Here is a 72089-nt window from a genome sequence, read left to right on the forward strand (position 1 = left end):
TCTATGATGGAAGTACAACATCTCAGACTATGCCGATCTCCTTTTTCCCATCCACTTCATCATCAGTGACTATATGGCACCTCACAATGCCATGTGTATGGACCTTTATGTCTCATGTTAAAGATACATATTATGGTTTGTATTTGAAGTTTGCACCAAACTGTATGAATCCCAAGTATTAAAAATTGTGTGCATGCTTCGCTGGGAGGAAGGATCATGTTTCAAATGCTGGGTAGCAGAACAGTCTAGGAAGTCTAAATTATGTGTGGAGACAGCACTATCTAATACCTTGTAAAAAAAATAGCATGCAAGCAGCTTTAAATACAAGCAATGACTGTGCAAAGGGAGAAGAATCGGTAATGATAGACTTTTATATGGAATTCGTGCCCAGAGCAAACCCTGGCGGCATCAAAACAAAGGTGCAGCACAGCGCTATCCATAAAAAATAATGAAAAGAAAGAAATACTTATGATCTATGGTGGCAATAATACACATATGAGTGCTTTTCTATATTTTCTACCAACTTGTAAATCCTCTTTAAATTAGCCCTAACCCAAGACAATTTTTAAGAAATTCAAGACTACCTGTGTAGATGCTGCAGTAACCGATACTCATAAAATAGGTGATGTTGGTGCTTTGATATATGATGGGGAATAAAATGGGAATAACAGAATTTACAAAGTTACGGAACAGGAAATATGGAGAATATTTTGTGTGTATTTATAAAAAAAAATAATAAAAAAACAACCATTCTACTAATATCTGATTTACTACACTGAAGACCCGAATGAGGTCAGGAAAGTGTATAAATGTAGAAAGGAGTCTGTCTATACCGAGAAATGCTTCGCACAGCTGAGTTATCCAGATACGTTCCCCACTGGTTTGCAGGATTACGACCGGTGACATAAATCTCTAGAAAATAAACGGTAAAATTGCAACACATGAGATAAACCAAAGACTAAGAGTCCAGTTAATATTCAGCATGAATAGCTTTATGTCCCTAGGTATGACGTCTCTGCTACAGAGGTAATGTGTCGGGTTACAAGCATGATCACTATTTCAGAAATGGAATCCAAGACTTGTTAATGTTACGATAGAGAGGCGTGGATTGCAGGTCGTAACCACTAAATCATCCACACGGATTATCTACGTCTATGGGGCCAAGGTTCAATAATACAAATATCTTAGCATATCAGGTCACGTCGAAAGGTCAGGACTAGTAATAATAATGTCACTTGCATGGAAAGATCTATGGACAGAGAATCAGTCTCTCAAGTCGTAGCAGCAGTTTTTGGAAAAACATTGCAGGTTTTGGTAAAAATTTTTGAGACGAAGCAAGAACTGGTTTCAAAGGAATGGGATATCTAAAAGAACGGCTTAGTCCTTATTCACATGATTGTTCCATTTTTCACGGACAGACGTTACATCCGTTAAAAACAGATCTGTTGAATTCTATTGGGTCAATGTATCCGTCATGTCTGTTTTTTAAAATGAGGCTTCGTGCACATGACTAAGCCCCTTGCAAACGACCGTGGCTGGGTTTATCCCAGATAGCACACTGACCCATTCATTTCTGTTGGCCCACGCACACGACTGTGAATTACACAGTCTCGTGTACGGCCTGACAGTCTGGAACGCAAAACTCAGGACAGGTCCTATTCCTGTCCGGTTTTGCGGCCGGTTTTCTGCAGCTTCTATTCATTGAATGAATGGGGCCACAGAAGCATAGACAGTACATGGTCGGCACATGGTGACATCCGTGTGCAGGCCATGTGCTGGCCATGCCATTCAGTCATAGTTAGCAGATGGTTGTGTCTAAGGGGCCTTAAGCCGGGTTCACACAGGGTTTTTTGGTCAGGACTTTGACGCGGAACCTATGTCAAAATCCAACTCAAAAAATCACCTCCCATTGAATTCCTTTTTCCGCATATGGTTTGTTCCCGCTTGTGGAAAAAAGAAGTGACCTGCCCTTTCTTGAGGCGGAATCCAGCGCAGAGTCTGTGGTGCAACACCTCCCTCCCGACTAGGCCCATTCATTTGGGCTTAATCCGAAGCAGAATGCTGCGACTGGATGCACCGGCACTGTATGCACTGCACCGGCATCCAGTCACGGCTAGCCGTTTTTTGGACCGGATTCTGAGGTGGCCTCTGCGTCAAAACCCGGTCCAAAAAAACCCCCTTGTGAACCTGGCTTTAGATTGCAGACCGAGTGCAGCCAGAGCTTCATTCTGATGCTCCATTGCTCTCCGATATTTGTAGAGCAGAATGGAACGGAGCATCGGCTATGCACTTGGTCTTTGCATGAGGCCCGGTTGTTTTACTCTCTTTGACTTTCATTGTTTTTAAAGCCACAATGAGAAGGGCGTTACAAAAACAGCCATTTTATGTGTAAACAAGGTCTTATTCTTCCTGCTGGATCTAAAAGCTCAAAAAATAGAGAAGTAGAGATGAGTGAACAGTAAAATGTTCGAGGTTCGAGGTTCGATATTCGTTTCGAGTAGCCCCTCAATATTCGACTACTCGAATCGAATATCAAACCCTATTATAGTCTATGGGGGGAAAATGCTCGTTTCAGGGGTAGGCAACATTCGAACAAATTATACTTACCAAGTCCACGAGTGAAGATCAGGCTGGATCCTCCGAGAAGTCTTCTCCCTGCAGCGTCCCCGCGGCGTCTTCCGGCTCTGAATTCACTCTGTCAGGCATTGGGCCTGGGCAGAGCCGACTGCGCATGTCCGCACTACAATGCATGCCTGGCAGAGTGAATGAAGAGCCGGAAGACGCCGCGGGGAAGCTGCACGGAGAAGACTTCTAAAGGTAGGAGAAGAACCAGCGTTGATTGGCCGACTGTATAGCATTCGGCCAAACAATGATCGTTCTGCATCAAACTTTTACATTCGAATAGCAAGTGGTACTCGATCGAGTATGAGTATTTCGAATACCGTAGTATTTGATCGAATACCTACTCGTTCACATGATGTATTTTACAGGTGGAAAAACACAGATCTATTTTGAAATCAACCAATTTTTTGGTGTATTAATTTCTTTTCAGTAATATTTTTAGCAAAAATAAACACATTCAGAATCCACACTGAATAGCAAACAAGTGTATTTGGATAGGGATTTCTGTCTTCTAATGGCTTCAATAGAAAAAATTCAGATTCTAAAATTCTTCAAGAATTGACATGTCACTTTTTCCTTCAGTTACAAGATGACTTGGTATAAGAGCTATGCCACATATGTCATGAGGAAGCTGTTCTGTAAGTATGTTTCTAGCATAATTTGGCACACGGTATGAGTGTTTTATGTGCTTGAATATGCTCTAAAAATTATAGTGTGAACACACCCTTAGGCTAATTTCACACATAGCTTTTTTTTTTTTTTTTAAGAAAAAAAAATTGCAGTTTTTAATGACAGTTTTTCAAGCCGAACCTCTGCGTCAGAGGTTATGTTAGGAGCCTCTATCATAAATTCCATCAAAAATCAATACAATTTTTTTTTTGGCCCAGCGAAATGATAGTCATTATGGCCAAGGCATAACTAAGAAAGATTGGGCCCCATATCAAACTGTTGAATTTACCCCCCCTCCCCCCCCTCACACACATGTAGGGCCTCTACTTACCCCTACACAGTATAATGCCCCCCTATAATTGGCCCCTCACAGTATAACACACCCTGTACTGGGTCGCACATGGTATATTGCCCATTCTCCTGGCCCTCATGCAGTAACTGCCCCTTCTGTTGGCCCCATACATTGTACTGCCCCCTTTACTGGCCCACACAAAATAACTGCCTCCTCTATTGACCCCGACACAGTCATGTTCCCCTTTACTGCCCCCCATACATCTATTGCCCAATTTCCTGCCACCTCCGCACATACTGTATAATGCCTCCTCAGCTGCTCTACTGCCCCCACGCAGTATAATGCTCCCCTTTAATTGGCCCCTCACAGTATTACACCCCCTTTACGGGTCACCACACAGTATATTACCCATTCTCCTGGCCCCCACACAGTAACTGCCCCTTCTCTTGGCCCCATACAATGTACTGCCCCCTTTACTGGCCCACACAAAATAACTGCCTCCTCTATTGACCCCACACAGTCATGTTCCCCTTTACTGCCCCCTATACATCTATTGCCCACTTTCCTGCCCCCTCCACACATATTGTGTAATTCCCCCTCAGCTGTTTTACTGACCCCCAAACAGTATAATGCTCCCTTTCACTAGCCCCCCCAAATTATAACACCCCCTTTTCTGGCCCCCAGACAGTATATTGCCCATTCTCCTGGCCCCCCACACAGTAACTGCCCCTCTCTTGGCCCCATACAATCTACTGCCCCCTTTACTGGCCCACACAAAATAACTACTCTCCTCTACTGACCCCCACACAGTCATTTCCCCCTTTACTCGCCCCATCCATCTCTTGCCCTTTTTACTGCACCCCCACATAGCCTAAGCTTCAAAACTGACTACAAAAATGAGTCATAAATATGAAATGTATGCGGGTGGATACTATCAATTTCAGAAGGATCTGTCACCAATAGTGTATCACCAGCCACATAAAAAGAGATTGAACGAACTTGGGCAGAATTATTAATTAAACTGAGCAGGGGCTTAGTGCGAAATGGTGCCCCAAAAAGTGGGTAAACCAAGAAGTGGAATAAAATCAGACTAAAATGTCTAAAGATGCGCCAAATGTATCCAGTAATAAGAAATCTGCCCCATTGACTTCTTACCCAATTTATTATTCCACCCAAGATAAGCCGCGCCGGAGCTTTATGTGTTCACGTCCTCTTATTCAGTCAACAAACCCAATGTACCCAATTTAATGCCAGGTGTAGTGGAGAAAGGTGCCGATGTCTAATCTTTATAAGAAATTTGGCTGCCACATATAGAGAAATATACAGTATAACAACTGATCCTTTTATAAGTGGACGAAAATCCTTGCAATGACTTTCACACATTGGGGAAGATTTATCAAGACTGGCGTTTCCTACGGAGTAAGATGGACCTGATTTATTAAGAGACTCGGGCATCTCCTGCCCTGTGTGAGTCAGAAGCTCAAATCTATGCCAACTAGGAGGCGGCGCAGACTTGTAATGTCATTTGTTAGTTTGTGGAATAAATTATATTAAATTTGTCACGTTGCGATAGGACACATCCACTTTTCTACAGAATGCGCCAAAAGTCTCAAAGTTTGGCACAAAAACAGCCAAGTAATAACACTTGTCACCTTTCGCATTCATTTTATGCCAGAAACTGTCATGTAATGTGTGATAAATATTCTGCAGCGTTTATGTGATTATGGTTTTTTAGGCAGGGTCCCCACGTGGCGGTTTGGCCGCACCGTTTTACAGTCCCTGCAAAGTGGATGGGTTTCTCAAGAATCTCATTCATATATTGCGGAGAAATACATGCAGCAGACATGTTGTGATTTCCAAAGCTGTTGTGATTTTGGAAAGCACAGCATATTGATTATACCGACGGAAACGCCAGTGGTTTCCCTATTGGTATAATGGAAGCAGAAAGTCCACGGAGGAAAACTCTACTACGTGGGGACTAATGCATAAAGGGGTTCTCAGTAGAGATGAGCGAGTAGTATTCGATCGAGTAGGTATTCAATCGAATATTACGGTATTCGAAATACTCATACTCGATCCAGTACCACTCGCTATTCGAATGGAAAAATTCGATGCAGAACCAGCATTGATTGGCCGAATGCTATACAGTCGGCCAACCAACGCTGGTTCTTCTCCTACCTTTAGAAGTCTTCTCCGTGCAGTGTCCCCGCGGCATCTTCCGGCTCTGAATTTAATCTGCCAGGCATCGGGCCTGGGCAGAGCCGACTACGCATGCCCGCGCTACAAGTAAATGGCCGCTTTGACTGTAAGCGGCCATTTTCTCATAGTGTGGGCATGCGCAGTCGGCTCTGCCCAGGCCCGATGCCTGGCAGAGTAGATTCAGAGCCAGAAGACGCAGCGAGGACGCTGCGTGGAGAAGACTTCTTGGAGAATCCAGCCCGACTCTCACTCGTGGACTTGGTAAGTTCAATTTGATCGAACGTTGCCTACCCCTGAAACGAGCATTTTCCCCCCATAGAGTATAATAGCATTCGATATTCGATTTGAGTAGTCGAATATTGAGGGGCTACTCGAAACGAATATCGAATATCGAGTTTTTAACTACTCGCTCATCTCTAGTTCTCAGGTTCCGTGAAATTTTTGACCTAAAATGGTATAAAATAACAAATTGTGTAGTACAGTCCTCATCTTACTGAGCCTCCTGATGCTTTTGTGCCACTACATTCCAGGTCCCTCGCCAGTTTTTATATCCTGATCCCCAGTGCTGACAACTTGACAAGGACATGCTCACAGCAGTCAGGTGCATGTCTAAGGCTATTGCCCCATGGGCAGGAAATGCTGCGCTAAAGTGCTGCGGGAAAAATCGCGGAGTGAAGGCATCGTAGTTCTTCCCGCAGCGCTTTGAACAGAAAGTTCAGAGTTTTCCTCCGCGGACTTTCTGTTAAAATTATATCTATGGGAAAGCCACCAGCATTTCAGTAGATATAATTAACAAAACCGGTGCGTGTTTGGAAATCGCAGTGTGTTCGCGCTTCGATTTTTTTTCCACAAAGTGGGCATGGGATTCGCATGAATCCCATCCACTTTGCAAGTACTGTAAAATGGCATGATTTTTACTATGGTGTTTCTGCCGCGGCCAAATTGCGACGTTTCCAGCCCATGGCCCGTAAACGCTTTGTGAAAAATTGCAGTGTTTTACCCTATCTGCAAAGTGGGTGGGATTCATGCGAATCCCATGCCCACTTTGCGTTATAAGCCACAGCTCAGACACGCTTAGATTTCCCAAACTGGCACGGTTTTGGAAATAGCAGCCTTTTAAATATATCTACAGAAATGCCGGCGGCTTTCTCGTAGATATAATGGTAGCAGAAAGTCCGCGGAAGAAAACTCAGTGAATTTTCTCTTCAAAGCGCTGTGGGTAGAACCGCGATGCGTTCCCACAGCGTCCCAGGGGGCCTTATCCTAAAATGGTTATCCTGAATTAAAAAACAAGGCAATGGTAAAAAAAAAAAAAATTTACAAAAGAATTGAACCTCCTCCCACTCCGGAGGTACCACCAATATTCTCACGGAAGGAAATCTAATAGGAAAGTTCTACGTTTATTGTTTTTTGCGATTTCCCACCATAGCCCTGTTACCTTTGTTGACCCTCTAACAACCCTCCAAGCTTTTGCTAAAAAGTTTCAAGGTACTGGAGAAACCCCTTTAATACTAACCATTGGGGTGCTCATGAATCTACCCACCATGCTTTAGCGTTCACGTGCACATTAGGAAATCCATCACATGATGGACACCAATGGCATCCATTGGAACCCTGTTGACTTATAGTGAGGTCCATCATGGTGTTCATCAGTTCATCATTCTACTGTATATAAATAGTGCTGCAGTATTTTATTCCAGAAAGCATGACATAATCTGCCATGGAGGCGCCGGATGGAGCCACCAACACAAGTTGGAACACAGTCTTACTCGTGGTCTGAGGAAATGCAGAAGGAACTGCCTTAAAGTTATACAACACATTCTATAGCACATTCAACACCCGAAGATGCAGCTGATGATAAGACACACCCAGAAGAGACCGCGCAGAACATCTCTTGTAAAATGTCCCACTTTTACTCATAACCTCTCCTTGCCTGTTCGCTCACTGTCGCTTTTCAACACATTGGCTACTAGATGTGTCATCAGTCACATTCAGTCATCCGGCATTCTCATTCACTTAGTCTTTAATGTACTTTCACTGCTCATCCTCAATGTACCAATTACCGCCGGGATCCACGATTAATCTACATTAAAAAGGAAAACACACTTAAAGGGTTGGCCCATGATTTAATATTGTCTCCAATCCATAGTGCCATGGAGAATGAATGGAGTGGTTGTGTGCATGCTTGCCCTAGCATTGCAGTTAGACAGGTGCGGGGGCACTTAGACCCCCACTATTAGGCTAGATTACTCCAGCAGGTAACTGCCAATCTTCACTTACCCATCCCTGGTCCTATAGACAGTTCCCTCTGCTTTGGACTCCTCGGGGTGCCTCACTTTATGTCCTTCTTCTAAACAAAGTCAAGATGTTGGGACATTGTGTCCTGACACTATCCTGAAGGCATTAGCCACTACAAGCCAGCTTGCTGGTCCTTCACTCTTAATAGCCTCATAGAAATACACCATTATCAGAGGATTACAGCACTCGTGTAAGCCTCATTAGCCATTAAAAACTTTCAGGTCCCACATTTTAATAGCCTCATTGACATACACCATTATTACAGGATTTCAGCACTGAATCACTATTGTTTTTTGTTATAAGCAATTATTAGAGGACAGCAATAACGTGATTTGTATTAGTCAATAGAAGCTTGCAGGCCTTCATTCTGATGCTAGGTTCACATTAGCACTCGGCTTGGGGGCGCAAAAAAGGGAAACCCAATTTGCTTAAAAAGCGGTTACCCATGGACCCCATAGTCTATAATTTTCCACCCAGTTTTGCTTGTAGGACTTTACTCTTCATATTTTTCAAGTGGAATGGGGGACAGAATCTTGGAATGGAGACAAAGCGCTAGTGTGAAGCTAGACTTAATAGCCTCACTGACATACACCATTATCAGAGGAATGCAGTACTTGCTCACTATTGTTCTCTGTTATCAGCCATTATCAGAGGACCTCATAAAATCTTATGCTTATTATTAAAGTCATAATTCTTGAAAAAGAGAGACAGCTGTCAGATGATTGTCTTCACGTTGGTGGGATAGTTTGCACCCATACTGTATAACTAGGAAACACTGGGTACTTTCTTTATAGATATTACTCATTGAAAATAAAATAGAACGGGATCTCTTAAAAACAAATTCTATCCTGTGATCAATAGAGGCTATGGGTAAGTGTGCAAGGGACACATAGATACAAATCTGGAGATAGGTAAAATGTTGTTCCTCTAGCCATGGGAATTTCTCACAAGCTGAATCAGACTATATGCAATAATAGATGTCTAAAATGTCAACTAATAGCTCACAACCTCGCCTGCACAAAAGTTTGCAAAGGGGTGGGGGCTTACCCTCTAAGAACAATGGGTTGCATTCAAGGAAATCCACAAGAATAATAGAGTGACAACTCGTACAGTTTTCTCACATGTGACCATGCTTGGATAGAAGTCCACAGTAAAGGGTTCTCCCTAACTTGTGTAGGACATAAGGGCTTGCAAGGGAAAAGAGGGGAACAGTTCCTGTCCTGCACTCCATTAGTGAAGTGTGAGGTTCTCACATAACGTAGATGTGCTGTCAAGGAAAAGAGTTTAGGTTTGGAAGATTGACCCTGCCATCGGCCTTACTTCGTTGTAGTTTATGGATACTTCTATTGGACCAACTGATCTTCCAGACGAACCATCTAAAATGGTGAAATAATATGGGAGCGGTTTGCAATATCTACAAAGGCTTGGGGGACAGTATCATCTTATTTAGATGTCCATGCATCTCAAACAGCAACAGAAGCTACACATGTGATTTCAGCCTAAAGTGGTCTCCAACTTACTGCCCTCCAGCTGGTGCAAACCTACAATTCCCATCAAGCTTGCAGACCACTGCCATAAAGCAAATACACATTAGGATTGGTAATTTTCGTAAAGGAAAGAGACTTTGCATTCCTTTCAGATATTATCTAAGTGTACTTTGCTTTACAAGCAGGTAGTAAATAACACATCATATCTAGGAATAAAAAGTTTCCTCATCATGTCGTCTTGACTATGTCTTATTGTTTTGTAAACTTTGATGGTCTCCAACACCTTGCTTTGTATGTAAAATGTGCTGTGATCTTCGTAGGTCATCTTAAATGTGTTTCTGATCTTCTCACAATACTCAGATCTACGTTTGTTATTCCAATATTGATCACAAAAGGGAATTAACTTCGAGTTGCTTTATTGTGGTTTGCCTCTAGAGGATTGACTAAGTCGTAGTTGTATGTAGGACACTAAGAAGTCATAAACTACCAAATCAGCAGGTTGGAGAGCCAGAAAATAATTGTCCGTACTCACAGCTAGGACAGGTTGCAGCCAGCTAGAAAAATAATTAAAAAAGAAGTCTCATTCTGTAAAAGAGGGCAGGGCAGGAATGTTCTCAGAGCTTCCTGGGTGTGGATCAGATTGTGTAACCTTAGCTGTCTCATCTCTTCATCATATCTCCTCTGCTGTTGTTCATCACCATCGACAGGAGACCGGAATCAGGTTTCTTCTTCAGGTGTGAGTCACAGCCAGATATTTATCAGAGTACTTTCCTCGCTCTACCTGTGATCCTTAAGTATCTCGACAGGTTTAGCAGCAGAAGGAATCCGCAGTATTATCAAAGGTCCTTGAAAACCAAATACTAAGACAATGGAAGATCAAGAGGTGAAGACAGCCAATGGCTCCCATTCCGAAGACGGCAACGATACTTTCCAGCAAGATTCTTCCATCACAAGTATTGATGAAACGCCAGAGCTCCTAAACAGCCCAGGATCAGATCAAGGAGGTGTGAAGGCCACCGTGCTGAAAGGTAGTCCTGGGATTGGAAGTATCAAGTTTAATCGTCTGAATCTTTTTAGTGGATCTGATGCGAAAGCTCCTGGAAGCCCTGGACATGATAGTTCAGAAAATCGCAGGTCTGTTCGTGTAAGTGCAGGGTCTAGTATAGAAAATGATGACGTTCTCTGCGATTCCTGCATCGACGACAAGAAGAAAGCTGTAAAGTCCTGTCTGGTGTGCCAGACTTCCTTCTGTGAAATCCACTTGAAACCCCATCTTGAAGGCGCTGCCTTTCGGGACCATAAGCTGCTGGAGCCCATTAGAGACTTTGAAGCCCGAAAATGTCAACTTCACAGCAAGACCATGGAGCTGTTTTGTCAAACAGACCAAACCTGCATCTGCTACTTGTGTATGTTCCAAGAACACAAGAATCACAATACCGTGACGGTGGAGGCTGAGAAATATGTCAAAGAGGTAAACGTTCACTTTTCCTTCCATTATTTACATTTAGGATGAGTTAACAATAATAATTTTTATAACTTTATAATTATTATAAAATAAAGATGGCGGAATGACTGTAAGAAAGTCTTAAGGAGCCCATACGCATAAGCTTAATTATGGATGATCTTCATAGGACTGGTTGACCATTGTGTATAAGGATATTGGGGTGAAAAAGGATCGGGCTATTGGATTTCAACATGTCTGATTCTTTTGTTCTTAAGGGAGATACGCCTCCCATAATGGTGTGCGGCAGTAGCTTTCTTCCCTTTGTATTGTAAACCCATGCACACTCAACCAATCCCACTGTATATAGGGTGTATAGCTGTCGAAAATGTATGATTGGCAGAGAAATGCGATGATTTCCATAAAAATTTTTCCAAAAAGATTTGAAATATTTTTTGACTATTCGATCAATTTAGTTGTCCCGGCTGATATTTGCACCCGATGAGTTTGATGTAGGATCAATGGAGTAAAAACTAACTAAATTTCCCACGAAAAATTATGTCAATTTTTGAGTTTTTAGTTATATGTACCTCTAGGTACCCCCAAATCTGCCCCATCGAGGGTTCCTTAAACATCCGCATAACAAATTTGTCAAAGTTACTGAATTCTCCCTCGTACAATTGGTTAGTTGGCGTCAACTAGAGTTAATAATATATTATAATAAACCGATATCTAAAATTATTTTATTGCACTACTCATTTGCCGCCTCCATCCGGATTCTTAGGGGTTATCCCATTAATATTTGATGAATGTAAATGGATTACAATATTAAAAGAAACCTGAATATTAAAAATCTGGAAAATTGAAATAATATTAAGCAATAATTGGCAAAGACTAACGCGTTTCACATCCCCATTAATACATGACACTCGTGAACTACACAGTTCATTTGCATATGCATAATGATTAAATTTAGACTAATGAAGAATATTCATGATGGCTTTGACTTTGTAGATATAAAGAAAGTAAAAAATTTTGAACAATTTTTTTTTTGTTAAATGAGAACATTCGTTTTATAGATCTTGGTGGGATGTCCCATGGAGGAATGTAGAGTTTGCAAGTGGTTAAATCCATAAGGGCTTAAATTCTGCTGTGGTCCTGTCTGAACAAAACCTAGGCTGAGGGCGTCTCCTTTATTACGACATTTCATGAATGCCTCTGTATAATAACTAAAATCTACGGCTGTTGTGCTGCCACACCCTGGGTGTGCCTGCGCAATGTGGAGACCAGCCACTTGCCTGTAGCCTAACACAGCAGGTTAGCAGTTAGTTACGCACGCTGACATCACTAAGACCCCACCTGCTGAGTTGATAAATGACAACTTGCCGTTGTGACCTGCATGCTCAAGTATTTTATCAGTTTAGGGCTTCAGGCTTAAAAACTGGATGGATCCAGATCTAGTGTTGCAAATTTAAGATGGCGAAACGCGGTAAACTGTATATTTTTAACATGCTCAAAATGGAAATATAGTCGCCTAAAGCTGCAGAACAATGAAAACGATATCAATGCAAAATCTATCATCACTGGTGTCCGTCAGACCCCGTTGACTATAATGAACTGTTCCTGTCTTTTGGATCTCATCAGGACAGTACAAGGCTAAAGTGTAGGGCTATGTTACAGGGGTTTCCCACTTTGGAATGGCCAGGGGGGGAAGGGGGGTAATACAAAAAATACAGGATACTCGTCTACCCCTGAGCCTCTGTTGGGGTGTTGGGTCCCCTGTTCTATTATGTATACACACTGGTTAGGCTAGAAGTGTAATGGTTTACTACATCCAATTACAGGTCTCAGCCATCACATGTTGGGTGAGGGTGACATCTTAGCAGTGATGTCAATGGCACTCGAAATGTTACTCCCGAGGCTGATGATTGGGCACATTGGGCACCGGAATGGCTTCACTTCTGGAATAACCCGCATGAAATAGAATAGAACGTGAGACCCAACATGGCAATGGAGCAATGAGAGTAGAGGATATCCTTTCTTTTTTTAATTTTACCCCACCCCAGTCCTCCTTGGGTTTTCTGCTTTGACTGTTAAGGGTGCATTCACAGGAAAATAGGATTGAATTTGGTATGGAATCTGCATCGGATTCAATGCTGAAAAAAAAAGCCTCCCATTGACTTCAATGGGTTCCTTTTTCTGGAACCCATTGAAGTCAATGGGAGGCTTTTTTTTCAGTGCTGAAATTCCACACAAAATTCCTCACCATTTTCCTCTGTGTGAATGGACCCTAAGATTGGAAAATCGGAAAATTGAGCTAGAACTATATAGTGGATAGAGTTGGAAGCAGATGGCTCTGTCCACTGTCACTGTCCACTGTGCCAATGCCACAGTACTACAGGTCACGTCCTATTCACATGAATCAGCACTGAGCTGCTGTATTCTGGGGTGCAGTGTACAGTTCATCAGCTCAGAATGGGTCAGCAATATCAAATGCCTTGAACGTCCCTTTAAGTAATATCGACATGATATTAAAATGTAATTAAAACTGAAGGTGAACTTTGTCACTTCTCTACCCAAATAACCCAGGTTTATTGCTTCTTGTGTTGTGCGTGTCAAAGATTTGATGTATTGCCTATTATTATGGACTAGCCTACATACCAGCACTGTTGGTAATGTTCACATGGTGCTAAAGGTCGCAGTTGTCGTAGCAAAACAGGTTCAGGGACAGTCACGTTAACACATATTATACAGCAAAGTGAAAATGCTAGTAATGACTCAATTCAGATTCCTTACTCCATGTTTGAAGACTATGGGTTATAGATATCATGATATATACAGATATATACAGATATCATGGTAGTCTGTCTGTGCATGTCCTATATACTGCCATAGGGAGCACTGACAGTATTTCTTTGTTATTTTCCCATGTATTGTCCTTGACTGGCTACAATAAGGAAATAATGGCCATAGAAAGCTCCTGCATTCATGATCATAACCAGTCTAGATGACTGAGGGTCACCACTAGGGCTAAGTTCACATCTGTGCCAAAGTCTCCACCACAGGGCCACCGTACAGAGGACTTTTATCTTCACCAGTTTCAGTATAAAAAATGGCGGACCTGTCCACATGCTATTTTGGTCTTTGGGCTCTTTCGGCATTTGAGAGCGCAGAGCAGATGTGAACCTAGCCTAAGATGGTTACAGAAAACCTTTAAAACTCTGGAATTTTTAAAATTATTTATATTTGTGAAATTTTAACATTCAGGATATGGTTACATGGTGGAAAATGAAAAGGAAGTCCTGTTCATTTTCTGCTGCCATATTCGACTGTGGGCTACACGTGACAGTATACCAATGCAGGGCATCTGCATATGGTTGCAGCCATTCTGCTGCTAGGTCCCAGATGAATGGGCCTCACCAACAGGGAGTCTCGAACATGCTGAGCATGCTATATACATGTACAACCAAGCCTGCAGGTATATAGGGTTCAGGAGAATTAGCTGTCGTATGAATGGGCTTTCAACCAACTATGGAAGATGTATGGGCACCTTTATGGGGAGAAAGTAATGTCTTAAGTAGCCCCCGCAACCCAAAATTTAACCTGAGATAAGCAGTGTCTAGTTGGCATCAGCTGTTACCTTGGACCTAGTAGTAGTTGGCACCACAGTGTGAAAAGGAGGTTCAAGTATCATTGCTTCTGGGCCACCCAATAATGTTATACATCTGGACGAGGTACTCTTACCCTGCAAGGACATACCCATGCATCCTTGCAGTGTTATGCAGCAGCACATGCGGGGGATGGCTCTTACTACAGCTCTTATAGGGTGCGCTGTCTGCCCAGTCAGTGTGTACCCAGCTATGGGAACCATCATGATGCAGTTCCCCACTGACCCAGCAGTCATATGACTGCTGGGGCCGGGAACTCTATAAGCGGCTGTGTCTAGAGGACCCAGATCAGCTCTGAAGTAAGACCAGGAGACTGGGACTAATGTATCCGCCGCCGTTACAGAAGTCAGCAAAAAAACAAAAAAAAAGTTCCCCCCAGGTCTATTATGATAATGTGTAAAAACATAAAAATAAAAAAATAAAGTGAAACAACAAAAATCGCCAATACCATGCCCAGGTCACAGGTTCTAGCCCTGCCCTGGAAACACAATGAGTGTCATCTATGTATATATTACCATAATGGAGAGGGAAACAAAAATAATATGAAAAATGTGAAAAACAGACACATTTTCACTTTTCTTTTTACATTTTCTTGGCTACAAATATAAAGAAAAAAAAAAACAGAAAAAAAATAAAAACAAAATTAAAATCCTAAAAAAATTGCAAAAATGATTTAAATAAACCAAAAGAAAAAAAATGTTATAGCCCTCCAAACTGCATGTATGAAAAACCTATTCACGTGGCATAAACGTGAATCTCATCCATCACATTGGAGAAAAATATGTGCAGGGGAAATGCTGCGATTACTAAAACCGTTGCGTTTTTGGAAATCGTAGCATGTCAATTATACCTACGGAAACGTTGGTGGTTTCCCTATAGGTGTAATGGAAGCAGAAAGACCGCAGAGTATTTTCTACTCAACCATTGGGCTGTTTCCATACTCCCGACCGCTCTACTAGGCTGGAGACATGGGTATTGTCATCTCCACCACAAAGGGTGGGGAGTAGTGTTGATCCAAATAGTATTTGAAACATAGTATCGAATACCACGCTCCCAGTGGCGTAACTACCGCCATAGCAGCAGAGGCAGCTGCCACAGAGCCCGGGACATTAGGGGCCCGGTGACAGCCGCTACCGCTGATATCATTATACTTGGAGGTCTTTTCGGACCCCCGAGTATAATGATTGGCGGACCGGGAGAGGTAAGAAACATAAAAAAAACCACTGTTACTGACCTCTCCACAATCCTGGCCAGGCCTCCTTCCTAGTTGTCTGACATCTCTGACGTCACATGAACCCGGCCTGCGTCCCGGGTCATGTGACGTCTGACGCCTTTGAAGAAGGATGGCAGCAGAGGCCGACAGCGTAGGAGTCGGGGGACAGGTAAGGAACAGTAGTTTTTTATGTTTTTATTCCCCCAGGTCTCCGATTATTATACTCTGGGGTCTGAAAAGACCCCAGAGTATAATAATTGTTTATGGGTGTCCACAGTGGGGCATAATAGTGTGTGCAGGGGCCACTAAGGGGTACAATACTGTGTGCAGGGGCAACTATGGGGGATAATACTGTGTTCAGGGGCCACTATGGGGGATAATACTGTGTTCAGGGGCCACTATGGGGGATAATACTGTGTTCAGGGGCCACTATGGGGGATAATACTGTGTGCAGGGGCCAATATGGGGGATAATAGAGCACGCAGGAATGCGTAGGAGGGGGTCGGTTGAGGTCTTCGGAATCGGTGTTGGTCGGGGGGGGGGGGGGGGAGGCCATGTCAAAAGTTCGCCATGGGGCCCCGCCATTCCTAGTTACGCCACTGCTCGCTCCCATAGGAATGAATGGGAGCGGGCGAACTGCAAGGGGTTAAGCGCCAGCCGCTCCCATTCATTCCTATGGAGCAAGGTATTCGAAAGTAGAGTTTCGAATACTATTCGCTCATCTCTAGTGGAGAGGAGAATGACCCTCTAAGTCCCACCCTCGTCCCTTTAGGTCGCACCGCCGTGGCAAGATTTCTTTTTGTAAACAATTCACCGCGTTCCTCTATGAAAGTAAGTTTTGGGTGGAGAATCTGGGCAGATCAAATACACAACTAGTTCCTACTCCCTGTCCTCAACTATATACATGTAAAGCATTTAACAAGCAATAAAGCGGCGGCTCTGACTGTGCCGTGAATGCGCTTTCGGTAGATTTATAATTTGTCATCGGTTTTACAAGCTGAAAGGAGAAGTCACTGCTGTCACCGCCGAGCGCTCTGACACTTCATCTTGTCGTATCTGGGATATAATTGCAGATAAAACGCTCCGGAGCAGTTCTGTGAGCGCAGATTTCCCTAACTACAGTACAAAAGGTCATTAGTAACAGAAGCAAATGAGTATACAAGCCATAAACTAGACACGTAGAGGCGCAGCTTGTGTGTGAGCTTTAGAGGAGAAAATGTAATTTACGGAGGAGAAAAATAAAATGGTATCATCAATGTTAATAGTTTATTCATGGAGCAAGAAAATCGAACCAGAGCTTGTTTACGGGCAGTAAAATCATCCTAAAATATATTAAAAACAAATAAAATAAAAAGAGAAAAATATAATTATTTAAAGTAAAAGGAATTTACATAAAGTCATAATATTTGGAGATTCTTTCGCTTAACTTTTACTCATTGTGAGCTGCACCCAGTTTTCGTTGCGTATCGGGACTTTGGGGCTCTGATGGTGCCCTCTTATTGTGTTGGAGGGGTCGTAGAGTTAAAGGGATTGGTCATGTTATAAAAATATTTCCCAAGACTGGATTCACAGCAGCGTTCACACTCCGTTCGGGGATTCTGTTCCTGAATCCACTTGAAAAAGGTGGAGAGAGAAAAGTTCTGCAAGACTTTCCTCTCTGCATTTTTTGGGTGGAAACATGGAGGACCCCATTACAGTCTACAGGGTTCATGGGTTTCCGCAGGTAACCCGCTTTTTAAGTGGATTGGCTTTCCGCTTTTCAGGTTCTCAAGCGAACCCAAAGAACAGATACCCTAATGTTAGTGTGAACTTAGCCTAAGGGTGCATTCACACGGAGGAAAATAGGGCAGATTTTGGCACGAATCCATGTGGAATTAGCACGGAATCCGCGTTAGCTTCCACGTGGAAAAAAAAGCCTTTATGCCAAAATTCATGCCAAAATCCGCCCAGAATCTATGCCATTTTCGTCCGTGTGAATGCACCCTAAGACCCCCTGTACTGTTTGCCATCTCAATATAAGGCTAGTTTGACATCTGCACCAGAGTCTACGTTGAAAATTCTACCACAGAAACCGATAAAAATTGGTGGTGGACTTGGGTCTTCTGGTTTCAGTATAAAAACTGCAGACACCAAATCGACACCTTTCAGACCCCATTATAATATATGGGGTCCACTGGTGTTGCGGTGGCCATTTTAGTTCATCCAAGAGGAATTGTCATTTGTTTGGTTTTGGAATATTTGGCTTGAACCCGGCTCGGAACAAATTGATTTGCCCACCTCTAGATATTTCTATATTTGGCTAACAGTAGATAAAATGTAAACAAGGGAAAGGAGAAGACTAATGGAAGACAGCAGGGAGACTATTTTCTGGGTTTAGTGTTCCTATAAGCTGAAGTATATAATGGGGTGTACGAGTCCTGGGTTCGAATCCGGTCAAGGACAATTCTGCAAGGAGTTTGTATGTTGCGTGTTTCCTCCGGATACTCCAGTTTCCTCCCACACTCCAAAGACATAGTGATAGGGAGTTTAGATTGTGAGCTGTGCTTGAGACAGCTATAACCAATGGTTTGGGACTACCAAAAATTGAATATATACAGAATTGGATTTGGAACTGTACTTGGGACAGTGTTGACAATATGGAATTTGGTGATGTACCCTAAACCCCAATGAGGAGGAAGAATTCAAGATTAACTCCATTCACTTGCTCCAATATATTTAACTTAATTTGATAGTAAATTAGACTTTATATCCTCTGGAAACAATGGATCTCACCTTTGTAAGGAGAACTTTACAAGGTCGATGAAATCAATGACATTGTGAGAGAGTCTCTCCAGTCGCTTCCCGTAGTGGCATTAAGCCAGTTAATGAGTAAGACAATTTAGCTGGGTTTGCTTCCAGCAGTAGAAGCTTCTCCTTGGCACAGGCCTTCAGGTCCTTCAGAACAATTCAAGATGCAAATGAAGATGCTAAAAGCTAATTAAGATAACAATTAAGGGGGGTGGAAGACTTTTGGATGAAGTCGCGAACAGGAAATTCACACCATTTGCATAATGATATGAACGATTTCATAACTATATGGCGTCCATTAACTGGGTTAAACAACTTAACAGGATAAGAGGGAAATTTATCATCTGAGGAAGAATCCATGCCAGGTTTTATGAAGAAGCTATTTCTTTTTCCTTTTTTTTGTTCTGTACTGTTCAATGAGCAAAATTTATCAAAAAGTTGCATGCTTGTCTCTAGACGGCTGTTTCATATTAAGTACATTTATTTTATACCCTACTGAATGAGCGGAGTAAGTTTGCACAAAAATTTTGCAAAATTTTTCTACATTTGCATTGCATTTGCTTGTGACAATGGCGTCTGTCATAGGGCGGATTTATCAGGTTGGCAGTGAACAGTCAGCTCTTGAGGTTTATGTTTTGGAAGAAGGAAATATGGGCAAGTGTAGAGCTGAGAGACTCTGACAAGAGACAAATTGTGAGGGGTGGGTCAGAGCATCTCCAAAATGGCGTATCTTCTGGGGTGTTCCCAGTATATAAAGGTTTATATCTACCAAAAGTAGTGCAAGGACGGATGAGTGAGCTAAGACTTATTGGTGTTGGTGGGGAATGATATCTAGGCTGCTTGGTCTGATCCACTGAAGAGCAAAATCAAAAACTGAGGAAAAAACCCCAAGAGTTGTCACTTACTAGATCTTCACAAAGCCTAGTTTTGAGTCAATGTTAGTTTTAGCTAAGTTAAAAGTATCTCTAACTTTGGAGGACTTGGCATTTTTTGCATACTATTAATCTTATGTGTATGGTCATCTTTACTGTTAGATTTATGGTAAGTTCACACTAGCGCCGGACTCTCCGTCATTCAGGTCCAACGGGGGACCCAAAACATGTAGACTTGGACCAATACAATAGCAGTTACACATGGAGCCTTTGTTAACTGCATTGGTGGTTGTCCATTGTTTAGTAACTGATAGTGGCGGAGACTCAGATGCATATACGAACCAAAGCCTGACCCAGTGGTTAAAATGGATTGCCAGAAATCCCAGAAGTGGGACACTAAGTGATATAAATACAGCTCTTGTTCAGACTAAAAAATGTCCTTTATTTCTTCACATTAAAAATATGGTACAGAAACCATGACGAACAAGTGAGAAAGTGAGAAAAACATAAACGTGGTTAAAAAAAACGCTAGTTGTTTACATATCTGGCTGACGCGTTTCAAGACACTAAGTCTCTTAATCATAGCCTCTCAGTCGTTTCTATAAAAGTAACATCGACTTGGTTTTTATACCCATGTCTACAGATCGTCCGCAGCTGCTTCTAATTACACTTCCTTTCCAGGGTATCGTACCCTCCCATATTCTAGTGCTTCCGTACTCTTTTAAACATCTAGAGTTCATACCATATACAAGTATGCAAGTTCTCCAAATACAAATGAATAAATATATAAATAAATAAATAAATGTATAAATGGAACTATGAACATATATTATAAATTATAAATAAAAAAGGATACGAAGATATATATATAAAAGCATGTACTCAGTTCGTAGTACGTAGTCTGGATAAACAGTACTCATTATAACGGGGCTAAACCTATGTGGCGGAGCTCCATTCACCACTCCAAATAGGTCACGTGACCTCGATCCACCAATAAGGGACTGTATAGCGAAGCTCCATTCACAACCTCGATTGGGTCACGTGGTCTCTATCCACCAATAGGGAACTACAACTACCTAGGGATAATATGTCAATGGCCGGAATGTTTTGTTGGTTCGAATATAACAAAATTTGGAATAAGGACCCATCATGCAAACCAACTTGTTTCAACTAAGTGATATAGCTTCTTGGACTAGTCTTCTAAGCAGTAGTTGACCAAAGTGACCAAAGTAAGGGAACTTCATTTGGTCTAAGTCCACCATTCAACATTGCTGCTCATAGACCATGAATGGAGATAAGTGAATCAATTCGACATGAATTCAATTAATTCTGATTTTACCAAAATTTTTGTCAATCTGTATCGGATTTGACCACATGAATAGATCAAAATGGCGGCTGACATTTTATAGATTGGAAGAAGAGACAAAGACATTTTATATGATCTCATAGGGAAATCTTGCTATCATAGGTCATAGGAGAAGTTCAGGGCACTTTTGATTTGAACCAAATTTTGATGGCCGAATCGATCAAATCAAACCTGAAAAAAATTTGGTAGCGAGTAAAAAGAAATACTGAGCCGATCCTCGTGTATGACCACTGTGTGGGTGAGTGGAAGTAACGGAAAGACAAGTGCCTGCTCACCTGGATGGGTTGTGATGAAGTCACATCAACCCAACAGAGCCTTAAACACGAGTGGATCCTGGAACGTGATGTATGACAGTAGATCATGGACCAACCTGATGAGAAATCAGGCTGAAGGACAGAGCTCACCCAGGCAATTCCCAAAAAATCTTCTTTATTAGTTTTGTTAGAACATGGCACCTTTTTTTTGCCATGTTCTAACAAAACTAAAAAAGAAGATTTTTATGGGAATCGCCCGGGTGAGTGCCGTCCTTCGGCCTGATTTCTCATCAGGTTGGTCCATGATCTACTGACAAATTTGGTAGCTTCCCCCAAGCCTAACCATGAACCTAATAAATAATACTGAGCAACGATAGACATGAACATAAACCAAAAATTCTCCTACTTCTGGACAGGATATCTGGTGGCGCTAGTTCCCTGGGTCTACAGACATTGCATTATATCACATTTATTAGTATAAACTCACATTCCGATACCGTCCATGAATCCACCAGTACATACGACATGATATTGTAAATTCTGCATTGCATAAAGTTACATCTGCAAAATAATGACCTGAAGATTATACGACGTGTCTAACGCTTCTCCCTTCCATTAAAGGCAGAGCTGTCTGAAATCCAGGAGCAGCTTCACCTCCAGTTACTTGATGTCGATGATGAGGTGGAGAGATGGCACAAGGAGAAGGATCGTATTAGGGTAAGAAAGCTGTCATCATTATTTTATAGCTTTGATTTTGCATTTTATTTCGGCATGGTCTTGAAAGCTTTGTCATCTGGACCAGCCGCACTACAAAGCGTTCAGCAGATAGATTCTATTTTATCATCCATATACATACCTGACACGTCTTGCGAGGACATTTTAATATACCTAAAGAATGTATTTAGATCTTTTAAGACTTTACTTTCTGCCGCTGAACCCGACTGTTCGTAATATGATAAAGATTTATGCAGCATCTTCAGTTATGGGGGTTGAGTCATTGTATTATGGTAAAAGTAATGGAACCGAGATTTATTGTCGCTGTCGGAATACCTTGCATTGTTAAGAACAGAGAATTGGAAGGTGTCTATATACCCTCAATGGCACTTGTTCATCTGACATCTGTTCCCCTTGAGCCCACCTGTTTGACCTGACGTGCATGTGTTCTCAATGGGGAGACATGGCGTAAGCCCTGCCAGACATCTCGGGTAGTGGTGGCTTATCTTCTTTGAGAAAACATTAGAAATTCAAGATACCCAACCCTTTATCTGGACATACACCGTCAGGAAGGATTGGGATGCCTTCATATGCAAAAGATAGTTGGCAAGATTTGTTGAAATGAGCAAATTTAGACCACTTTGTTTTAATCTGCATGGGGGCTTCACCATCTGTAATAGGGTGGAATATGCCCCCAGTGGCGCCCTGGGATCTGTTCTGATCTCTTATAGGAAGGAACTGATGAAAGTGCAAAATGTTTAAAAAGACATCAAAGATATCAATACAGTCAGAAAGATCCCATTAACTATAAGACTAGTTTCACACGGTATAATCTGAATCCACCTCCATTCCATATGGACTAAGCCTCCCATTGTTGTTAATGGGAAGCAACAACTGATACTTCTTCTTTTTTCGGGCTGCTTGATCTTGCCATGGATTCCATGGCTGATTCAGCCACCGGATCCATGGCACAAGGCTGACTGTGTCTAAGGCTAGCCAGAGAGTTCTGCTTGGCTTTCCGCTATGGGATCCACCACACCGGAATTTGGAAAGGAATCTGAGTTGGCAGACTGCCTTAAATTCCTCTGCAAGTTATATGGGGTGAACCTAACCCAGTGAGGGTGTAAGTTTGATGGACTTTTCTATGTGTACGATTAAGCAGATTCTTTGATGGAGGAGCCACGGACACAGATGTGAACTTAGCCTTAGCATACCGTTGTATTTAAGAAGGGTTCCAATATCGTATCACTTCCTACAGAGGCTTAAAATAACCAACACTTGGTACTCATTTCCATGTTCAACCTGGGAAAGCCTCCATATTCGGGTTCCTAGCTTTAGCTGAGATTCTTCCCACACGACAATCACAGTCTGAGTGTTAATGCTTGATAGGGAGATTACTCCTTAGCCACATTACTCCTTAGTCACTCCTTGGCTATCCCTTACATCATACAGTGATGGCGAATCATTAGGATGTGTCACCTCTGGGACTTCCACTAAACCTATCCTGAGAAAGAAAGGTTAGCAGTGTGGAGTCTCTGGCCATCTCCAATGAATTGGACCACCACCAATTATCAAGCAATGGTCTATCCTAGTGATATGTCATCACTTTATCAGAAAAAACCCTTAAAGGGGCTGTCCAGGATTTAGGATTAATTTTCAGTTTTTTTTTTAATAGGACAGTCTTTAAATATCTGATTGATGGGACATCCAGCCAGCCCCCTCACTAATCAGCTGCATGGGGCTGCTTCCACCGCCCATATTATACACAACATGGGGCTTGAAGCAGTGTGTAGTGGCACAGCGCTAGTACTGCAGCTCAGAGCCCATTGAAGTCACTGCAGTACCTCCACCTACTCTCTATACAGGGATTGAAGCTATCTGCTTCCCACCCCATGTTGTATATAGTACCAGTATTGGAAGTGCCCCATAGAGCTGATCAGTGAGGGGGCCAGCTGTCTGCTCCCACCAATCCAGAATAACCCCTTTAAGGTCATCCCCTTCAGGTCCTTACACATTGTTGTGCTGTGGTTAGACGTTGTTGCATGGTACACATTACATTTTGAAGATTGTAAAGTCAGCCAAAGTAACCCAACACCCTCCTCCACTGCCACAGACGTGATCATAGACTTCATTAGTCTGAATTATACCCGAGGCTCTATTAGACAATGAAAGCGCGTCTGGTTTGATGTTAACCTACGCGATCTTGGCGAGCCGGTAGACTTCCTTATGTACTGAAGATCTCCTTTGAGCACTATCTAGCATTTCTAGCACTGTCAGACCTCTCTACACATCATTCCGAGCTTTCAAGCGTAGGACTTGGTATGTGACATTTATACAGGTATGGGGTGCACATATTTCATTTTGGTGTCACTTCCCCTACATTAAGCTATTTTTTAGTGTGGAGCTGCAGGCGCACACCTGTCTTACTAGAATGCAGATGAGGATGTTCAGGATGAAAAGTTGTGAAGTACATTTTTGTAGGTCTTATGTGTGAACATAAGCCAAGATGAAAGTGTTTGCTTTGCCAACTTTTTTTTCAGAAGTGTTGAATGACTACAGATTAGAATACTTACCGTAGTACAGTCACTTGCATAAAATACTTGATTTTTCCCCAGCCTGTTTTCCAGCAGATGGATGCTATGGAGCGGCTGTTCTTTGTGATGATAATGTACCAGTAAATTCTCTATTCTGGATGGATGTGTTATAGAAATAAACAATTTTCTATGTGTGTTATAAATTCTAAAAAGGAAGAAGAACTTGGTAAAAGATTATGACCAGGACCCGAGAATCACATTGGCTGCAAAAATTTTTGGTAGCAAGCTGCAGAACCTCATGGGATGTGCGGGTTTTGGTGTGGATGTTGGCATGGCTCTGCCAGTGCAGATTCCAAAAAGTTGAATCGCTAAAGTCCGGTTCATATCTGCGTTTGGTTTCCATTTGGGGAGTCTGCTTGGGGACCCCCAAACGGAAACCTAATCCGCATAAAAAAGCGGTTACCTAAGGAGAGCCGCAGACTCCATAGACTATAATGGGGTCCATGTGGTTCTGCTTGAAGGACTTTTTTCTCCGCATATTTCATGCGGATATGGGAATGCCCAAACGCAGATGTGAACCGGATAAAATAGAAGGACTCGTTTTACTCATCTTACCGATCTTCTTCTATTGTTCCAAGGCTTCCCTGGTTCTCCACTGGTCCTTGCCCTTCCATCTCTAGCAATGACCTGTTGGCATATGTGAGCACTATCGACATGATGGTCTGTAAACTGACCAAGGGACCAGGGACATGGCAGAAGATCGGAAAGGTGCCTGAGGCACAATGATTTTTATTGCTATCCATATGCAACACTAATCTTTGACAGTGGATATTTTAATCATCCTTCATATAAATGAGAAAAATTTGCAAAAAATGATTGTTCTTTCCACCAAAAAATTAAACACACCCATTGTAGGGCAAGCTCAATTCCCACACCGAAATTTTCCTGCAATTTATTAATTTTCTTAACTTTGGTGATTGTCCATTTCTGTTGCAGAGTCTCATTGCAGATATCAACTAGTTGGGTGAAATCCAAAGTCTAAATTTTACAAATCTGTGTTGGATTTAGCCTAGATTTCCCCATCAAAAATTTAATCTGGAGGAACAAAACAGAATATTTGCTTGTAGTCATATCTGGATGGTTGAAGACTACAGCTACCGTGTTTCTCAGAGAATAAGACAGGGTCTTATATTATTTTTTGGTCTGAAATGGATAATCGTTAGAGATGAGCGAACAGTGTTCTATCGAACACATGTTCGATCGGATATCAGGGTGTTCGCCATGTTCGAATCGAATCGAACACCACGTGGTAAAGTGCGCCAAAATTCGATTCCCCTCCCACCTTCCCTGGCGCCTTTTTTGCACCAATAACAGCGCAGGGGAGGTGGGACAGGAACTACGACACTGGGGGCATTGAAAAAAATTGGAAAAAGTCATTGGCTGCCGAAATCAGGTGACCTCCATTTTAGACGAATAGTGGATTTCAAATCCGGGTCATATGAGAATGTGAACTTTGTGACTATGAGACAGGGATAGCTGTACAGGCAGGGATAGCTAGGGATAACCTTTATTTAGGGGGGAATGTTATTAAAAATAACTTTTTGGGGCTCTATCGGGTGTGTAATTGTGATTTTTGTGAGATAAACTTTTTCCCATAGGGATGCATTGGCCAGCGCTGATTGGCCGAATTCCGTACTCTGGCCAATCAGTGCTGGCCAATGCATTCTATTAGCTTGATGAAGCAGAGTGTGCACAAGGGTTCAAGCGCACCCTCGGCTCTGATGTAGCAGAGCCGAGGCTGCACAAGGGTTCAAGCGCACCCTCGGCTCTGATGTAGGAGAGCCGAGGGTGCACTTGAACCCTTGTGCACCCTCAGCTCTGCTACATCAGAGCCGAGAGTGCGCTTGAACCCTTGTGCACACTCTGCTTCATCAAGCTAATAGAATGCATTGGCCAGCGCTGATTGGCCAATGTATTCTATTAGCCTGATGAAGTAGAGCTGAATGTGTGTGCTAAGCACACACATTCAGCTCTACTTCATCGGGCTAATAGAATGCATTGGCCAGCGCTGATTGGCCAGAGTACGGAACTCGACCAATCAGCGCTGGCTCTGCTGGAGGAGGCGGAGTCTAAGATCGCTCCACACCAGTCTCCATTCAGGTCCGACCTTAGACTCCGCCTCCTCCGGCAGAGCCAGCGCTGATTGGCCGAAGGCTGGCCAATGCATTCCTATGCGAATGCAGAGACTTAGCAGTGCTGAGTCAGTTTTGCTCAACTACACATCTGATGCACACTCGGCACTGCTACATCAGATGTAGCAATCTGATGTAGCAGAGCCGAGGGTGCACTAGAACCCCTGTGCAAACTCAGTTCACGCTAATAGAATGCATTGGCCAGCGCTGATTGGCCAATGCATTCTATTAGCCCGATGAAGTAGAGCTGAATGTGTGTGCTAAGCACACACATTCAGCACTGCTTCATCAAGCCAATACAATGCATTAGCCAGTGCTGATTGGCCAGAGTACGGAATTCGGCCAATCAGCGCTGGCTCTGCTGGAGGAGGCGGAGTCTAAGGTCGCTCCACACCAGTCTCCATTCAGGTCCGACCTTAGACTCCGCCTCCTCCGGCAGAGCCAGCGCTGATTGGCCGAAGGCTGGCCAATGCATTCCTATGCGAATGCATACTTAGCAGTGCTGAGTCAGTTTTGCTCAACTACACATCTGATGCACACTCGGCACTGCTACATCAGATGTAGCAATCTGATGTAGCAGAGCCGAGGGTGCACTAGAACCCCTGTGCAAACTCAGTTCACGCTAATAGAATGCATTGGCCAGCGCTGATTGGCCAATGCATTCTATTAGCCCGATGAAGTAGAGCTGAATGTGTGTGCTAAGCACACACATTCAGCACTGCTTCATCAAGCCAATACAATGCATTAGCCAGTGCTGATTGGCCAGAGTACGGAATTCGGCCAATCAGCGCTGGCTCTGCTGGAGGAGGCGGAGTCTAAGGTCGGACCTGAATGGAGACTGGTGTGGAGCGATCTTAGACTCCGCCTCCTCCAGCAGAGCCAGCGCTGATTGGTCGAGTTCCGTACTCTGGCCAATCAGCGCTGGCCAATGCATTCTATTAGCCCGATGAAGTAGAGCTGAATGTGTGTGCTTAGCACACACATTCAGCTCTACTTCATCAGGCTAATAGAATACATTGGCCAATCAGCGCTGGCCAATGCATTCTATTAGCTTGATGAAGCAGAGTGTGCACAAGGGTTCAAGCGCACCCTCGGCTCTGATGTAGCAGAGCTGAGGGTGCACAAGGGTTCAAGTGCACCCTCGGCTCTCCTACATCAGAGCCGAGGGTGCGCTTGAACCCTTGTGCACACTCTGCTTCATCAAGCTAATAGAATGCATTGGCCAGCACTGATTGGCCAGAGTACGGAATTCGGCCAATCAGCGCTGGCCAATGCATTCTATTAGCCCGATGAAGTAGAGCTGAATGTGTGTGCTTAGCACACACATTCAGCTCTACTTCATCGGGCTAATAGAATGCATTGGCCAGCGCTGATTGGCCGAATTCCGTACTCTGGCCAATCAGCACTGGCTAATGCATTGTATTGGCTTGATGAAGCAGTGCTGAATGTGTGTGCTTAGCACACACATTCAGCTCTACTTCATCGGGCTAATAGAATGCATTGGCCAATCAGCGCTGGCCAATGCATTCTATTAGCGTGAACTGAGTTTGCACAGGGGTTCTAGTGCACCCTCGGCTCTGCTACATCAGATTGCTACATCTGATGTAGCAGTGCCGAGTGTGCATCAGATGTGTAGTTGAGCAAAACTGACTCAGCACTGCTAAGTCTGCATTCGCATAGGAATGCATTGGCCAGCCTTCGGCCAATCAGCGCTGGCTCTGCCGGAGGAGGCGGAGTCTAAGGTCGGACCTGAATGGAGACTGGTGTGGAGCTATCTTAGACTCCGCCTCCTCCAGCAGAGCCAGCGCTGATTGGTCGAGTTCCGTACTCTGGCCAATCAGCACTGGCCAATGCATTTCTATGGGGAAAAGTTAGCTTGCGAAAATCGCAAACTGACAGGGATTTCCATGAAATAAAGTGACTTTTATGCCCCCAGACATGCTTCCCCTGCTGTCCCAGTGTCATTCCAGGGTGTTGGTATCATTTCCTGGGGTGTCATAGTGGACTTGGTGACCCTCCAGACACGAATTTGGGTTTCCCCCTTAACGAGTTTATGTTCCCCATAGACTATAATGGGGTTCGAAACCCATTCGAACACTCGAACAGTGAGCGGCTGTTCGAATCGAATTTCGAACCTCGAACATTTTAGTGTTCGCTCATCTCTAATAATCGTCAAAGTTAAGAAGGGCTCGTTTTCAGGGGATATCTTATTTTGAACAACAATCCACTCTCTAGGACTCCCTTACACCCAAAACAATTAGGCTGAGTTCAGACAGAGTTTTTAGGTCCGGAAGTTGACACAGGGGCCACCTCAGATTCCAGACCAAAAAACAGGTAGCCACGACTGGATGCAGTGCAGTGTACCGGCATGAAGTTGTGGCATTCTGCTCCAGATTAGGCCTAAATCAATGGGACTAGTTGGGAGCAGGGAGTGTCTTCAGGCGGATGTCTGCAGCTGAATTGGCTGTGGAATCCCCCAGAAGAAAGGGCATGTCGCTTCTTTTTTCAGAGAGCGGGAACAAACTGCTCGTTGAAAAAGGAAATGACCAGCACCCATTGATTTCAATGGGAGGCAATTTTTTGGTCAGGATGTTGATGCGGACTCCGCGTCAAAATCCTGACCAAAAAAACCCATCTGAACACAGCCTTAGAGTTGGCAAATGCCAATGGAGGATGGCTCTCACACACAGATCTGCGTCACTCCCGTCGCTGTCAGGTCCCATGCATTGTATCAGTTGGTTTCCCCTCGTGACGGAACCCAATGACAATACTCTGGCTCAGGAATGGAGTGATGCCAGTGGGACTACCCGATCTGTGTTATGAGAGTCCGGCACTACCGATAGTCAACCCATTGTTGTGGAGAACAATCTCACCAGTGCCATCTTGTACAGGCAGCTCCCTTAAGGTCCATTTCCAATTCTTTTGGGTGTATCTACTTTTTTTGGGGGGTGTCTGTTTTCCTTGATGAAGGGAATATATCAGTTCTGATACTATATCAGTTCTGCTGTATTCTATTCACCTTTGTACAAGTATATCTGCCTGCACCGTATTTTTAATGAATTGTTACCAGGGCTTATTTTTGGGGTAGGGCTTATATTTCAAGCATACTCAAAAAATCCTGAAAAATCATGCTAGGGCTTATTTTTGGGGTAGGTCTTGTTTTCAGGGAAACAGGGTACTTACTGTACATTTGAGCTGAGCGTCCAGTATGAAGTAGGCTAGATGTCAGGTATAGGCCATTTCTATACTTTGTAGCCATTGATATATATATGCTATATATGCAGACAATTGTTGCTAATGTCTAGAATAATTCATTGCACAATTGCATTCCGCATTGCTCACTTGAAGATAATTTGACGGCTTGTCTCCTCCACCTTCCCACTCGTACATCTCCTTGCACGCTATAATGCACCCCGCTACAATCATTTACACTAGCCAAGCGCTTTTCCTGTCTATAGCCAACCGTGATGTCGGCCCTTGTCTCCACCGCAGGTCACGCGATTCTCATTTCCTAGTTTTACCATTGTGATAAGAGTGATCTGTCTTTTTCCACTGCTGTTCAGTTCCACCAGAGCTTTTACCAAAGCCTTTCCTTCCACGTTGTCCCTCAGCGTGGTATCTCTTTTAATAAAAGCTTTTCCATTTCTATGAATGGTTCTTACCTACAGGGCCTCGCACTGAGCAGCTTATCTGGATTATCTATTGTTCGGATGTCGCTACCGGTTGTTTCTTCTGTCTGAAAATAGTTGAGAAAATATTATCCAAATAATACTGCGTAAGGGCCATTGTGTGTCCTGATGCAGGACCGGATGAGATATCGCATGAGATATACGGCTGTCCTCCATAATTGGCTCGACAACTGGGCTGCATAATGGGCCCTTTGGTGGCAACTTTGGTAGCATGACATCAAGTCACGTAGAAGTCGTACAACTAAAAAGTGTTTGTCAGTAATCTACAAGATGCTATTTAAGGGTCCATTCGCAAAATCACGGCTGCAAAATTGGGTGAAGACCTCACCGGTTGCATACTGGTCTATGCCTCCAGTCTTTCTCAGTTCCCATACAGTATTAGTGTCATACTGAAAGTTCATGACATATCACGTGTAGATCTGGATACAGTAGGTGGCCGATGACGATAGCAGTGAGTAGTATTATTATATAGATAATTAAAGACGCCTCCATCAAAACATACTATTACCACATCCCACTCATTTACAAGCCTCCATGGGAAAATCCAAAAGTTAGTGCTGCGCTATGCAAGTCCTGGCCTGGATTTTCAGGTTACCTGATATAATTATATGAACCCTATTAAATCTCAAGATGTTGGGTTTGCTGGTGCATAATATATGGAAATAAAATAGAAATAATGGGTCATAACCAGGTCAGACTGGTCCACCAGAAGGTCCTCCGATGAGTACAGGCTCTAACACTATAATGGTCCAGCAGAAGACAACTGGAAGAGTACTGCAGTCTACTTCCTTCGTAGGGTGTGTACTCAAGAATCATTTTATCTGGTGGACCCAAGAAACCTCAATCTGATATGGGACACAACCCATATATAAAAGGGACCACATTTCCTGGAAATCGTGGTATGTCCGTTGAGAAAGTTTGCCGAAGTTTGCGTTACAAGACCAGAAAACTGGTGGGAAATGTCTTATTTCTCTACTTGTACTGATGGTAATACAAAGTTTGCACACAGTCTTACTCAAAGCTATTTGGCAGGAAAGGCACGTTCCGAAACTTTTTTCTTTTTTTGTCTTAGTATGATATTTTATTTAATGAGTGCTGAACTTCTCTGAGCGTTTGCGCTCATTAGTTAGATTGTCATTCAGTTTACAAAACAAGAAGGTCTGTCTGGTTCAGGATTTCACATACTCTAGTCTGAATCACGAGAAGACGGAACAGTCCTCGATGACACAAAATCAACAGCTTAGAAATGAGAAGCCTTACCGAGCTTCTTACAACCTTCCCCATGAAAAGTCTTGTTAGTTAGACGTTGTGAAATAATCCTGAGTGCTGAAAATTTCTTGTAATATATAATTTGCTTGGCAGTGCCGTAGCCATGAACCTTCAGGGTCCAGGAGCACATTACAGATGTGATGGCGCTCTACGTAGTGTTGTATTGTGACTCTACGAGGAATTGCATTAGCAGTGACACTTCTACAACACAGCACACGGTGATAGATTCTCACCGAGGTAATGAGAAAAGGTTATTAGCCTCTACATAAGATTACAGATAAACGGAGACATCTGCTAGTCAGTATACTGTACATCTATACATAGATCCTACGATAGTCATGTGCGTGAAGACTCGACTTGTATAACTAGATATGTTCATGCAATGCAATGCTCGAATACGACCAAGGGCAACCTCTATATGGAGTTTGTATGTTCTCCCCGACTTTGCATGGGTTCCCACAGGGCACTCTGTTTTCCTCCCACATGCAAAAAATATACTGATAGCCAAATTGGCTACAAACAACTGATTCTTATGGGTGTTGAGTATGAGCACCTTTATGGTAACCACTAACTCACTTACACACTTTACATATCTTCTACTTCCCTAGCACAAAGTCTACAGTGACCCTGTTGACTATGGAGGGGCACTAGGGGTGTAGTTATAGCGGGTGCAGAGATAGCAGTCGCTACTGGGTCCTGAACCCTGCCACATAAAATGTACCTCTATTCTAAATGGCTAGAGGTAGGTAGGGGCCCAAAAACTGCTAGACCCTGGACTGTTTGTGGCTAACTTTACTACTCAACAGGTGGATTCACTTCGCCTTAAAGGGGTTTTCCGGGATTAGAAAACATGGCTGCTTTCTTTCAGCCAGAGCTCAACTTCATCCTCTGAGGCAGTAACATTATGTCTGTTGATGGCATGACCATGTAGGAGATCAGTCCTAATATGCATGTTCAGGCTATGTCCATGGATGTGATGTCATTTCCTAAGCAGTGGAAGTAGAAATCTTTGTTGAAGGAAAGCAGTCATGTTTTCTAATCCTGGATAACCCCTTTTTGTAATGGTGGATATGTTCTCTTGCTTATCGATGGTGGACTGATTCACTCTTCCACCTTGGAGCTAGAGCGTTTGGGCTTCTTTGTGGCCATAACACTATACCCTCGGGTGGAGGACCTTGATAACAAATGCTACTCCCCCCCCACTTGTTTACTAACTGTTGTGCATGTTTGCGAGGCCCCTGAAAAGAGGAGTGACCCCTTGGATTCCCAGAAAACTAGGCCTTTGTCATTTAACAAGTGACCTGGGCCCTTTATGTGACCAGCACATGCGTTTGCTCATGTCACAAGATTTCGGGAAGGTTTACCTACCATCTGATGGACTTATAATGCTATGCAGATATTCCATGTATTGGAGTAGAAACTAAATGCATAGCCACTTATAGATTTTCAGGTTATGATATATGGATCGTCTGTCGTAATAACAACATAATTTTCATATTTAGCAAATTTTATTACAGACAGATGCCATACCGCGAATACCTGGGATATCAGACGGCTGTATAATGGGTCAGAATCAATAATCAATTATCCCCGCCGCACATAATAAACCGGAAATATATGTATAGAATGCAGAGGCTTCATAAGACACACTTATGTATAAACATGAACTACTCACAGTGTGACATCTGATTTCCATATAATAGACGGATTCGGCAATGATTGATAATTGTTATTAAATTGGGTTGTTCAATTCCAATCTAAGTCTGGCAGAAACTGCATTCTATATATAGGGAGGCGGAGGTGTGCCCATCAATGAATTATTACACTTGTCAAACTTTGACTGGGGTTACTTATATTATACTTAGACTGCAATGTTCTGTATAGGAGGTGACGTGACTAATGGATGACTAAAGTGGCACTTGTCTCTCCGCATGTTTCGTGCGGACACCAAGCAGAAGCCACACGGACCTCATTATAGTCTATGGGATCTGGGATCTGGGATATGGGAACGCATATAGGTTTCCATTCCCCGAATGGAAACCCAAATGTTGATGTGAACCGGGCCTTAGAGATATTCTGTACAATATTTATTAAGGGTATAGGAAGAGTGTGGACTATGTACTACATTGTTTATCACAGTACCTTGTGCAGAGTATTGCATCTATTGCACATGGTTGCCACGCTCCATATCACGGGTCTAATAAGGACTCTTTCAGATGCATCTATTGACTTTGGCTTTCAGGTATCCGCACACGTCATCCATCTTTTCATATACATTTGCATGTGTTACATATAAGAAACTGATTATAGAGTTCACAACGTGTACAGGATATTTCTATCATTCCATATGGCCACATATCATTGCCCATATTACCCCCATGGTCATGTTTCGCTTACAGATGTTCATGGCTTAGGTCGCCATTTCCATGCCTTGTGATAGGAGAGTACAAAAATTACTTTCTTTTTTTTACATTTTTTTACATTATTTTTAAAATATATTTCTTGTTTTTAGAATTTCACCGCCAACCAGAAGTCTGCCGTTGACCATAGCTTCAAGGATATCATTCGGGAACTTCAGAGGCAACAGGAAGAAGTTAAAGCGCACTTAGAGCAAAAGGAGAGAGCGGCGGTCGACCTCATCGAGCAAATTATAGGCGACTTACAAGTAAAAAGAGACCAGCTCCAGGACAAGCAGCACGACGGAGATAAGCTGTTACATACCACAGACGCCGTACTCTTCCTACAAGTGAGTTCGTAAAATGTTAATAGAAAAAAGCCAAAAAATTGGGAAGGAGGGAAATGAATGCCAACATTATACCCTCCGGGCCGGTTTAACATCATAAAATGTAATGTAAAAGCAATGACCTTTCAGCTTCAGCAATGTTACAAGTGGTGCATCACATAGTGTTTCATTCTGTAGATCCGGCTAGCAAGAATATGAGCGGCTAGGTAATGCGAGGTGTGAACATCAATCTAAGAGTAATATCTGCTAACATGCAAGTGAGATGACCCTTAGACTAGAAGGTCTTTGGTTTCCTTCAGACGGAGAAAGGCTCAGAAGAATCAATTCCTAACAGTGGTATTCATGGAGGTTTCGTGCAGGTGGGGGAAGGGACAACGTTGCTACTTGTTTACGCATACTTGCAAGGGTTTTACATTACATCCACTCAGGTGCATGTTTTTTAAAGAGGACCCTTCACCAACTCCACATCTTGGCATTCAATAGCTCCTTCCGACACAGGTGGGATTTTTTTCTCTAGCCCCCACCATTCCTGAGCAATGACTGCTGTTAGTTTCAGCACAATTGTACTCTCTGATGTCAGGTGGGCGGTCCTTGTCTTTCTGCTCCAGCTCAGGACCGCACATTTGACAATAGACTATAATTGTACTGAAAATAATACAGATGAATGGCAGGAGCTAGGGGAAAAATTCCAACTGTACCAGAATCCGTGGATAGGCAACTATTGAAGGATTTCATGAATTTGAGTTAGAGACGGTGGTGAAAGGACCTTTTTAAAGTGGACAATATCAGATCGGTAGGGATATGACTCCCAGCACCTTCATTGATCAACTCATGGAAGGTATGCGTGATAATGTTGAGTGTCACCATCTCTTCATAGTTCATCGGGTTCGGCGTTGTTCAATCACTAGAGTCTGTTCCTCGTACTGCAGGTCAATCCCAATCACTTGCTCAATAGCATGGTGCCCATAGACCAGACTGCATGTACATTGAGAGGGGTCCACTTAATGTAAAGTTTAGTTAATAATATACAGATAAGCCTTCCATTGAAGTCAATGGAAATAAGTACCTGGAAATAAGTGCCCCTTTAATTTTAAGGAAACCTAACACTAACATTTACATCTCTTGCCATAGGAGTTCCAAATCGTCATCAGAAATGCCCCACCGATACCCCCACTGCCAACATATACTGTGACCCTGGAGGCAGACAAACTGACCCAAGCAATGGGTGTCTTACGAGAAGAACTGCTTACAGTCGGAAAGAGGAATGTGGAAAAATACAATAAGATGGAAGCAAATCGCAATTTGGTAGAAAAGAACGGTAAGACAAATCTGTTTATGTATCGAATCTGGTCATATAGAAGAAAATCAGTGGTGGTGCCCTACATTGTATGAGTTTTGTAACCTTTCAGAACAGCCCTAGTCATGTTGGTTGCCATCAGCGCCATTGTTTGTATTCGTGTTTGCATTGTCTCTATGACACGCCTCATTAGATATTGGGACGGTCATTAGTAATTAGTTAGTGACATTGTATTGACTGACTAATTGTCTTTTCTTACAGTCAATGAGTGTTGCAACAATGTAGACAATGTCTAAAAAAAGGTTACGATACAAGTCACAGCCTATAACTATCATGACTGTGTCATGAATCATTCAAGGGATTCTCTCTAATATCCACGGACATTTTCAGAGTGGCTTTAGCTTGATTTAATTTGGCCAGGATCTCATTGCTACTGACCACCATGACCACTAGAAGAGGGGTCTCAAGCCACCTTTTCCTTCGTACTGTATTGAGGAACAGTTTGAAGCATACACGTCCCCTGTTGCTCCATATGATACATTTGGTGACAAGGATATGGGGGGAATAGACTAACCCATCTCCACCAGTTTTCTTGTATACATGGGTGCAACTCCCATAGTTGAGTTGGTTCAGTGATTCATGGTCATTGGTAATCCCCAGTATTGAAGTCCATATACTTTGTAATTTCCACCGTACCGGGACCGACTAAATTAATAAAGACACCGAAGTACTTCAATAACAATTCAATTACAGCTGCCAATTCACCGATAAATAAAGGCGTCCGGTGAATCCTTACTGATTTAATTATTCTATGTGGCAGGAATATTTCCTCTCTATGAGGACTAGTCATAATAATCTGCTCTGCTTTATTTCCCAGGATGTTGTGCAGAAAATAGGTGCCATGCCGAGGAGCTTAATTGCTTTTCTAAGTTCATGTTGATGAGTGCAAAAACTTTTCCCGTAATATAATTTTATTCACTTGCCTTCCTCATACAGACTGGAAATGAAATAGGTTCTGTAGTAGTAATAATATTATTTTTGAGTAATAAGGGTCATTAACTCAGACGTTCGAGGTGATTTAGGGTGAGTTTAGTTTTGCAAGTTTTAAGACGTTCAAAAACTTCGGAGCCGGGTTTTAATTGGCTCGTTGTTTTTGTTGAATGATCGTTTACATTATTATTGATATTTTTTTTGGTTAGAGGGGTCTTTTGGCTATGTCCACACGGTGCAATTGGGAATCAGTCTTGTTGGTTGGCAAAAATCTAATGTGTAGGGTTGACTTTATCGTCCTGGACAATTTTCATAAAGCCCAAAGATGGCCTTAAATCTGGACATGGGTGTCTGATTAAGCCACAATTTTTGTCTCAATTTGCATCAATTTACTATATTTATTATATGTTTTAGTCAATTTTTGCACATTGTTGGTTTAGGGCAGAAGGGAATGACTAAAATTTTGTGCCAAAATTTTGGTGTGAAGTAAGTCAACTCATTGGTGGTGCAAAGTTGGACAAAGATGCCGCAAAGTATGACATGAGTTACTGTCTAGTCTAAGTCTAGATATTACTTATGTTATAAGATTAGTAAATCCGTCCCTGTGTCAGAGGATATACACAGGATTTGGATCTCTACCAGAAAAATTGAGCAGCGCTATAAAGATTTATTAAAAAAATAATGACCAAAAATTTTGGGCTTAAAACCTCATTGTGTTCAAGAGGTGACTCCCATTTTAAGGCTAGGTTTACAAACATACAGTAGATTTTGGCCTCAGTTAGACAGACATCCTCTTTGATAATTCCATATACTATCACTCCTTGCCTCTCCATACACACGCACTCTGGGTTCGGCTCAATGCGTTTTCAGCACAGAGTTTGGAGCCACTTCCAAACACTTCCATGAAACTGTAGTAGTCAACAGGGTTGAGCCACTCCGGTTTGCAGAGTCCAAGGCTTCATGCACACAGCAGTGAAAAATAGACGCAACGGACGTTTTTTTTTTTTTTTTTTTTTTATAGACGTCCATTTTCAGAGCAATGGAAGTCAATAGATGTATTCACACGTATGTGTCTTTAATAGAGATGAGCGAACACTATAATGTCCGAGGTTCAAAATCCGATTCGAACAGCCGCACACTGTTCGGCTGTTCGAACGGATTTCGAACCCCATTATAGTCTATGGGGGAAAATGCTCGTTTCAGGGCTACGCAAAATTCGATACAATTTACTTACCAAGTCCACGAGTGACGGTCGGGCTGGATTCCCCTTGAAGTCTTCTCCCGGCGCAGCGCCCCTGTGCCGTCTTTCGGCTGGAATTCACTATGCCTAGGCATCAGGGCCTAGGTAGAGCTGACTGCGCATGCGCGGTCGGTTCTGCCCGGCCCAACGCCTGAGCAGAGCCAACTGCGCATGCGAGGGCATGCCCGCGCATACGCAGTCGGCTCTGCCTAGGCCGGAAGCCTAGGCAGAGTGAATTCCAGCTGGAAGACGCCGCGGGGACGCTGCATGGAGAAGACTTCTAAAGGTAAGAGAAGAACCAGCGTTGATTGGCAGAATGTATAGCATTCTGCCAATGAACGCTGGTTCTGCATCGAACCTTAAACTTTGAACAGCTAGTAGTGTTTGATCGAGTACGAGTATTTCGAATACCGTAGTATTCGATCGAACACCTACTCGATCGAACACTACTCGCTCATTTCTAGTCTTTAATAGACAGTGAACAAATGTTCATCAAAAAATAGGTCGTGTCATGAACACGTTTATGGATCAGTTTTTAACATTTGTTTTTCGGCAATGTATCCATTTCATGGCCACTAAAAAAACGATGTGTAGGTTGGGTCAAGAAAAGGCCAATAGAGTTCATCAGTTTTTTTAACTGACGGTTAAAAACACATGAAAAACTGTTATTAAAAAGAGACAGAAAATGGATGAGATATAAGTCAAAATCAAGTGTAGACCAAGGGACAAAAAAGTGCCAAATACTTGCTCAAACACAGGTCCGATTGGTGTTCTTACCAATCCCTCTGCTTGACTTTCAAGCTCTGATTTTAGATTGAAGACCATGCGCAGTACCTGTGCGTTGTCCGGGACAAAGTCAGAAGACAGCAACGTAATAATGTGTTATGCTAAGTTCACACTTGTGCTTGGGTTCCCATTCTTCGGCTCTGCTTTGGGACCTGAAGGAAGGAAATCCAATCCGCATAAAAAGTGATTACCCACAGAAACAAATAGGTTGAAATGTTTGCAGGACTTTTCTCTCCATGTTTCTCAAGCAGACTGGGGGTTGGAATCCCTGAATGGAAACCAAGCACTGGTGTGATGACCTTAGCCTTACACTCTGGCTGTGGCTTATCTCCTTCGAGTACAAAAGATGGGACATGATTGTCCAACTTGACTTTCTCCTACATTGGTGGTAGTCAAGATTATCCCATACTTATAAGATGGTTGACTGTTCCTATCGAAATTGGTAGGCTTAGTTTCTAAGCTGCTAAATGTTCAATATTCTTTGGCTGTGGGCTTAGATACAATCCTTTCATCTCCACGTGCCGGCATAGTAAAGGTGTGCGGCTTTCCGGTCACTGCCGGCAGGGTATATTATCCAACATGTGCTTCATATACGTGTTTGTGTTCATGTGAATGATCATGCAGTGGCACAGCATGGACACAGTGTGAACACGGGCTCTCGTCCAGGCATTAGTATCATTGATCTCAATGCCAAGGCATCTGTACAATGCTGTCACAAGAAGGTCATCTCTATTGACAGCGCCATGTTTGATCTCAATATATGAGACATTTCCTATCAGAGATGAGAACATGAAATAATATTCCAAGCAGTGGGGTCAGGATGAGCGCCATGAAGTGAGTTCCCGCTGCTTCTACAGGCAGCACATCAGACATCCGAACAAAGCCGACCTCATATGGTTCACTACATCGGCACCATTCACTGTTCTCGCCCATACTGAGACCATGGTAAGGCAGTTTCTAATGAACACATTGAAAATCTCTGTGCAACCAATAGCCTCATCCTTATTCAATATTGTATGTAGGCTTAGCAATGCTGAATATTTTATGAGCCCTCCGCCCCTCAATTATTCATGGTTCCAGGACATAAACAGTTACAGCTGTCACGTCTAATAGTAGCATAGATACCACGTAAGAACCATAGTCATAGTGTATATGTATAGCTCCACCGAGCAATAAAACATATAAATAGTAGATGCGGTTGGAAGCAGTGACTCTCTTCTAGCGAGAAAATTTAATTTGGGTTCAACTATTTCAGTTGTATAATGTGATATATCAAACACTCAAAAAATATAAAAATAAGAAAGAAAAAAAAAGAAATAAAATACAATTCTTCTGCTCCGGTCATTCTATATGTCTTACAGAGTTTAGCTAAGAGGACCTTTCCAGTTTACTGCCTTATCCATTTGCTATAACCTTCTGTACTTTTCTTGTAGTGGAGAATAGATACGTGATGAAAGACCTTGCGACCGATTGGGCTCCATCAGGTGAATCATTTGGAAGGTTCGGCTCTATATTCAATGTCAAAGGTAACATTTTGCTTTTATTTTTCACATTATAGTTGCTGGAAACTTTTCATCTCAAGTATTGATGTTATCTATAGGTTACCATTAGAGATGAGCGAACAGTGTTCTATCGAACACATGTTCGATCGGATATCAGGCTGTTCGATGTGTTCGATTCCATACGGACACCACGTGGCAAATGCCAAAAAAATTCAATTCCCCTCCCACCTTCCCTGGCGCTTTTTTTGCACCAATAACAGCGCAGGGGAGGTGGGACAGGAACTACGACAACGGGGGCATTGAAAAAAATCGGAAAAAGTCATTGGCTGCCAAAATCAGGTGACCCCCATTTTAGACGAATAGTGGATTTCAAATCCGGGTCATATGAGAATGTGAACTTTGTGACTATGAGACAGGGATAGCTGTACAGGCAGGGATAGCTAGGGATAACCTTTATTTAGGTAGGAATGATATTAAAAATAACTTTTTGGGGCTCTATCGGGTGTGTAATTGTGTTTTTTGTGAGATAAACTTTTTCCCATAGGAATGCATTGAGCAGCGTTGATTGGCCGAATGAGATACAGAAGACGTGCAGAGACTCAGCAGTGTTGAGCCAGTTCTGCTCAACTACACCGTGTGCCGGTCAGCACTACTGTGCGAGCTCGGCAAACACTCAGCTCTGCATCACCGCTGGCATTGGCCAGCGTTGATTGGCCAGTATACAGAATCAGTATACAGAATCAGCAGAGCTAAGTGTGTGCCGGTCTCTGCACAGCAGTGGTGAGTGTGTGCACTCGCTCAGCTCGGCTGCATCACCGCATACCCATAGGAATGCATTGGCCAGTCTCCAGCCAATCAGCGCTGGCTCTGCCGGAGGAGGCGGAGTCTAAGGTCGGACCTGAATGGAGACTGGTGTGGAGCGATCTTAGACTCCACCTCCTCCGGCAGAGCCAGCGCTGATTGGCTGAATTCTGAAGACTGGCCAATCAACGCTGGCCAATGCATTCATATGTGAAAAAGTTAGCTTGTGAAAATCGCAAGCTGACAGCGTTTTCCATGTAATAAAGTGACTTTTATGCTCCCAGGCATGCTTCCCCTGCTGTCCCAGTGTCATTCCAGGGTGTTGGCATCATTTCCTGTGGTGTCATAGTGGACTTGGTGACCCTCCCGAGACGGATTTGGGTTTCCCCCTTAACGAGTATATGTTCCCCATAGACTATAATGGGGTTCGAAATCCGTTCGAACAGTCGAACAGTGAGTGGCTGTTCGAATCGGATTTCGAACTTCGAACATTTGGGTGTTCGCTCATCTCTAGTTACCATCATAAGATAGGCAATAATGATTACCGCCATTAGTATTAATAAATAAGTATTATTCTGAGGACTGGGAATAAATATGAATCTAATTTTGTTAAAACTTCTACTGGATACGGTAAAAATGGGATTTCCTCTGTTAATTTTTTTTAGTCACCATTCAGACACGTCAGTAGATTAAAATACCTACAACAAATACTCATGTCAAGAATGAAGAAAATATGTAATAGGACCAAATACCTTACTTACAGGGAATTCCTCTAGCATAGCACTTGATGACTTCAGGCAGTTGCCCAACCCTATAATAGAAAGAAAAATTCTAAAAATATACAAACCAAATATTTCTCCTGTCACACCGGTGCTGACGACTCCCCGATCCCTCCCCAATCAGTTCTTGTTCCTGACATGTGACGTCTAAAGCCAATCCCTAGCCACCATGGTGGATTTGGTGGTGTCAACAAGTCACCATTGGTGTCATTACTAAATCAGGGATCAGTGGACGACGGTGGAAATGTTGGCACGGGGGTGGCAGGGGAATGGTTAAGTGTTATTTCTTTTGTTATTTTACAATGGTGTTGGACTGAACTAATGGATTATTGCTAGACAAGGCCATCAAAATAATGAAAGGACTGTGCCGGGACCTCTTCATTGTATACATAGGCCCGACACTGTTATCCTTATGACTGTGCCTGGTACAACAGCTAGAAAGGGACTGAGCTGCCGTACAAGGTTTTGGAAATTGCATGCCAATTATACCTATGGAAAAGTTGGTGGTTTCCCGTATACCTATATGTATACCTCTGTAGGTGTTCTGTAAAAAGTGTTGCGGGAAAACTGCCTTGTGTTGCTCCCAAGGTTTTCCCCACAGCACTTTTTTGCTGTGGCCCGCTACCAGGTGTGAACCTTGGGTTTCTGCCGCCTGAGGCTCGGAGGGGGCGGGGCTGAGCAGAGGGGGCGGGGCCTAGCGGAGCGAGCATCGTTAGCAGGCAGAGAGCAGGCACAGCATGTCAATTATATCTACGGAAACGCCAGCAGGTTTCCCTTAGATATATTGGTAACAGAAAATCCATGGAGGAAAACTCTGTGAACTTTCTGTTCAAAGCCCTGCGGGAAGAACCGCGATGTTTCCAGTCTGTGGGGCCTTAGCCTTAACCTATAAGGACCATAACAATGTAATCCGTATTTCAGTGATATTACAAAAACAACCAAAGATATTTAACCCCTTAAAAAATGGAATAGAGAGGAGAAATAGTTATTGGAAACAAAAATATAGGGTTGAGCGATCGGGATTGGAAAAGAACGGATCCTGATCGGCCATCGAGCAAATTTCACGATTGGGATCAACTGGAAAATGATCGGAAATCAGATTTTGAAATCTCAAGATTGGCTCAACTCTAAAAGTGACTTTTCCCACAGAGAAGGATTGACTAGGGTTGATTGATCGGGAAAGATCGGATCCTGATCAGCGATCGAGCAAATTTCATGATCGGGATCGGCTGGAAAATGATCGGAAATCGGATTTTAAAATCGATCCTGAAATCTCTAGATCGGCTCAACCCTACACAACTAGAACAAGTTGGAAAAGATATAGATTTACGTTGTACCTCCGTATTTTATCCACACGTGTGAATGAGCCCATATACTTGTATGTAGATATGGCAGGTAATTTTAGCTACCCCTTTAAAGGGACATTTTAGCAAAATTCTCCCTTTTTATGTAACTGTATACGTAATCCTGTTGCTCTGTATGAAGTACTGGCAATATAATTAGATCAGGTCGGTGGGGGGCAAGTATTTTGTTGGTCGGAGCGCAGAATCCGAGCAGCTCATTAATCGGAAAGCTGGAAATAAACAGGGTCGTGTTATATTCTATAAAAACCTATAGCAAGTCTGTGCATGGTAAATGACAAAACAGGACGAAGAACCTGAAGGGGCAGAACCATAAAATTCCAAGTGATTCATTATATTAACCCAATAAAATAAACCAAAAGTTCAGAGCCAATGTTACCGTATAGTAGTCATTGTTACTGTGTTGCAAGCAATACGTACTGTAATCCCATGTATTAATGTATCCTAAAATGAGTAATAATAAATTACAATTATAATTGACTTTAGTTCTAATTGACAAGCCATTAGATGTAGGAAACAGATGGTGTTATACGTGAGAAATACACTAATAGACAGAATAATATCAGAATCACACAGTGTTTTCTCGTTCCGTAGGTGGTCGCCAATCTTACCAGCCCTCAACCGTGCGGTCTCTAACAGATCCGGCTGCTGCAGGACTTAACAGCATCTATGGAAACAAAGGTATGGCGTATTAGCAGGATATTACAGGCTGTTATGTATGTGCATATAAAATAATACGCCACGGCTTACTCCGAGATCCCTGCTGTGCAATGTATCAGAAAACTGTGATTTTACTGCCAAATACTATAGGACTTATACATAGAAAATGATAAATAGTTAAAGCAATCCTCCAGTCCGGAGCTCAGAAATGATATGGAAGTCAACGCCTGCGGGGGAAGATTACTTGCTATTTATTTCCTTTAGGTTTTACTCCTTGGTTACTGTATATTTTGCTTCCATTAGAATAGAGCTGTGATCTGTGATGACAGCTTATTCTAGGTTCACAATAGAGTCTGCATGGGGAGCCGAAAGATGGAGACCCTGTCCAAGCCCACACCCACTATAGACTGTAAGGCAGAATCCCACCAATCCCATTATAGTCTATGAGGTCTGCAAGTTTCTCTGTATAGTGGGTCCCTATTCCACTGGTTTTGGTGCCCCATGGTGACCGTCACCACTACAACACAGCCCCCATATCAGCCCAGCTTCACCCCTGTCCCTCCGTTACAGCACCACAACAATGGCAGACACCGCATGGCATCGCACCCAGGAACGAACCTGCCCCTTTCGCCGCCTGAGACGAACTACAGAAAGCCGCCCCCCCCCTAGAGCGGAGGGGTCGTGGCGGAGCGGAGGTGGCATGGCAAAGTGCAGGGGGCGGGGCTTAGTGCCGTTCGCCGGCAGAGAGCAGGCACGGAGACGACCTGCTCTCTGCCTGAGCGTGAGAGGAGGCTGCTGGAGCAGCGCTGCTCCAGTGGCCTCCCCAAACCACCGCTCAGTGCTAAGCCAGTCCAGGACAGCTTGTCCTGGACTGGCTTAGGTAACCAAAAATGCCACCCTCCCTGAGGCCCTGGCATAGCACCGCCTGAAGCGCTCGCTTCAGGTCGCCTCATGGGAGGTACAGCGCTGATCGCACCATGTGAACAGGCCCACAAACAATAACTTTTTGCTTGTTGACTTTTGGACAGCTATGAAAGAAGGATTGAAGTTACTATTAACCCGAAGCTTAGAGTAATACAAGCTAATGTCAATGCTTTCAAAGGAGCCTTTAATCTCCTACGACAACAATAGATTCTCCTACGTTTGGCTGGCAGCTTTTGAAGGAGGCTTATATGGACTAGTTAACTCTTTCCTAATATGGACTATGGGTAAAAAATATGCAAATCTATTCTCCAGGATGTAATTAGGAGAACAGTGCTTCTCTATGCCGCCCTCTAGGGGCAGCCCCCTTAACATCATGCATGACTCTGTTAATAAGCCTACTAAAATGATGCGGGGTTTATTGCCAAATTAGTATTTCTATTCCAAAAAGAACAGATTCCCAGCTATGGACAGGGCTGTTTCGGTCTTTTGGACCTCCTCAGCATAGCGCAGGGATACTAATTTCACAGAGTGACTATATGGACTAGTTAACTCTTTCCCTATATGGATTATTTAACACTAGTTAATCTAGTGACCGGTAAGTGAGGTGTTGGACTTTTTTGAAGACATAAGATGTTATTTCAGTTCAGATGTCAATGAAACACTCATTCAGATCAAGACTATTCCTCCAAATCTCTTTGTACATATGTAAGATCGACTTGGTCAAGTGTTTAGTTGTTCTTAATGGGTAGAGGAAAGTAAACTGTTGTTGGAAAACTTTGACAGTGGCTTACATACCCTGAAAGGAATATGATCAGTCAGGGTAAAATCCAGCAGTCTGAATCTTCTTGTCCCCGACATTAGGGGAGATTCAGGAGGCCCCCATGCCCAGTAGATGGGTGTCCACCGAAATCAGCAGTTGCGAATGACATTGCTACACTGTCTACCAATAAGTATTTGGACACCTGTGGTAGAATAGAAGAACAACATTTATTCATATTGAATAGTTGGCAGACCCCAGCAGATGCTTCCTTAAGGATGATATTGATCGACATAATACTCCCGGATACCTGGTGAGCAATCGGTTGGGTGCGGTTTCTCTGGCCAGCACTCGATGGTCTCTATCTTCCAGTTTCGGGGGTCTGCCGACTCGGGGCACATTCCGACAATCACCGTTCACCTTCCACTTCGTAATCACATAGGCCACTGTCGATTTTGGGTAATTCAGTTCGCTTGCTATGTCCCTTAAGGATCGACCATTTCTGTGGTACCCGACAATTACCCCTTTCTCGAAATCAGACAACTCTGTACTTGCATGCCACTAATGCCAATGCTGTTTCCTACACAATATTTAAAGGTGGAAGGCGTGACGTACATCACGACCGCAGATATCTTCATTTGCATGGGTGTCCAAATACTTATTGGTAGACAGTGTATTATGTTTTAGACAGATTGAGGGTTTTAGCTGTAGGACAACATGATCTGCTTTTTCTCAGGATCCTCCTATCACAGAAATGGGTTGTCCAAAGCAGAAAACTCATCGGTTGTAACAGACAACAAGCCCAATCTTTTTGTATACCATTTGGATAAAAATAGCCCAGTATCTGTTTGGGAATGTAGTTCCTCCCCATTGACTTGAACTGCAACCTGTAAAGTGGAAGTGGCGTCCATGTGATCTCCTCTTCTCCTTCAAATAGCAGATTAGTAGGGGTCATGGATGTTGGACCTCCTATTTTTAAGATAATCCATTGAGTTAAGGTCCCAGAAAACCTCTTTTTAATGACAATTTTTCCAAAATTTTTGCTAATTTATAAAAAATAAATTGTCCTGTTTTAATATACTGTATTCTAACCTCACATTTTTGTAACCAGTTAACAAAAATTGACCTTAAAATGTTTTTCGTTTTTTGTGTCTTATGGTCTTTACATGTGTTTGGCGTGATGCAGCATGATGTGTATTTTGCTTTGTACTACGTCGCTTGTATTGTTTTCAATTAATTGGCTTCTATTGCATACTAGTATGTATTAACCTTTCATGTTAAAACATCATTATCCTAGTCATACAGGACGAACCCTCTAGTTAACCCAATAATACTGTAAATTATAATCGAGAAATATAATAAGGGTCCTCTATATTCACAATGTATATCAACATGACTTGTCAATTCACATACTGTCATGAGTTATGGAAACAATGTGTAGCAAATGGGAAGGACCCTATAGATGTAATAAATAAGGCCTTCGTGGTATTCTATAGACTATTCTCAAAGGCTAGCACCTCTTCTTATAGGAACCTACAGGATGTGGGACCAGTCTCCCATTCTGGCTCAAGAAGACTCTCCCAGCTACACAACCCCGACCTTTTCTCAAAAAGGTATTCCTCCTGGTTCTGGTATACTCCCTATTAGTGATATCTGTAGCCTAGATTATAGTGCGGATAATCTTTGGGGGCTCTTAATCAATGCGCACGCTTTGCTAATTGTTTCTCGCTTAAGACTGGTGGTGGTGATTATGTATATTAATCTTATGTCTCTACCCTAAAGTCTAAGAACTAGTGTTTCTACACAAAATGGTCATGGAATTTTTTTCGAATCAAAATTTACAATGTTGTAATATTACAAATTTAACAATACTCAACTTGCCAACCCACTATCTCTCCTCAACTTTCCCACCAGTTTCTGTTCTTCCGGCACTAGTAATGACACATCAACCTCATTGAGGTCATTGCTGTAATCCCAGCACAAACAAAGACTTCTCATATGTAAAAGTCCCTACCATAAAGTGGTTTTCAACAAATAAACAGGCAGTGGTAGGAACGCTAATTGCCGATTAGCACCAGTTCCACTTGGGTGCACCCCTGAGGCCAGTCATTTGCTCCAGGGATCGTGTGTTGTGAATACAATGCCATAGCTGAAGTTAGGGAAACAAAGATCAACGGGAAGAACTGGTGTTGTGGTGCTTGAGCTCATAATGGCTTTATTATTTTATGGCATTTGCCACCATTGCCTGGTGTTGTGTTAAACCAGACAATCCCTTTAATGACAGTGGTGCTTTGAAGGATTGTTCTCAATATAGACACCTATACTTTGTGGTGTGGTTAGGGAATACATATCGGATACCTAGGGGAATGGATGTCCAACTACCGAGCCACTCAGTAGTCAGGAAAAAAGAGGTCTGTGAGTATTGTGTTTGTGGCATCAAATGATTCACTTTTAAAGCTGGCCATAGGCATGGATTAAAAGTCAGCCATGACACTGCTGATCGATCATTGGTTGGCTTGTTTGTATATATGATACTGTCATCTATATAATCCACTAAACTGCCCAATCACGGGGCAGTTTTGGAAAAAAATATTCTGATTTTTTGGAAAATGTCAAACGATCAGTTACATTTTATGGGTCATGCCGTAAACTCATATTTTCAGCTGGCCCATGGCTCAAAATTCCCAACATGATTCCCAAAATACCCCCAAGAATGGTCTTTTTTTCCCTTTTTTAACAATCTTGGCTGTTTCATCTGACTTTTATCCCAGGTGTACCGGGATATCACTGGAGATCACCATTCCAAAAGTCCCATACAAGTCAATATGGAGGTGGCCACCACTCCACTGGCTTGTGGGCACATGTGGACCTCCGTTTTCTTGATCACAACTCCTCCCTTATCCTATGGGTAACACACACTCTTGAAAACTAAGGTCATAAGAAGATCTAATAGATCTAATAGACCTCGACGCAAAACTCCTTTGCCGAGGAACCCGTCTTGCAAACATGTTTCTATTTTTGTGATGTCAGGAGTGGCTGTCTGATGTCATCATTAATATTTTATATGTGTCAAATACTAATACTTTCCATCCTGACAGTAATAAATATAACATCAGTCCTTCAATGTGTTACAGCAGGCTTAAACACATATTCACCAAAGAATTTACTTTGATAGTTTTCTTTATCTGGACGACTTGAATTTCATTATTTCTTTTACTACTGTTACTATGAAATACTGCTGCGAAGACAAGTGTAGACTAGGTGAAGAAAACAGCGAGGAACTTATTTCAAAAGGCTCCTTCTCTCTTTAATCTTCTCTGTGGTTCGGAATATTTGAGCCTTGTGCCTTGGAGATAAGGAAGTGAAGTCTATATAGAGTGTGATGGTGAATATGGAATCAGGAATTTACAAGGAGCACGTTCTAAACCCTTTAGATACTGTTTTGGGCTCCTTTGGTGACATAGCGAGAAACCTTTTTTGGCCATGTTTGGTGGACACTAGAGATGAGCGAACAGTGTTCTATCGAACACATGTTCGATCGGATATCAGGGTGTTCGCTATGTTCGAATCGAATCGAACACCGCGTGGTAAAGTGCGCCAAAATTCGATTCCCCTTCCCTGGCGCCTTTTTTGCACCAATAACAGTGCAGGGGAGGTGGGACAGGAACTACGACACCGGGGGCATTGAAAAAAATTGGAAAAAGTCATTGGCTGCCGAAATCAGGTGACCTCCATTTTAGACGAATAGTGGATTTCAAATCCGGGTCATATGAGAATGTGAACTTTGTGACTATGAGACAGGGATAGCTGTACAGGCAGGGATAGCTAGGGATAACCTTTATTTAGGGGGGAATGTTATTAAAAATAACTTTTTGGGGCTCTATCGGGTGTGTAATTGTGATTTTTGTGAGATAAACTTTTTCCCATAGGGATGCATTGGCCAGCGCTGATTGGCCGAATTCCGTACTCTGGCCAATCAGTGCTGGCCAATGCATTCTATTAGCTTGATGAAGCAGAGTGTGCACAAGGGTTCAAGCGCACCCTCGGCTCTGATGTAGCAGAGCCGAGGCTGCACAAGGGTTCAAGCGCACCCTCGGCTCTGATGTAGGAGAGCCGAGGGTGCACTTGAACCCTTGTGCACCCTCAGCTCTGCTACATCAGAGCCGAGGGTGCGCTTGAACCCTTGTGCACACTCTGCTTCATCAAGCTAATAGAATGCATTGGCCAGCGCTGATTGGCCAATGTATTCTATTAGCCTGATGAAGTAGAGCTGAATGTGTGTGCTAAGCACACACATTCAGCTCTACTTCATCGGGCTAATAGAATGCATTGGCCAGCGCTGATTGGCCAGAGTACGGAACTCGACCAATCAGCGCTGGCTCTGCTGGAGGAGGCGGAGTCTAAGATCGCTCCACACCAGTCTCCATTCAGGTCCGACCTTAGACTCCGCCTCCTCCGGCAGAGCCAGCGCTGATTGGCCGAAGGCTGGCCAATGCATTCCTATGCGAATGCAGAGACTTAGCAGTGCTGAGTCAGTTTTGCTCAACTACACATCTGATGCACACTCGGCACTGCTACATCAGATGTAGCAATCTGATGTAGCAGAGCCGAGGGTGCACTAGAACCCCTGTGCAAACTCAGTTCACGCTAATAGAATGCATTGGCCAGCGCTGATTGGCCAATGCATTCTATTAGCCCGATGAAGTAGAGCTGAATGTGTGTGCTAAGCACACTCATTCAGCACTGCTTCATCACGCCAATACAATGCATTAGCCAGTGCTGATTGGCCAGAGTACGGAATTCGGCCAATCAGCGCTGGCCAATGCATTCTATTAGCCCGATGAAGTAGAGCTGAATGTGTGTGCTAAGCACACACATTCAGCACTGCTTCATCACGCCAATACAATGCATTAGCCAGTGCTGATTGGCCAGAGTACGGAATTCGGCCAATCAGCGCTGGCCAATGCATTCTATTAGCCCGATGAAGTAGAGCTGAATGTGTGTGCTAAGCACACTCATTCAGCACTGCTTCATCACGCCAATACAATGCATTAGCCAGTGCTGATTGGCCAGAGTACGGAATTCGGCCAATCAGCGCTGGCCAATGCATTCTATTAGCCCGATGAAGTAGAGCTGAATGTGTGTGCTAAGCACACACATTCAGCACTGCTTCATCACGCCAATACAATGCATTAGCCAGTGCTGATTGGCCAGAGTACGGAATTCGGCCAATCAGTGCTGGCCAATGCATTCTATTAGCCCGATGAAGTAGAGCTGAATGTGTGTGCTAAGCACACACATTCAGCACTGCTTCATCACGCCAATACAATGCATTAGCCAGTGCTGATTGGCCGAATTCCGTACTCTGGCCAATCAGCGCTGGCTCTGCTGGAGGAGGCGGAGTCTAAGGTCGGACCTGAATGGAGACTGGTGTGGAGCGATCTTAGACTCCGCCTCCTCCAGCAGAGCCAGCGCTGATTGGCCGAATTCCGTACTCTGGCCAATCAGCGCTGGCCAATGCATTGTATTGGCGTGATGAAGCAGTGCTGAATGTGTGTGCTTAGCACACACATTCAGCTCTACTTCATCGGGCTAATAGAATGCATTGGCCAGCGCTGATTGGCCAGAGTACGGAATTCGGCCAATCAGCGTTGGCTCTGCTGGAGGAGGCGGAGTCTAAGATCGCTCCACACCAGTCTCCATTCAGGTCCGACCTTAGACTCCGCCTCCTCCAGCAGAGCCAGCGCTGATTGGCCGAATTCCGTACTCTGGCCAATCAGCACTGGCTAATGCATTGTATTGGCGTGATGAAGCAGTGCTGAATGTGTGTGTTTAGCACACACATTCAGCTCTACTTCATCGGGCTAATAGAATGCATTGGCCAGCGCTGATTGGCCGAATTCCGTACTCTGGCCAATCAGCACTGTATTGGCGTGATGAAGCAGTGCTGAATGTGTGTGCTTAGCACACACATTCAGCTCTGCTTCATCGGGCTAATAGAATGCATTGGCCAGCGCTGATTGGCCGAATTCCGTACTCTGGCCAATCAGCACTGGCTAATGCATTGTATTGGCGTGATGAAGCAGTGCTGAATGTGTGTGCTTAGCACACACATTCAGCTCTACTTCATCGGGCTAATAGAATGCATTGGCCAGCGCTGATTGGCCAGAGTACGGAATTCGGCCAATCAGCGCTGGCTCTGCTGGAGGAGGCGGAGTCTAAGATCGCTCCACACCAGTCTCCATTCAGGTCCGACCTTAGACTCCGCCTCCTCCAGCAGAGCCAGCGCTGATTGGCCGAATTCCGTACTCTGGCCAATCAGCACTGGCTAATGCATTGTATTGGCGTGATGAAGCAGTGCTGAATGTGTGTGCTTAGCACACACATTCAGCTCTACTTCATCGGGCTAATAGAATGCATTGGCCAGCGCTGATTGGCCGAATTCCGTACTCTGGCCAATCAGCACTGGCTAATGCATTGTATTGGCGTGATGAAGCAGTGCTGAATGTGTGTGCTTAGCACACACATTCAGCTCTACTTCATCGGGCTAATAGAATGCATTGGCCAGCGCTGATTGGCCGAATTCCGTACTCTGGCCAATCAGCACTGGCTAATGCATTGTATTGGCGTGATGAAGCAGTGCTGAATGTGTGTGCTTAGCACACACATTCAGCTCTACTTCATCGGGCTAATAGAATGCATTGGCCAGCGCTGATTGGCCGAATTCCGTACTCTGGCCAATCAGCACTGGCTAATGCATTGTATTGGCGTGATGAAGCAGTGCTGAATGAGTGTGCTTAGCACACACATTCAGCTCTACTTCATCGGGCTAATAGAATGCATTGGCCAATCAGCGCTGGCCAATGCATTCTATTAGCGTGAACTGAGTTTGCACAGGGGTTCTAGTGCACCCTCGGCTCTGCTACATCAGATTGCTACATCTGATGTAGCAGTGCCGAGTGTGCATCAGATGTGTAGTTGAGCAAAACTGACTCAGCACTGCTAAGTCTCTGCATTCGCATAGGAATGCATTGGCCAGCCTTCGGCCAATCAGCGCTGGCTCTGCCGGAGGAGGCGGAGTCTAAGGTCGGACCTGAATGGAGACTGGTGTGGAGCGATCTTAGACTCCGCCTCCTCCAGCAGAGCCAGCGCTGATTGGTCGAGTTCCGTACTCTGGCCAATCAGCACTGGCCAATGCATTTCTATGGGGAAAAGTTAGCTTGCGAAAATCGCAAACTGACAGGGATTTCCATGAAATAAAGTGACTTTTATGCCCCCAGACATGCTTCCCCTGCTGTCCCAGTGTCATTCCAGGGTGTTGGTATCATTTCCTGGGGTGTCATAGTGGACTTGGTGACCCTCCAGACACGAATTTGGGTTTCCCCCTTAACGAGTTTATGTTCCCCATAGACTATAATGGGGTTCGAAACCCATTAGAACACTCGAACAGTGAGCGGCTGTTCGAATCGAATTTCGAACCTCGAACATTTTAGTGTTCGCTCATCTCTAGTGGACACCCATTTTATCTGTTCTTGCCACACATCAGGACCTTAATGTTAACAAATGAATACAAAAATAAATTTACAAAAATAACTGGGATTTTTACAATTGATGGAAGTTTATTGATTCCTCTAGCACCCACTATTATCTCTGGACAATAGTTGGCCTGAAGAAGACGCCAGTTCGGTGTTGAGACACATTGCCGATAGAGTTGAATGATCGGGATCGGAAAAGATCAGATTCTGATCGGCGATTGAGTAAATTTCACGATCGCGATCGGAATTCCGATCACGATCTTTTCCATTGGGATCGGAGGTTATCTCGAGATCGGCTCAACCCTAAAAGTGACTTTTCCTGTAGAGAAGCATTGACTAGGTTTGAGCGATCGGGATCAGAAAAGATCACATTCTGATCAGCGATCGAGCAAATTTCACGAATGATCAGAAATCGGATTTTAAAATTGATCCTGAAATCTCAAGATCAGCTCATCCCTAATTGCCGATAATCCAATTTTTGTGTGTCCAAGTGAGTCCAAACGGTTTTTTATCAACAATCCCAATTTTTTCTTTTTGGACATTATATTCTTTGGTTTACTTTACCACTATCCCCAGATTTAGTCTTCCCTGGGAAGAGCATCAGCTACACAATAGCTCACCCTCATGGGGAGAACATTTCACTCCATCTTCAGAACTTTTGGAGCACCCCCATAAAGTCATTATAATGTGAAGACTCCGGGAGGAATAATTTTTTCCTCACCCAATAATCTTGGGAGATGGACACAGTGACATGCCACATACGATCATGCCCTGGGTACACTGAAAAGCTTGCATTCAAGTAAATTGACTTTCTCGGCAGCAGAATTATACTTTGGCACAAAAAGATATGTTGGCTATGCCAATAACCTCCCCTATGACTGCATAGAAGGGTTTAGAACCCATTTTAGTATCAATAAGATCCAAATCTAAACAACTTTGGTCACTTGTTTCGATTTTGATACCCTGGATTTATAGTCTCATATGGGTTTATAATGGTCTAAGTTTGGGATGTGGTCGGCCATGATGCTCATCCTTAATACAGACCCTCATAGATTGAGGATTCGCATCATTGTTTCGCTTCAGTTTGTTCTTGATGTAATGTTATATTGCACTTGCTTCACATATGCTTTTCGTGTTCCATATGGCTTTACGTTATATGGGTATGATTTCGCTAAGGTTGGGGCATGCTCTCATTTAATATCTGTCGAAAAATATTCTAATAAATAATATCTATGTTCTCTATCTTATTGTAGTCGCCAGCCCAGGCTCTTCCTACCAGTTCACATCCACTGTCACAAGCACAGAGACCAATGCACAGCAAGACAACAACATGTTTAACATGAATGGTAATGGTATTTCCCATCATTCCTTTCGGTGTATAATGCATGAGGTATAGATATGATCTGTGAGAACAATATCAGATTAGTCACCAATTCCTCAGAAAACATAAAACCCCCTCAAGCTGGGTTCACACGGTCTGTATTATATGAACTGTATTACAACTGTAGATCCATCCTGGCTACACATCTAATGTCCCAAGCGAGCGGCATCGTAGGCATCTACGATACTGGAAGTTTGGGTCAATAGACCTGATGGGTCTAGGATGGGATTTGCAGTTGTAATATTGCCATAAAGTAGGGATTTATTATGGCCATGTCCATGTATATATGGCCAAGTCCATGTATTATGGCCAATACTTCCTTCAATGATGGTGGATACAATGTAACGGTTATTAAGTGACCATTGCAAATAGCCTCTTCCACAACCAAAGAAGGATCGGGCGAGTTCAACACTCAACCCTTGGTTCACATCTGTGGTTGGTAATCCGTTTGGGGAGTCCACATAGGGATTCCCCGAACGAACTACGGAACGCATTTGCAAGTGGTGTGCAGTGAAAGCACACACACCCCATAGACTATCATGGGGTCCATGTGCTTGCCGTGAGATCTCCGCACGAGTCATGCAAACAGGAAAGTAGATTGTGAATTACTTTCCTGTCTGCATGTTCCCTGCAGAGATCTGGCTTCAAACACAAGGACCCCATTATAGTCTATGGGGTCCCTGTGCTTTCACTGCACACCACTTGCAATTGCGTTTGGTATTCCGTCCCCATGCGGACTCCCCCGAACGAATTACCAACACAGATGTGGATGAGGCCTTATCCTTGTCTTACAGCAATTTATTCCCTTCTCTATAGTGAAAACACATGCATGCTTGGTCCAAATAAAAGGAGTCATAAGAAATAGCTGTATACGTATTCGTCCAACAGTCTATGAGTACCAAATTATTAGAATAATATTATATTTATAGAAAATATATTATTTTACAAATTTTTACTTATTGACTCATTTACCAACACATTATTAAATTATATCTCACTTTAGTGTATCCAATGATGACGAGACACCAGCAAGGCAAAGCTCTGCCACAGACATGGAAATCATCAAAGCAAAGTCTTCTGGTACGTTCCAATTTATGTATTTTTTTTTCCAGTTTTTTATATTACCTATAAAGTTAAAGTACATGTCTATAGAAGTCTATGGAAGGGGATGGCATGTCCAGGAGCTGAGAGAGACAGATAAAAAGACAGAGGTTTAGGCTGATGCTGCAGCTAAATTGGAAGTTTCTAAAATGGCTCAAGTGCTTTATTCACATTAGTATAGGTCTGTATTTCTCTCTATGTGTCCTGCAGCTAAATTGGAAGTTTCTATCATGGCGCAAGTGCTTTATTCACATTAGTATAGGTCTGTATTTCTCTCTATGTGTCCTGCAGCTAAATTGGAAGCTTCTATCATGGCTCAAGTGCTTTATTCACATTAGTATAGGTCAGTATTTCTCTCTATGTGTCCTGCATAATCACGGGACTGTTTCTGAATGAGAAAGACAGTAACAGAGCAGATTCTTCAGTACACACAGTCTGTAGTGTGAGTGGTAAACCAGAGACTTGGCCTTGGTATATGTCAGAGTGCAGTAAATTAGATTGTGACCGATGTGAAGGCTGACAATCTCTATACAGCGCTGTGGAATATGGTGGTGCTATATAAGCAACAAATCTTGCCGTCTTGCATTTCTGTGAAACTGTATTGATAGGAAGCTCCGGCCAAACCTGAAACTTCAGGTTTAACTGGAATTAGAAAGAATTTGTCAGCAGTTTGACTGTGCAAAATCGCTGACACTGCCGGATAGGTGAACAGGAAGCCGTGTGAAACACACCTGGGGATATTGTTAGTAGCAGCACGACTAAGAAATAAGACGTTTTAAGTTGTCACGCTCAGTCATGCCAAGTGTCCATTGGGCGTTTCCCACTAGTGAAGTGTCCTGGGCTCATTGCAATTAATCCTCCCCAATGGATACATCTGCTTTAGTGTGAAAACTCAAGTATTCATCCAGGAAACTGCTAGAGAGAGGGTTAAAGAGGGGTTAAATTACGTTTAATGCAGATAGCTAAGGAAACTCAGGGGGAAGAGCTGAGAAGATTGATACATAGTTTTTTTTGGAAAAGATCCAGTATAACTTGTATTCTATTCCTTTAAATTCCTGCTTACTCTGGGCTCAGGAGTCCAGTGGGCGGTCCATCAAAGAGTAGCACCACCTACTAGACTCCTAAGCCCCAAGTTAGAATAAAAAACGCCAGGTTATTCTAAATCTTTTCCAGCAAAACAATATATCATTCCGCTCTGCTTCTCCTGCGCTATAACATGCTGTTCACAGATTGGACTGTATGTTCAATGTGACAGGTTTCTATTAATAACAGTGAATAGGATTGGACCATGTCCCAGACCTATAGGAGTGGACCATGTGCCAGACTTATGGGAGTGGAACATGTGCCAGACCTAGAGAGTGGACCATGTGCCAGACTTATGAGAGTGGACCATGTGCCAGACCTAGAGAGTGGACCATGTGCCAGACTTATGAGAGTGGACCATGTACCAGATCTATGGGTGTGGACTATGTGCAGACCTATGTGAGTGGACCATGTGTCAGACCTATGGGAGTGGACCATGTTTCAGATCTATGGGAGTGGACCTTGTACCAGACCTATGGAAGTGGACCATGTGCAAGACTTATGGGAGTGGACCTTGCACCAGACCTATGAGAGTGGACCATGTACCAGACCTATGGGAGTAGACCATGTGCCAGACCTATGGGAGTGGATCATGTGCAAGACTTATGGGAATGGACCTTGCACCAGACCTATGAGAGACGACCATATGCCAGACTTATGTGAGTGGACCATGTACCAGACCTATGTGAGTGGAACATGTGCCAGACCTATGGGAGTAAACCATCTGTGAGACCTACAGGCATGGATCATGCGTCAGACCCATGGGAGTGGACCACATACCAGACCTATAGGAGTGGACCTGCCAGAGCTATGGAATGGATTATTGGATTCTGGACAGAAGTCTGGATTTTTTTTTCAAGACATCCTTAGAATGTACCTTACTATTACAGCTCATGAATGTCTTATACTCCAGAATGTCCGATAGTCCAGTCTAATGGCTGGCAGTCAGTATTGGACTAGCCCACCAAACTAGCAAAGAATCCTCAGGTGGGCTTAGGCTCTAACACAATAATGGCCTAGTAGAAGACGCCCAAATGTGAAGGGTACTATGGTCTACTTCCTAGGAGTGGTTGCAGGGTGAATCATTGTATCTGGTGGTCCCAGGGAGCCTCAATCTGGTACCGGGGCTATTGTATTGTAATATCAGTATGATTATAATAATTTCTCTGCATCCAATAGCCCGGCTACAGACGATAAATCTGTAATACCCGGCTTAATCTGTTTTAATCTTCAGAAAACAATTAAAGTCATTAACGTTTACGGCTTGTTTGCTTCCAACAGACCCAGCAACGCCCATTCTATGTGAATAAAGGAAATGCTTCAAACACTGAATCTCCATAAATCCCCAGGACCATGGAAGCCTAAGACGCTGTTCTTCAACTTACCAAAGCTATCTGTCAGTGGCGAGAGGGTGGGGAGCTCTGCTTAATTCCTTAGCTGCTATAGCAGTGAATGTGTTGCGACTAGATTTGGCTGGGAGGAAAAAGAAACAGGTTTTCTTTTCGCCATGGGCGATAATCTTGTACTGGAAATTCCTGGGTGGGTCGAGACTTGGACGAGTCTGTCGCTCAGCATCTCGACTTAACCCTTTACCGCTGATGTAGAAAGCGTGACATTACATCCTTAGTCTGATATTCTAGGGGCCGAGATATTTAATGTTAGGTTTTCTGCATTTTCGGTGTTTTGGCTTCTTTTTTTTTTTTTGCATTTTCCAGTTGCCTTCGTATTCAATACCTAGTTCCTTGCTTAACCTCAGGCGTCTAAATTAAGATTATCCATCGCTTTCTATCCTCTTTATTCCACTTGTTTCCTCTCTAAATACACCTCTTACAAGTTGCACAGCACCCGCTCCGTTTATCTGCTCTACCCATTAAACAGCAATGTAAACTCTGCAGGCAGCGCAGGCTCCATTTTTCACAGTTTCCTTCCAGTGTAATCTTCACAGCTAAGAAGATATTCCCTTCTGCTTCTTTTCCTCCAGATGCTTTGTGAAATTCTAAAATCAATTTTAGCTAATGCAAGATTTATCTCCTGCATCCTCGAATGAAATAAGCTTTGGTATTTTGCAGCGCCGCATGCTTTCGGTTGCCTTGGGCTATTATACAGCATGGTGTCAATATCGTTTTATCCAGTCTGTTGTAGGAATATTGATGACAAATTAGAATTGGGCTGAGATTTTTTGGAATGTCACAGTAAAAAAAAGACCATATTCCCCAATGAAATACCTTCAAACGGGCAACCTGTCTGGGCAGACATTTTTAGCAAAAGGCTACAACATGCTCCTAGCCATGCAAGATGAGAAGAACCGATAAAAGGCTTTTGTTTTAGCTCATTATCGTCCTTCAGGAATATCTTGGTAGACACCTGGAAAGTTTCACTTGAGGCAGAGTGTCTAGAATTTCAGTGCGCCAGATACTGTATATTATAGACTCTTAAGCTTCCTGCTTCAACTTGTCCTCTTGATGCTAATATATACACCATACCACTATTTGAAGGAATTTGTTATATTAATTATGTTGTCTGATCTGCAGGCAGTATGTTTTAGAGCAGGAGGAGCTGATCAGATATATATATATATATATATATATATATATATATATATATATATATATAAAGATTCAGAATAATTTGTATTAAGAGTCCAGTGGGCAGTCCTAGGCATGGATTTGCATAAATAAAATACAGGATGAGCTAAATATTTTCCCATGAAGTGATATATCAATCTTCTCAGCAACTCCTGCTCTATAACATTTCGCCAACAGGTATCACTGCATATCCAAAGCCACAGATTAATCTTCAACAAGAACACCCAGACATCCTGTTAAGTCACCGTATGTTTTTTCAACCCTCCATATTTAGTGTTCATATCTGATAGCTGCTGACTCTTGTTCTATGACAAAATAAAATTTTCTAGTATTTTAGTGCAACAGATACTGTATATTAAAGACTCATATGCTTCCTGCTTCAACTTGTCCCCTTGACGTTTATATATACATCATACTACTATTTGAAGGAACTTGTTACATTAAATATGGTGTCTGGTGTGGCGGTATGTTATAGAGCAGGAGAAACTGATCAGATTGAGATATATATATGAAAAGATTCACAATAACTTGTATTAAGAGTCCAGTGGGTGGTCCTAAGCCTGGATTTGCATAAATAAAATACTGAATGAGCTAAGCATTTTCTCATAAAGTTATATATCAATCAACTTGGCTCCTCCTGCTCTATAACATGCTGTCAACATATCCAACGCCACAGATTACATTTAAGGAGACAATCTTCAACATGAACATCCAGACATCCTGTTAAGTCACCGTATGTTTTTTCAACCCTTCATATCTAGTGTTGGTACATGATAGCTGCTGACTCTTGTGCTATGATATAAAAATTTCCTTCTGGTCCATCTACTGAGCTCTATTGCCCTATAAATCCATCAGTACTGGTAGAAAAAGTTGTAAAAATAGCTTCTGCAATACAAAACACCTGTAAGCAAGGCAGGGTATAATATTGCTTCCTAAAAGGTTTCTTAATAGGGTCATCAAGGATTAGAAAACATGGCTGCTCTCTTTCAGGAACAGACCTACTTCTCAGGAAGTGACATCACTTCCGTTAGTCACATGACCATGCTGCAGCTCAATCCCGTGGCTAAGACATGATGTCACTTCCTGAGAAGAGGAAGCGGAGTAGCCATGTTCTCCCGGATAAGCCCTTTAATATGTGATCCTGGCTATGAGTTATACTGTATATTCTTCCTAGGAACCATGAGCACACAAGAATAGAAAAAAAATAATGAATTGTAATATTTTTCTTGTTCTTTTTTATTATTACTAGTGTTTGATGTAGTCTTATTGGTTGACTCTTATGTTTGTTCATTACTCTGAGCTACTTTAGTATAATACTATGACCAAAAAGCTAAATATTAGAGACGTATCTGTCATTTCTAGTGTTTGTTGGAAAATAAATACTGATTTTTACCCTCCTAACATCCTTTAGAGTATTTTTGTTGTTATGGCTTCTATATGACCTCAAGGCGAAATGAACAAACTTTGGATGGAATGTGAATTATGTTCTAATGGGTGCTAAAAGTCAATGAAAAGGAAAAACAATATAATGTAGGAGATTATTTGCATTCCTAACAGCTGCGTAGGCCATGTACTTGTATATTTCTATCAAGTACATAAAAATACACATAAACTTATAAAAGGAAACATATTTCTAGGTAGGAACATACAATTTTGTAAAATAGAATGGGTCTTGCTCGGCTGTATCACCGTCTTCCAATCCAATCTTAAAGGGAACTTGTCCTATCTTCAGACAGTATGCTATAGAGAAAGAAGGGCTGAGAAGAGGGACATAGGCAACTTTGTAGATAATGTTTCCATATGATGTATCAATAGGGTTGAGCCGATCTTGAGATTTCAGGATCGATTTTAAAATCCGATTTCCAATCATTTTCCAGCCGATCCCAGTCCCGATAGTGATTGTGAAATTTGCTCTATCGTCGATCGGAATCGGATCTTTTCCGATCCCGATCGCTCAACCCCAGTCAATGCTTCTCTATGGGAAAAGTCACTTTTAGGGTTGAGCCGATCTTAAAATTTCAAAATCCGATTTCCGATAATTTTCCAGCCAATCCCAATCGCGATCTTGAAATTTGCTCGATCTTCGATCGGAATCCGATCTTTTCCCATCCCGATCGCTCAACCCTATTTATCAAGCAAATTTGCTATGTGTAGTTGGCAGGAGGTCAGCCCTACCCAGTAGGACCGCCTCCCGGACTCCTAAACTGAGAATAAACAGAGATTTAGATTAATAAAGTTGTACAAAACTACTGTATATATCAATCTGATCAGCTCCTCTTGCTCTATAATATACTGCCAGAAGATCGGACGGCATTTTCAATGTGAGGGCCCCTTCACATGGCGTAAGCGCTCGGCTCATTCCGAGCTGTACACTTAAGCGCTTCTAAACACTTCCCATTCACTTCAATGGGAGCGCTCGTAAAGCCGGCTTTACGCGCATTCCCATTGAAGTGAATGGGAAGTGTTTAGAAGCGCTTGCGTGTATGGCTCGGAATGAGCCGAGCGCTTACGCCATGTGAAGGGGCCCTGACAGATTTCTTTAAATACAAAACGCATATCATTGTAATGTTCAGTTTCTTTATATACATAGTAACAGGACTAAAACATGATAAAAACTACATGGTAACAACAATATACTAATGACAATAAGTCACACTATTGTGTTTGACATTTAAAGGGAAACTCCACTTAAAATATGTATTTTTGTAAAAATAGACCATTATTGTCCACATATATTTTTGTCAGATAGAAGTCCACGACATCTTGGTGGAAACAACCAATGCTGGGCAGTTTTGAGGCCACATCAGTGGTCTTCATATCCAGACTCCACAGCTATTAGCTTTAGTTAATGTTGCACTCAGTGGTCTATAGTTCTAACCAATTGCTGCAGAGTACCGATTGGGGTAGGGGTCTTGGTGTGACAACTATTGACTTATATCCACATGATAACTACTGTTTCCACTGATATTTTCTGCATACCTCCCCTACAAAACAAGGATTCAGGATGTAGCATCTACTTGACATACAATGCTATGTTATGTGTTCATTATACAACTAAAAACATACAACAAGACTTTACTGATCACATGGAATATGCAGTTTGCTGGTAGCATGTTATAGAGCAGAATGAACTGAGCAGATTGATATATAGTTTTGTGGGGAAATATTTAGTATAAATCTTTCTATGCTTAGAAACCGTCAACAAGTCAATGGAGGCGGTCTCAAATGTTCACTGATAGGACCGCCTCCCTACTAGATGACTGTTTCTAAGTATAAAATGAATAGAAATATAAAATAAAGTTGACTTCATATTTTCCCATCAAACGATATATCAATCTGTTCAGCTCGTCCTGCTCTATAATATGCTGCCGGTAGATTAGTTGGAATTTTCTACGTGACGGGTTCCTTTTAATGTTAAGTAGCTTCCCCCTATTAAAAAGTGATGGCATATGCCCGCGGTAAAGGGGATGCAGCTCTACATTCTTAGGTTTGGTGGAAGTCTCCCGCCGATATAAGGTGATGGCATATCCCTACAGTAAAAGGGATACAACTCTACATTCATAGGTCTTTGGAAGTCCTAGGGGTCAGACCCCCTTCGATGTAAGGTCGTGACTTATCCTAGTGCTATGCTATCACCTTTTAGGATGGCATGTACAATATGTGCTTTATAATATTCATCTTCAGAGAATGTTGCTTTACCGTTTCCCGCTCATGTTTTGTAATATATCCGATTTTACAATGTTCGTTAACAATAAAGTTCTACAGTTAAAAATACTAAAATTTTGTGATTTTTTTTGTGAGTCCTTTCACGTATTCATTCGTAGCAAGTACCAAAATAAATGCGATTGATTCTTCTCCATGTAATAGGATTATTAAAGATTATCATCATTGTTTTATTAATACAGATTACAGGCAGATGCTTCGGAGCAGTTTCATTAGGATGTGAATGTGCTGAAGAATATTCCAAATTACAGTTTATATGTGTCCTGTCTTAAAGGGATTGTCATAGATTGGATATTTATCACCTATCCACAAGAGTGAATGGATGGAAGGATGGAATAATATCATGAGGATATAAAAAGTATTGGCCAAGGATTTTCTTAGAGATGAGCGAACACTGTTCGGATCAGCCGATCCGAACAGCACGCACCCATAGAAATGAATGGAAGCACCTGTGACGCTGACTTTGCCGGCGGCCGGCCTCACAGCTGCTTCCATTCATTTCTATGGGTGCGTGCTGTTCGGATCGGCTGATCCGAACAGTGTTCGCTCATCTCTAATTTTCATCCATAGGGACAACTTTTTGAAATGATGGACTTAGATCTCTGATATGGTATTTCCTCTAAAGTTAGCCATATGTGTTAGATATTAGACTGACACTATTCATCTGTTACGAATGTTTGTAGATTGTTTGCTGTCCCGACTGTTCCAAACACAAAAAAAACAATGTTCCAATGAACATTCGACTACTTCGAACACTTGCAAAGTTGGTCATTGCTAATGAAGGGGTGAAAGCAATGATGTATACATTGTGGGTAGTAGCAGCGCCACACCTCCCATGAGGCGACCTGAAGCGAGCGCTTCAGGCGGCGCTATGCCAGAGCCCCAGGGAGGGCGGCATTTTTTCTTACCTAAGCCAGTCCAGGACAAGCTGTCCTGGACTGGCTTAGCACGGAGCGGTGGATTGGGGAGGCCACTGGAGCAGCGCTGCTCCGGCAGCCTCCCCTCACGCTCAGGCAGAGAGCAGGTCTTCTCCGTGCCTGCTCTCTGCCTGTGAACGGTGCTAAGCCCCGCCCCCTTCGATAAGTCCCGCCCCCCTCCGCTCCGTCCCGCCCCCTCCTCCCGGGGAGGGGGGCGGCTTTCTGTCGTTCGCTTTGGGCGGCGAAAGGGGCAGGTTCACCCCTGGTTAGTAGTACAAAGACATGCCCACAATACACAAACCACCCACAGGTCTGCCAGTCCAGCCCATACACACGCAACTAGAGCTGACATCCAAAAAAGCCAACCCAACCAATTTTGGCCAACATTAGTTGATGGTACGTTATATAGGATGGACGCCTGAAAACCGAGTATCTAAAATCTGCCACTCTAAAGTCTAATGTGTATGCACAGTTTAACCCCTTCTCAACATCCACCATGGCAATGGTAGTAGTATACCTGTCCCCACAAAAACAGATGCCCTATGCATCCCCGTACACGGGAATAAAAAAAAGTATGGGTGCCAGAATATGGCGACATTAAAAAAAAAAAATTTGGGCAAAATTTTTGATTTTGGGCAAAGGGTTAAAATATAAACAAAACTATATAAATTAGGTATCCCCAGAATCACACCAAAACATGGAATACAGGTGTCATGTCATTTTGGCTACCCTTCTAACCCACACTTATGACTTCTCCTAAGAAGCCAGTACCCCGATTTGCACTAATGGGGGGCAATAACCACAAAAACGATGTCAGTGGGTGGGTCCCTCATTTTTTGGAGGAGATATTCTGAATTGGCTTTCATCCCAGATCATGTCACTAGGTTTCAGGAAAACAAGACATTGATCAATAGAAAACTATCTTCCAAAAGGTAGCGCTAGAGCAAGTTCTCCTTTTAACTTATTTGCAACACGCTTGCAGGCACTTGAACAGAAGTCAAGGTCATGCCAAAGTCCACACTTTATCGATGTACGTTATGATCACTCTGGTTCTTCATTTTTATATTTCTTAGGGGCTCAGAGATCCATGCATATTTACAAAATCCTTGGATCCAAAAATCTTTCACGGTCCCATCAGGATCTTCCTTAACTTACAATGTCTCCTCACCAACATCCAATGTCTTCTTCAAGCTCCACTATCTAACTCCTCCATCTTCATCCTTTCTCCAACCATGGGGACCAACAAACACTGAGAGATGAGGAACACAAACCCCAAGGCCAGCAGGTGCACAAGGGGACATTGCTAGATGATATATGGCACATCCCTCTTGGAAGTGCTCAGGGTTTGAGCTATGGGGCCATTGTCCACGGTTATAGACAGAGGCAAGTAATAGAATATATACTTTTCTTCTAGATATAGACATTTGCAGCACAATCACGTTTCCTAATATCACCTATGTAGCTTTACTTAAGTGATGGCTCTCCACACCGAAGAATCAATATACATATTTCTATTTTATGCCCTCGCAAATGTGCCGCTGTACTAATCCTTTACTTTTATAGTTATTACTACGTGGAATAGTTACTTTTCAATGCATGCTAGAAGAAAGGATTTGGTTTCCGCAATGTCTGTCTAATCTGGAACATGATGTATTCCTGCTAAGGCTTTACTTACTATTAATACAAGACACTCCATTTCTACGAGAAAAGAGGAGCGGCTGGTTACATGTTCACTGAAAGTCCATTTATAACGCCAAAATTGGTAATGGGGGATTCCAGGAGAAGTCTCCTGTCTGAGGAGCAAGTTGCAGATAGCAATACAGTAGATGCAACTATCCGCTTTTTTCTATGGGTCGATCTCTCATATTGTAGTTCGAATAAAATACAATACTATAAAGGAATTACCAGACGACGGGACCTTGAAATGTGCAGACAACGCTCTATGGAATAAACAAGCTAGCTTTTCCATCTCTGGAGATGTAGCAGTGGTGTAACTAGGACAGAATTTTTGACATGGCTCCCCCTCCGACCTTTTCAGACCCCAGAGTATAATGATCGGAGACCTAGAGGAGGATACAAACATAAAAAAACACTGTTACTTACCTCTCATGGGCTCCGCCAAACTCCCCGCTGATGTCAGCCATCTTCAATGATGTATGGGATGTCACATGAGCGGGGGCTTACGTCATGATTCTAAGGAAGCAAGTCCAGGCCCATGTAACGTCTGGGACTTCACCAAGTAGGCCCGAATCCTTCTGGAGCCCAGGAGAGGTAAGTAATTTTATTTTTATTTTATGTTCTCTTTCCTCTCCCAGCCATCTGATCATTATACTCGAGGGTCTGAGTATAATGATAGTAGTGTTTGTGGGGTTCGCGGGCCCTCAGCCTTACTTACCGATCCCTCTCCTGCTCACAGCCGCCTCCGCAGAAGGGGAAGCGCTGGTGGCTGTGAGGTTGGTAATTAAATAGGGCCCGTAACCTACTGGCGTTACTCCAGCACTCCAGCCAATAACGGCCTATTAAAAAAGAAAAAAAATCTCAGGGGCCCGCTGGGCTCCGAAAAGTCTCAGGCCCTGAAGCTGCTACCCCGATAGTTACACTCCTGGGTTGTAGTATCCTCCGTGGTGGTGACCAGATTTATCTTCATGGGGGATACACTCTTAGTTGGAGCCCCCATGGAGCAGCATTCAGGGCTGTATCCAGGTTGCAGAGCTGCGTTTAGGTGGATATCACAGGGGAAGATGAGTCCTCTGACAGGTATGAACACACCCCAGGTGCAAAGAACAGATTATTGGCATAAAAAAATACAAATAGTTTTATTGCTTAGTCACTAGAAAGGCATGCGGACTATGTCCCTATCTGCCCCTACACCAGCATATACAGTCCTATGAAAAAGTTTGGGCACCCCTATTAATCTTAATCATTTTTAGTTCTAAATATTTTGGTGTTTGCAGCAGCCATTTCAGTTTGATATATCTAATAACTGATGGACACAGTAATATTTCAGGATTGAAATGAGGTTTATTGTACTAACAGAAAATGCGCAATATGCATTAAACCAAAATTTGACCGGTGCAAAAGTATGGGCACCTCAACAGAAAAGTGACATTAATATTTAGTACATCCTCCTTTTGCAAAGATAACAGCCTCTAGTCGCTTCCTGTAGCTTTTAATCAGTTCCTGGATCCTGGATGAAGGGATTTTGGACCATTCCTCTTTACAAAACAATTCAAGTTCAGTTAAGTTTGATGGTCGCCGAGCATGGACAGCCCGCTCTCAAATGATCTGAAAACAAAGATTGTTCAACATAGTTGTTCAGGGGAAGGATACAAAAAGTTGTCTCAGAGATTCAACCTGTCAGTTTCCACTGTGAGGAACATAGTAAGGAAATGGAAGACCACAGGGACAGTTCTTGTTAAGCCCAGAAGTGGCAGGCCAAGAAAAATATCAGAAAGGCAGAGAAGAAGAATGGTGAGAACAGTCAAGGACAATCCACAGACCACCTCCAAAGAGCTGCAGCATCATCTTGCTGCAGATGGTGTCACTGTGCATCGGTCAACAATACAGCACACTTTGCACAAATAGAAGCTGTATGGGAGAGTGATGAGAAAGAAGCCGTTTCTACAAGCATGCCACAAGCAGAGTCGCCTGAAGTATGCAAAAGCACATTTGGACAAGCCAGCTTCATTTTGGATGAAGGTCCTGTGGACTGATGAAACAAAGATTGAGTTGTTTGGTCATACAAAAAGGCGTTATGCATGGTGTCCAAAAAAACCAGCATTCCAAGAAAAACACTTGCTACCCACTGTAAAATTTGGTGGAGGTTCCATCATGCTTTGGGGTTGTGTGGCCAATGCCGGCACCGGGAATCTTGTTAAAGTTGAGGGTCGCATGGATTCCACTCAGTATCAGCAGATTCTTGAGAATAATGTTCAAGAATCAGTGACGAAGTTGAAGTTACGCCGGGGATGGATATTTCAGCAAGACAATGATCCAAAACACCGCTCCAATCGACTCAGACATTCATGCAGAGGAACAATTACAATGTTCTGGAATGGCCATCCCAGTCCCCAGACCTGAATATCATTGAACATCTGTGGGATGATTTGAAGTGGGCTGTCCATGCTCGGCGACCATCTAACTTAACTGAACTTGAATTGTTTTGTAAAGAGGAATGGTCCAAAATCCCTTCATCCAGGAACTGATTAAAAGCTACAGGAAGCGACTAGAGGCAAAAGGAGGATCTACTAAATATTAATGTCACTTTTCTGTTGAGGTGCCCATACTTTTGCACTGGTCAAATTTTGGTTTAATGCATATTGCACATTTTCTGTTAGTACAATAAACCTCATTTCAATCCTGAAATATTACTGTGTCCATCAGTTATTAGATATATCAAACTGAAATGGCTGCTGCAAACACCAAAATATTTAGAACTAAAAATGATTAAGATTAATAGGGGTGCCCAAACTTTTTCATAGGACTGTAAGTGGTTTAGAAGAGATTTTGGCAGTGGTAGACTTTCTGTAATTATTGAAAAAATTATAATACGGTGTAAAATTGTATATAAAAGTCTTACCTAAAATGTAATTTCCAAAATTTGGTATAAAAATAAAACACACACATTTGGCAGATTTATATTATTTATGCCAGACATCATAGTGCGAGCCTGCACCAGCCCAGACCTGCTCTGGATTAGCTGTTCTAGTCTATAGACTTTGGTCATATATAGCGTACAGTTTGTATACTCCAGGGGGTCAGAAGAGACATACTGTAACTCTCACCACCTCCACCAACTCCAATGCTTCACATTCTTTAATACATGGCTGCACTGGTTATGGCACAATTGGAATTTTTTCTCGAGTCCTCATCGTTCCCGAGCAATAATTTGTATCAGTTTCAGAATCCAATATGCTAATTATGTTCTGTACTGTCATGTGGGTGGTCTCAGACTACTTGCTCCAGCCTAGGACTACCCAACTAGAGTCTATAATTGGGTGCTGAAATGAACAGCACTGATTGCTCAGGAATGGTGGGGGCTAGAGAAAAAAATTCACTTGCACCAGAGGCAATGGAGTGGTGGCTATTAAAGGAGGCAAAAGGGTGAAGGAGGTGGTGAAAATCCTCTTAAAATGCAATTAAATGCACAGTAAGAAATTGCATCTTAAGCCTGTCCCATCCAGCTAAGCAAAAAGTGCCTAAATAAATGTTCGGACCCGAAGAACGGAAAGCTGAACGCTAGTGTGAACCTGTAGTTTTAGTTAGAATAGAAGATGCAGTTCAGAGCCAAAGTGAGAACCTGTACTAGATATACCGATTAACATGGTAAAGACGGCGCTATTTGTCCAACACCCCCCTGGCCGCGCCAACGCCAACTCCACAGTGGTGTTCACCAGATCCTCTGATAGTGGGATGGACTTGGCTGCACTGCTGGGTAGAGGGGTACAGGTCAGGAAACGCCAAACACACAGCGCACCACAAATCACGGCAAACCAGACACTGAGACTCTTACCAGCACATGCTTCGGGTTGCGGTGTAGGTCCAGGGATCCAGCAGGTGGTGACAGAGAGTAAATCATAGTCGTGCGTTCCGGGTCGTCAGCAAGAGGGCTTCGCAGTACAGAGGGAAATCCAAATGGAATGTCAGGCAGGCCGAGCGGCAAGGTCAAAGGTCAAGGCAAAAGGGTCAGAAACACGGTTAATCAGAATTGGGGGAATGCGTACTACCAGGACAATGAAGTGCAACTGAATAGCTAGCGGCAGCCTGGAGCCAGAGCCCTCCTTAAATAGGTTATGGCCTGCTGCTAATCTAAAACCGAAAGTCCCCGATCTGGCTCAGGAGGAGACCGGCAAACCCAGCACCTGTGGAGGTTCCGGTTCCTGACTCTTGATACCCCAAAGCATGGACTTGGGAGCGCAGAGGAGAAAGGGATGGCAACCTCCACACAGGGTCCTGTCCATAACAGTTTTAGGAGAAATTAGTCAATATAACATGTACTGTTTACAGGCTTAGACGTCCAGTGGGTGGTGCTGCCCATTGAATGTTCTTACAATCAATAAGTAGACCCGCCCACCAGACCCCTAAACCGGGAATGAGCGGAGGTTTAAATGAATAAAATGCAAATTATCCAAAATTTTTCCCTATAAAGCTATATATCAATCTGCTCCGCACCTCCCGCTCTGTTACCTGCAGACTGGGCTGCATTTACATTGTCAGGTTCCCTTTAAGCTTTATATAACAGCCACAGATATGTCGTCCTATGGCGGTAATGTCACCTTGTGTGATCCTGAAGGTATGGGGCAGATGTTCTCCTCCTGCCTCATTACCCATACACTACTTACCAGGCACATTTAGCTCGCATGAACCTATGTTAATAGCGGGATCATTTCACGCTATAAGCTGCTGCTTTCTATGTTTCACCATCTCACTTTACAGCTTTGCCGTGCAGCCTGCGTTACGTAACAAGTTTCCACGATTGATACACTGTTGCAAACTTTCATCTATGAAAAATATTAAGCCTATACCCCTTTGCCGCCTCGGTAATATTTCATTTCACTGACAGCCGGCATAGATCATGACAATGGTAGCAAATCGTAAATATGGCGAGCGATTATACGTTATTTACATAAAACGAGGAGCCTCCTATTAAACATACAGGACATAAAATATCCACCTTTCCGGTTCTATTTTTATTGCTATCGCAGTTTTGTCGCCTACGAAGGATTTTATGGTTGTAATACAACTTAAATTCGGCAGACGCAGATAGCGATATGATATTTATCTACACTCCCGGAACAATAACTGTATTTCTCGGAAAAATTAATACCGCGGCCGGTCCTATCTCTATCAAAATGTGCGCAGCGATTCTGGTGACTGAATCCATTACCGTTATTACCGTGATTAAAAAACAATCAAACATAATCTCAACAGCGGAGTCGCTAAGATCCCGGGATGCAGCCTGCGTAAGACTCCCCAGAAATAATAAAGAGAGGCGACGCCGAATTCCAATTTGCTAAGCCGTCAGAGATGAGCCTGGAACTGAGGGATTGAATAATGATCTTTAAAGCAGAGCTAAGCTTCGTGCTCTTGTCCACATTTTCTATCCGCGCTCGCTGGTAAGAAAATAAGTCGTCGGTAATTAGAATGGCGTCGTGTGTGCAGAGGATGGTATGCGCTCTAATGCTATAGAGGAGCTCTCCATATAATCTGCTTAACACTCCAGGCAAGAAAGGTTTCTCACCAGATACATGAGATCAGTGTTCTGTATTGTCCAAGAATGGGCAGATGGAGCCGATCTATTATCCGCCATATTGGATCAAATTCAAGACACGATTGACGTAGTCAGTGCTTAAATTGGGAATATTTTTAGGGGGAACGCTCTTTTCCCCCTGCTGAAGACCTTGACTGACCAACCAATGACCTCTTCCCCCCACATTCCTGCACACACTATTATGGGGCATAATACTTTGAGCAGGGGCCACTATGGGCATAATTTACACCCCATGGTGGCCCCTGTACACAGTATTATACCCCATAGTGGCCCTTACACACAGTATTATGCCCCATAGTAACCCCTGCACACAGTATTATTCCCCATAGTGGCCCTTACACACAGTATTATGCCCCATAGTGACCCCTGCACACAGTATTATGCCCCATACTGGCCCCTGCACACATTATTATGTCCCATAGTGGCCCCTGCACACAGTATTATCCCCAATAGTGGTCCCTGCACACAGTATTATGTCCCATAGTGGCCCCTGAACACAGTATTATGCCCTATATTGGCCCCTGTACACAGTATTACAGCCCATTGTGGGCACCCATGAACAATTATTATACCACAGCTCCACCTAAGACTATATCAAAGGCATTTAGCTATACGGAGCTCTGCTATGTTCTAATGAAAGGGGTAAGAAAAACACCAATTTAATACACAATGCGTTTTGGGGACTTTGATGCCCAAGCGTGCATCACAGATATCTCCTACTGAGTTGTCTGGTAGGAACAAGCTATAGGATCATGACTACAGTAGGAGACTGCAAGTGGCTGGATTTACCTACCCTTTGTAAATTCTGATGTTACAACACGCAGCAGAGTGGCAGTAATGGTACTCAGCATCACCAGCACGATCAGAAGGTCCAAGCCCATCCACCATCTCCTAGACCTCTTTTACAGGTTGAACTTCAACTTATAAAGTAGCTACCGAAAGGATGTACTAGTAAAAGAATCCCCACAGCTCTGCCCAGGGCTGTATCAAGGGCATTTAGCCATCTAGAACTCTGCTATGTGCTAATGAAGGGGGCAACAAGCCCAAAATATCTGTCAGTAGATACGTTCCTAGTTTCATTGACTATT

The 72089-nt window shown here is 43.1% G+C and overlaps 1 protein-coding gene across 2 annotated transcripts; it reads left to right on the forward strand.

Moving 5' to 3' along the window:
• The first annotated feature begins 10257 nt into the window (after positions 1–10257).
• Positions 10258–60331, forward strand: TRIM29 (tripartite motif containing 29). 2 transcript variants are annotated; one of them, XM_075277646.1, is made up of 10 exons: positions 10258–11038; positions 21790–21885; positions 34079–34312; positions 35441–35627; positions 40056–40148; positions 43660–43746; positions 46936–47019; positions 54195–54287; positions 55326–55402; positions 57788–60331. In XM_075277646.1, the coding sequence occupies exons 1-10, from the start codon at positions 10436–10438 to the stop codon at positions 57845–57847; spliced, it is 1614 nt and encodes a 537-aa protein (XP_075133747.1). In that variant the 5' UTR covers positions 10258–10435; the 3' UTR covers positions 57848–60331. The 2 variants fall into 2 exon arrangements, with proteins under 2 accessions (XP_075133747.1, XP_075133748.1); XM_075277647.1 differs by lacking the exon at positions 46936–47019.
• Positions 60332–72089: the final 11758 nt, after the last annotated feature.

This window comes from Leptodactylus fuscus, chromosome 6, assembly GCF_031893055.1.
Source record: "Leptodactylus fuscus isolate aLepFus1 chromosome 6, aLepFus1.hap2, whole genome shotgun sequence".
Taxonomy (NCBI): Eukaryota; Metazoa; Chordata; class Amphibia; order Anura; family Leptodactylidae; genus Leptodactylus; species Leptodactylus fuscus.

Bases quoted from the DNA above. Each gene is read 5' to 3' on its own strand.
- TRIM29 (XM_075277646.1), top strand. From the start codon at position 10,436: ATGGAAGATCAAGAGGTGAAGACAGCCAATGGCTCCCATTCCGAAGAC. The intron at 34,313-35,440 runs GTGAGTTCGTAA...CTCTTGCCATAG, and splicing joins ACGCCGTACTCTTCCTACAA to GAGTTCCAAATCGTCATCAG. The intron at 55,403-57,787 runs GTACGTTCCAAT...TGCTTCCAACAG, and splicing joins CATCAAAGCAAAGTCTTCTG to ACCCAGCAACGCCCATTCTA.